Below are 72089 nucleotides of genomic sequence, written 5' to 3' on the forward strand. Positions count from 1 at the left end.
TCCAGGGGTTATAATACTTACATCGTAGCAGAATCTCGCTATTTAGGGGGTATAATGCCCGAGTATAGTGTATACACTTCAGAAATTAAGTAAGAAAGAAAGTTTTGAGCGACGGAAAGTGAAACCCCGAGGCCTCCTTATATAGGGCCTGATTTCAGGTTTCTCGCGGCCCGCGTAAAGGATAAGCGGGGCTTACGCGGCCCGCGTCAAAGCTAGGTCAACGTGTAGGTGATCCGGGTCATCTAGTAGGGTCGACAAGTGTTGGGCCACGTGGCAGCCCAGGGTTCAGCCACCTTTTACTCTCTCACGGCCCGCGTAAGTGTAAGCTTAAGCTTACGCGGCTCGCCTGAACTAAAGGAAACAAACGGGGTCAAGTTCTGATCCTAATACCGCCCGCGTAAAAGCTTGGGGTGGGTCTACGCGGCCCGCCTCAGCTTAATATTTATTGTTTTTAATTTATTTTATATGTTATGATCTATTTCGAGCTCGGTTTTCATATACGGGTGTAATATAAGACATATTGGGACATTTTAAGATATACTAGGGTGTCGGAACTATAATGAGGGTGTTGGTTTTACCGAGGGTTGTTACAGGATCAAAGAGTTTGGACCCCCGCCATCCAATACCTTTAGGTATTGAAGGAGGTCCTACTAAATTTGACCCAGGTCCTTTGCAGGATCTATACACTGAACAATGGCAAGACTCTTACCAAACCGTTCCCTTAACCCCCGACCAGGTAGCCAACATACCTCCATATAGACCGTGGAGATATGAATGGTGAAAATCTTTTATTTTATATAGACAGTAAATTAATGCCAAGACACCACGGACAAACGATAAGGAAGAATCACCTTCAACATAAGAAACTAGTAATTAAAGTCATTAATACAAAACCAATTAAAAAGTGCAAAAGATTAAAAATAAAAAGTATTACACTAAACACATGTCTTCACCAAGTGATGTAAGAGACTTAGGCAAACATGGCCTTTGATTGTCAAGAACTCTTACGATCAATCCTGGATCCCGAGACGACTCACACACTCTATGATGGATAATGGATGATGGTGGTGGATGATGGTGTTGTGATAGTGGTGGGTGGTGGGTGAAGTGTAAGAGGGGTGGTGTGCCAAGGGATGAGTTGCAAGAGCTCCAAACACTCCTATTTATAGGCTGAACAGAAGCTCGGGCACGGCCCCGTGTCCGCTGGGCACGGCCCCGTGTCCATCTGACTCTCTCTCTCTCTCCATTAATTGTAATTCGCAATTACAATAAATACGCCTGCAGGAAGTTGACCATGCCCCCATGTCCGCTGGGCTCGGCCCCGTGGTGGGCAACAGAAGCTTCTATGAGTTAGTCTTTTCTGCTGGCACTTGGGCACGGTCTCGTGCTCACTGAGCACAAGGCGTGTTCAGTCTTTTGTCTTCTTTGTTTTGCTTGGGAAGATGCTGTCGGGAGGTCGGGCATGTCACTTTTGTTCCCTTTCTTGTATTTATGTTAGATTTTGCTGTCTTTTTGCTTCTTTTGTTATTTTGAGCTCATTTAATCTTGAAAATAGAAAAGGAAGACAAAAGCATACTTTTTCCAACATTAGTACTAAAAAGGGTTAGTTTTATACCACAATTGATGTAATTTATATGTTGCATTTTGTGCACATCAGCAACCTTAACTATATGGAATTTGGGGATGTTATATCGTTCGATGCAACTTTCAAGACAAACAGGTTGGTGTTTCAAGACAAACATGCTTTTTTACTAATTTTCGCATGATATATGTCTTCATGAGCTTGTAATATCGCATGTGTAGACATTTTTGAAGAAGTGGTGTTGAATATATCGCATGTTATAATTCTTATTTTCGCATGTGATTTTTTATAATTCGCACGTCTTCAATGTGTTTTCGCATGTGTTGTTCAGGTACAAGATGGTGTTTGTTCCGTTCACTGGCATTGACAACCACTGTCGAAATGTAACACTTGGAGCTGGGTTGTTGGCATCGGAGAGCATTGAATCATATAAATGGCTTCTGAATTCATTCTTAAAGTCATTTGGTCGGCAGCCAAAGGTTGTAGTGACAGATCAAGACCCTACTATGAAATAGGCTATTGAGGAGGTTTTCCCTATCAGCAGCACGGGGCGTGTTCAGTCTTCTGTCTTCTTTGTTTTGCTTGGGAAGATGCTGTCGGGAGGTCGGGCATGTCACTTTTGTTCCCTTTCTTGTATTTATGTTAGATTTTGCTTTCTTTTTGCTTCTTTTGTTATTTTGAGCTCATTTAATCCTGAAAATATAAAAGGAAGACAAAAGCATACTTTTTCCAACATTAGTACTAAAAAGGGTTAGTTTTAGACCACAATTGATGTAATTTATATGCTGCATTTTGTGCACATCAAATACCCCCACACTTGTATCTTTGCTTGTCCTCAAGCAAAACTCTTTATAATGAGGCTTTATTCACTCCCAAATGGAATGGGTAGAAGAGAAGATTTTTGGGCTTGTCATAGAGTGTCGGGATTTCCAAGATTATTTAGGTTTTATTTTTATTTATTTACAATCCTATTCGTCATGATTTATTAAAAACGTTTCTTAAGATAAATTACTTATTAGGGCATAACATACCTCTTTAAAATTCCATTTATATACAAGTTCACATACCTTACGGGGAATCACTCAACACTCGGCCGAATGTGTATTTTTAGTGAATCACTCGAGAGCAGCATGGAACTTACTCCTACCATAAGCTTGCCAAGCAATCAATCCTCCTCCTTTTTAACTATATACCTTTGTAAATATCAAGAGGACTTTTTGGGTGAAGGGTTAGGCTTGGGCTAAAGGTGGGTGGTTGGGTTAGTGGTTAGTAAAAGGGCGAAAAGCGTAACGAACGTCGGTTTTTGAAAGACTTTTTATTTTTCACATTTTTATTTTATTTTGATGAACCACTTGTTTCAAACAAAGTTATTTTTGATGAACTTGTTTGTTTGTTTGGTTTCATCAAAATATATATTATTTTTTTTTTAACTAGGAAGAGTCATTAGAAAACCGAACGTTGTTACTAAGAGAAAGGGTTAAAAATAAAAAGGTTTAGGTGGGTAAAAAGGGTGATTGTTTTGGGTTAAGAAATGAAAAGGTTTAGGCTCAAAGGAGTTAACTAGGGGGATTTTGGGTAGGCGGTAAAAAAAATGAAAAATAATGGTGTAGAAAGAAAAAGGGTTAGTCCTAATGCCTCCATCATTTACTTACTCGGGTTTAAGTTAGTAAGGATCGGGAATGTATTGTTGTGGAAAGTTCTAGAGTCGTACGAACCAAGCGGCTATTCACACAAGAAACGAAAAATGAGCATTTAGTGTAAAGATATGTATTTGTATGCTCGATAAAGGCTCAAAACTCACTTTTGTGGGAAAGGGTTTTTTATGTGATCAAGTATATATAATCAAATTTTAACTAAGTTTATCATGCCTTTTCATAATTTTCTTATGTTGGTTCTTTTTATTACGACGCTATCGGTTGTAAACTTGTAAAAATATAACCTTGTTAGAACTTGAATTTCCAACTTAAACTTAGACAAGTAAAAAGAATGAAAATTTTTGAAAAAAAACTGGGGTGATTAGCGGTTCCAATAGAGTTTTGTGTAAGGCTTGTTATTAGGACTTGCAAGATTCAAGGTTTTAGCATCCCCCCCACTTAAATTACACATTGTCCTCAATGTGTCCCAAAAAAAAATTAGGTTGATTGAATGTGTAAATGGTGTTAAAAGCAAAATTTTATGTTACTGGCATCCTGGACACGGCCCTGTGTCGGTTGGACACGACCCCGTGTTCAACTGCCAGTAACGAAAACTTACAGAAGATGGACACGGGGGCGTGTTGGCTAGGCACGACCCCGTGTCTGGCAAAAATCTGCAGAAATTAAACAAACAGCAGATCTGGGAGGTGGGCACGGGGGCGTGTCGGCCGGACACGACCCCATGTGGACAGTCTGCAGTGATGAAAAACAAGTTTCTTTCTCTGATTTTCCTGCCCTGGCTTTAGTAGTACTAATCTCTAGCACCCTAAGCCTTGTTTGTACCTGTTTTATCAGTAAATACCACACCAAATAATACCAAACGTCCTAAATTACCAAGTTAAACATCCAAACCATCAAGTTAAAGATAAAAACAAAAGCAGAAAATAAAAATAAGTTAATTGTTCAACACTTCGGCACGCAGGCCGGAAACTGTTCGATAGAAAGGGAATTTAACCTGCAGGATCACCAACCAGCCGCTACTACTCCTACTCCACCCGCCTAGTTCATGTCTTCATCACTGTCATCACCTCCTTCCCCATGCCCCGCCATATACTCCCGGATGCTTCTGATGTCATCTTGGATATCGGTAATGTTTCTTTCAATGGCTCCGACCCGGTGGTATGTGTTGTTGGCATGGTTGTAGGTGTTCCTGGTGCACATAAGGTTTTCCTACAAAAGATCATGTAAACTCTGAAAGTTAGGAAAACCACCTCCTTGTGAGGAGGACTGGCCCGGTTCACCGTGGGGTTGGTACTGGTATTGGGGAGGCGGAGCGTGAAGGACTAGTGCCTTTTGCGGGTTCCATGCATGACCTTGCATCCTCTGAAAGCTTACCGACCCGTCTTCCGCCTCATTGATTAGGTTCATGGAGCGACAAATGTGTATATCAACCCGTCCTGACCATGGGCTCCTTTCAAAAGACCTAGGTATACGCATGAAGTGCTTGAAGAGGCGGTACACCCATCCCCCGTAGAAAATAGGGGTTAGTGCATGAGCAAGCCGGTTCAGATGCATGTTCCGGAGTAGGAGGAATGGAACATCGAGGGGTCTTCGGGTGTGAATGCAGTGGAGGACTACGAAATCTCTCAACCCAACAACGCCGCTGCTGTCATGTTTCTGACTAAGAGAGTAAGAAAGGAGCCTATGAATGTAGCGATAGAGCGGATCCCTTAGCTTAGTGCTCTTAGTACTGCTCGGATTGTAGAATCCTTCCCCAATCTGAGCCCATGCGGCTTGGCGTGCATTTTCATCCAACTCTCGCATTCCCCTGGTGTTTTCTTCACTTCCCGAATCCTCTTCCGCATACAGCCCCACTATTGCCCCAAATTGCGCCATAGAGATCGAGTACCTAGTTCCACCACACCGAAATGCAACACCCTCATTGTCGAAAGGGTCGCACCTTGAGTTAAAAGTGAAGGTGCTGTAGAACTCCATGGTGCACTCGTGTACCGATCGAAGTCGAGTGGTTAGGGCAACCCTTAATGGGCCGGTAACGAGGTTGTTGAACCGGTCAAGTCGGTTCACCATGGCTAAGAGGTCCGTGCATGCTTGCCTTGGGTATTCTTCGGGTCTTGTTTGAAGTGTGTCATATCTGGCCCTAGCATCGAGCTCATTTGCGTTGAATCTTGTGAACTTCTTCGACATCTGAAAGAATACACCAAAAGTTAGCATGAAACAGTGAGATTTTCGGAAGAAACTGCAAACAGTGAGCTGGACACGGCCCCGTGCTCAGCGGGCACGACCCCGTGTCCAAGCGTCTGTTACTCAAAAATTGCATTTTTCGACCCGGTCCCGAAAATCTGAAAATTTTTGGCCAAGTAGGTGTGGTTTCCCCCGAAAATGAAACCCCAAGTGTCGTTTTTCCCAAAACAAACCGTTTACCCTTTCAATTTCATCTTTTTTTTTGTTCAAAAAACAAGGGTTTGGGGTTTTTATGAGAAATCGGGAAAATCTATCAACAATACAAGTGTATTTACTTCCCATTTTACTAATCTAAACTAATAAGATTATTGAAACAATTTGAGGTTTGATCCGGATGAACATCAAGAACCCTAGATTTTTCCCCAAATTTTTGATGTTTTAACCACATGCAAGTAACTAATCTAACTACTAATGATGATAGAATCATACCTTGATGTTGTTAGAATGGGAGGAGACGTCAAAAATCTACGGAAAATCGCCTGGACCAGAGCGTTTTTCAGGGAAACGGGGCGTGTGGAATGGTGTAACTGATATGAAAATAGGGTTTTATCCCGACAGTTGCGCGGACACGGCCCCGTGTCCAGCGGACACGGCCCCGTGCCGAGCAAAGTTTTTGAAAATTATTTTTTTTAGTGCTCATGTGAGTGCCCTGTTTTCCCAAAAAACTTGATTAGAAGACTTACCGATTTCGATGTTTACCCACTTGTTCGTAACATACCAGGTATGATGTGGATGCCTTTATTCGTCGACCGTTTAAAGCGAGATCTCTTCCTCTTCATCCTCAATGGATCCTCGATAGAGTTTCAGCCATTAGCCATTGAATTTGAATGGAATTCCATTCCGAGATTTAATTTCTACTGCACCGTGAGGAAAAATATGGGTGATGGAAAAAGGTCCTTACCACCTAGATTTTAGTTTACCCGGAAATAATCGAAGTCGTGAATTAAACAATAGAACCTGATATCCTACTCGAAATTCATTAGGTTTAATGTATCTGTCGTGTAAATTTTTCATTCTTTCCTTATAAATTTCCAAGTTAGAGTATGCCTAATTCCTTAATTCGTCTAATTCATTTATTTGACAAAATCGATTTTTGCTTGCAATTTCTAAATCCAAGTTTACATTTTTTGTTGGCCAGTAGGCCTTGTGGGCTATTTCCACCGGCAAATGACAACTTTTTCCATAGACGAGCTTATATGGGGTTGTGCCTATAGTGGTTTTATAAGTAGTTCGAAAAGCCCATAAAGCATCATCTAATTTATCGGCCCATTCCTTTTTATTTAAACCTACGGTTTTTTCAAGTATTCGTTTTAAACCTCTATTAGTCACTTCGGCTTGTCCGTTTGTTTGAGGGTGATATGCTGTTGAGACCCGGTGATAGACCCCATATCTTGTTAAGATTTTTTCGAGTTGATGATTGCAAAAATGGGTACCTCTATCACTTATTAATGCTTTAGGTGTTCCAAAACGAGAGAATAATTTTTTCAAAAATCTTACCACTACTCTTCCATCATTTGTTGGAAGTGCCTTGGCCTCAGCCCATTTAGACAAGTAATCGACTGCCACAACTATATATTTGTTTCCTTTTAACGGTGGGAAAGGTCCCATGAAATCGAGTCCTCACACATCAAAGATTTCACAAACGAGAATGCCATTTTGTGGCATTTCGTTTTTGGAAGAAATATTACCTGATCTTTGGCAAGCATCACATGTCTTGATAAGACTTTGCGCATCTTTATAAATGGTCGGCCAATAAAATCTTGAATCAAGTACCTTTCGTGCGGTACTAGCGGCACCATGATGTCCTCCATATGTGCCGCTAGCTAAGTAGTTAGCGTAGTCGGCATACCATGGTTCTTGTCTACATTCCGCCATTTCCAAGGACTCTGTTGGAAATTTTTCGTTGATTTGCTCATCCCTAGTTGCCTCCAAAGTTGGGTCTTCTAGGCGTGAAAGATGATCTGCTGCTGTGTTTTCTGCCCCTCTTTTGTCTTTGATTTAAATATCAAATTCTTGGAGGAGTAGAATCCACCTGATTAGACGGGGTTTTGCATCTTGTTTCTTGAAGAGGTATCGGATGGCTGCATGATCTGTATAGACTACAGTTTTAGAAAGAACAAGGTACGAACGAAATTTATCAAAAGCAAATACCACAGCTAGTAATTCTTTTTCAGTGGTTGTGTAATTCTCTTGTGCATCATTAAGTGTTTTACTAGCATAATAAACCGGGTGGAAATGCTTTTCTTTTCTTTGTCCCAAGACTGCTCCAACGGAAAAGTCACGTGTATCACACATGATTTTGAAAGGTAATTTCCAATCGGGCGCTATCATGATAGGTGCATTGACTAGCATTTCCTTGAGGGTTATGTTGGTGCATGAGATGTCTGTTGACTATGTCTACATTAAGTCTTAGGTCAAGATAAGTCAACATAGGGTCTTGAAAGTCAAAATTAGGTTATTATGTTGAGGTTTCGCTTATGTGAACAATTAGTTTATGAGGTTTCGCTTTTAAGGTCAGTAGGTTTCGCTCATAGGGTTTTAATGAGGTTTCGCTTATGTGTCATGCCGTATAAGCGAAACTACATGAACTATATATAGTTTGTTTGAGCGAAACCAGGTCATTCGTGTGTGTACATTGGAGCGGAACCTAGTCATTGCTTGTGTAACCAAACTCTGTCAAAATTGATTCAGAAAGCATAAATAGAGAAGGAATTGAAAAGGAAAAGCTGTGTAACTTCATGTGCATTGATTCTGCCTTTGTATTTGAATATGAACGTTCTCAACTGACTATTTAGGGTCGCAAACCGGTCCAACAGGTTAGAAATGCTTGATTGCAATCCTTGTCAAAGATGAAAGGCGCATCTTTTTCAAGTAATTTTGTTAGAGGTCTTGAAATTTTCGAAAAGTCTTTGATAAATTGTCTATAAAATCCGGCATGCCCTAAGAAACTTCTGATTGCTCTGACGGAGGAGGGTGGAGGTAATCGAGAAATTGTGTCTATTTTTGCTCGATCAACTTCCATTCCTTCGCTCGAGATCTTGTGACCGAGTACTATTCCCTCTGTTACCATGAAATGGCATTTTTCCCAGTTAAGGGCGAGGTTAGTTTCCTCACATCGGGATAGCATTCGTTTGAGGTTATCGAGGCATTGGTCGTATGAATCTCCAAAGATAGAAAAGTCGTCCATGAAGACTTCCATTGTTTTTTCTAACATATCATGGAAAATGGCCACCATGCAACGTTGGAATGTTGAAGGGGCATTACATAGACCAAATGGCATGCGTCGATAAGCAAAAGTTCCGTAGGGGCATGTGAAAGTTGTCTTTTCTTGGTCTTCAGGTGCTATCGGAATTTGAAAGTAACCTGAAAAACCATCCAAGAAACCGTAAAATTTATGATCGGATAGTCGTTCTAACATTTGATCAATGAAGGGCAAATTAAAGTGGTCTTTCCTTGTTGCTTCATTTAATCGTCTATAGTCTATGCATACTCTCCATCCTGTGACGGTTCTCGCTGGTATTAATTCATTCTTTTCATTAGTTATTACCGCCATACCTCCTTTCTTTGGGACTACTTGGACGGGACTCGCCCATGGACTACCGGAGATAGGATAAATAAGTCCAGCGTCAAGTAGCTTGATGACCTCATTTTTAACCACTTCTTGTACATTTGGATTTACTCCTCTTTTTGGTTGTATTACTGATTTGTAGTCATCGTTCATTAGAATTTTGTGCGTGCACATGGAAGGGCTTATTCCTTTTATATCTACAAGCTTCCAAGCAATCGCATTTTTATGTTTTTTCAAAAGTCTAATTAATTTTTCTTTTTCTACACTATTTAATTTAGACGAAATAATTACAGGTGAATTACCATCTTTGTCTAGAAAAGCATATTCCAAACCTTCTGGAAGTTCTTTGAGCTCAAGGGGCGGGTCTTTAGGAGACTCCTTATTTTGGGGCTCATCTAGATCAAGAACTTTAAAGGTTTGTTCTATGGCGACCTCTTCTTCAACAAAGTGGTCAATCTTTTCACTTGTATCGGGTGGCTCATCTTCATCTTCAATTAGGGGGTCATTGTTGCCAAAAGGATATTTCATTGAACGCTCAAGATCTATGCTCCTTTTGAATGCCCCTAATTGAAGAGGTAGATTATTAAACTTCCGGTTTTTCAAAGCTTCGTGAGTTTTTACAAAAGGTCTTCCCAACACTAGAGGAGCGTCATCGAGGATGACAAAGTCGGTTGGGATCACCATTTGATTTGTTTGAACCAAGTCGTCCTCAACTACACTGATTGATTTTATTACTCTCCGATTAGATAGAAAAATGGGTATTTGAAGTGGAGCAAAATCACTAATACTTAATTTTTCGAAAATGTAATTAGGCATTATGTTAACACAAAGATCCTTATCAATGGTGACGTTACTAATAAATGAATTTTGAAAAAAAATGGAACCGGTGTAATGTTAATTTCAAAAGGGTCTTCTTCTATTAGCGAAGTTTGATCGTTAGTTAACTTAACACTTACCATTTCCTTAAGTTTTGCGTTAGTGTTTAGCTCTTTTAAAAACTTAGCATGAGTTGATACTAAACAATGATTTTCAAAAGAAGGTGATAAGAGATTAATTTTTTCAAAATTAGACGCTTCTAGAATTTTAATGTTATCGGCCTCACCTTTTTCGTTGTTTAACTCATGTGTCGGTTTTTCACTTATTTGTTCTTCCATTTTTAACTCTTCAACTATCGTTTCTTTATTTAATTCTTCTCTAGCGCGGGACTCCTCTTCCCTTGCGCGAGATTCCTTTATGTATCTTTCGATAGTTTTAAGTTTTTCTATTATCCTATCGGCCACTTCGGTGATAGAGAAAGGATCGGGATCCTCAAAGCTTGAATCCGGTTGTTCGATCCTTGGTTCCTCATAGTACCCATATGAAGTAGATGGTTCACACCATTGTTCTTCATTGTAAGCATATGATGGATAAGGGTCGTAATTTTGTTCTTCATAGTACTCATATGAGGTGGGTTGTTCACGCCATGGTTCCTCATAATAAGTATATGAAGGTGGTGGTTCATATCTTGACTCCTCAAAGTATGAGTATGAAGGCTCATACCTTGGTTCATCAAAATATGAGTATAAGGAAGAAGGTTCATACCTTTGGTCTTCATAGGATGTGTATGAAGTCGATGGCTCGTACCTGGGCTCCTCATAATAGTTGTATGAATTGGATGGTTGAAATAAGTTACAATATTGTACCGGGTGCGGGTTACCACAACTAGTGCAATAGTCTCCCATATAATCATCCTCCTCATAGGTGTAGTTGTAGCCTCCTGAGTATTGATCTATAAGAATCACTCAACAGACCACAACTGAGCCTCGGGACCAGAAAACAAGAATAAAGATGGAAATAGAGGCTGGACACGGCCCCGTGTTTGGTGAACACGGCCCCATGTTCAGGGTCTGTATCTAGACGTTTTATTAAAGGTTAGTGGTCTTGTTGAGCACGGGGACATGTTCAGTGAGCACGACCCCGTGTTCGGACTCTGTATCTGGGTGTTTAATGAAAAATATGCAGCACGGCCCTGTGTTCAGTGAACACGGCCCTGTGTTCAGGCTACTGTAAATGCAAACTAAACTAAAATGCAGAAAAATGTGCGCGCGTTTTGAAAAAGTTTTGAAAAACAGATTAGGCCGTCGATTTTAAGCTTTCTTAAAATCCTTATGTCCCCAGCAGCGACGCCAAAAACTTGATGTGCGTTAGGTGTAATATGTTTTAGGTATATATTTTAAGCCCTTTTTACACTTTTTAGCCAAGTTTTAAATTTATAAAACACGATATTTACTAACACTAAACACACATATGGGCAAGTGCACCCATTGTGGACGTAGTATAGTGTTGGTAAGATACCGAGGTCGTCCAAGGACACAAGAGCTTTTAGTACTGGTTTATCCTCAACGTCTAATCAAATCAAAAAGTTAGAAAAAGGTTTTTAAACTAAGAAAATAAAACTAACTAATAATGCTGAAAAATAAAATAAAATAAAATAAAAACAGATAGACAAGATGAATCACTTGGATCCGACTCGTGTGTAGTGTAACCTTTGATTATTTTCGCACTTTTGCACTTGTTTAAGAGATAATCTTAGTTATTGTAGTAGGCCCCTCTTTTGAAGGCGACGTTACCCTCAACCCAGTAGTTTGAGTCAGCAAGGATACAATCCTAAAGGGTCGGATTATTGAAAGATAATGAATTAAGTTATTAATGCATAATGTGGTAGGCCCCTCTTTTGAAGGCAACGTTACCCTCAGCTAAGTAGTCTGAGTCAGCAGGGATACAGTCCTAAGTAGCTGGGTTAAAGTTTTAATAGTAGTTTAACTTATGAGTGGATCAAAGAGTTTGGACCCCCGCCATCCAATACCTTTAGGTATTGAAGGAGGTCCTACTAAATTTGACCCAAGTCCTTTGCAGGATCTATACACTGAACAATGGCAAGACTCTTACCAAATCGTTCCCTTAACCCCCGACCAGGTAGCCAACATACCTTCATCTAGACCGTGGAGATATGAATGGTGAAAATCTTTTATTTTATATAGACAGTAAAATAATGTCAAGACACCACGGACAAACGATAAGGAAGAATCACCTTCAACATAAGAAACTAGTAATTAAAGTCATTAATACAAAACCAATTAAAAAGTGCAAAAGATTAAAAATAAAAAGTATTACACTAAACACTTGTCTTCACCAAGTGATGTAAGAGACTTAGGCAAACATGGCCTTTGATTGTCAAGAACTCTTACGATCAATCTTGGATCCTGAGACGACTCACACACTCTATGATGGATAATGGATGATGGTGGTGGATGATGGTGTTATGATGGTGGTGGGTGGTAGGTGAAGTGTGAGAGAGGTGGTGTGCCAAGGGATGAGTTGCAAGAGCTCCAAACACTCCTATTTATAGGCTGAACAGAAGCTCGGGCACGGCCCCGTGTCCATCTGACTCTCTCTCTCTCTTCATTAATTGTAATTTGCAATTACAATAAATGCGCCTGCAGGAAGTTGACCACGCCCCCGTGTCCGCTGGGCACGGCCTCGTGGTGGGCAACAGAAGCTTCTATGAGTTTGTCTTTTCTGCTGGCACTTGGGCACGGCCCCGTGCTCACTGAGCAAAGGGCGTGTTCAGTCTTCTGTCTTCTTTGTTTTGCTTGGGAAGATGCTGTCGGGAGGTCGGGCATGTCACTTTTGTTCCCTTTCTTGTATTTATGTAAGATTTTGCTGTCTTTTTGCTTCTTTTGTTATTTTGAGCTCATTTAATCCTGAAAATACAAAAGGAAGACAAAAGCATACTTTTTCCAACATTAGTACTAAAAAGGGTTAGTTTTATACCACAATTGATGTAATTTATATGTTGCATTTTGTGCACATCAGCAAGCTTAACTATATGGAATTTGGGGATGTTATATCGTTTGATGCAACTTTCAAGACAAACAGGTTGGTGTTTCAAGACAAACATGCTTTTTTACTAATTTTCGCATGATATATGTCTTCATGAGCTTGTAATATCGCATGTGTAGACATTTTTGAAGAAGTGGTGTTGAATATATCGCATGTTATAATTCTTGTTTTCGCATGTGATTTTTTATAATTCGCATGTTTTCAACGTGTTTTCCCATGTGTTGTTCAGGTACAAGATGGTGTTTGTTCCGTTCACTGGCATTGACAACCACTGTCGAAATGTAACACTTGGAGCTGGGTTGTTGGCATCGGAGAGCATTGAATCATATAAATGGCTTCTGAATTCATTCTTAAAGTCATTTGGTCGGCAGCCAAAGGTCGTAGTGTCGGATCAAGACCCTGCTATGAAACAGGCTATTGAGGAGGTTTTCCCTATCAGCAGACATAGATTGTGCATGTGGCACATAATGAAAAAAGTGGCAGATAAGGTATAGCATGCTATATTGTCTTTTGTTAGCGTTATTTTTTTTATATTATAGATTTTTGTTATAGGCTGATATAAAAAAGCATTTATTGTTATAGGTTGGACACGAGTTGTGCAATAACGATGAGTTTAAAAGGAGGATGTGTGACATTGTATGGACTGATTCGATTGAGCCCGAATAATTTGAGAGACAGTGGAAGTTGGTGATGATTGAGTTCGGTCTCACAGAAAACAAATGGATTGATGATATGTTTGTGATGAGATCCATGTGGATTCTCGCTTTTTACCGGCACGAGCCAATGTCGGGACTTATGAGAACAACTTCAAGATCAGAGAGTGAGAACCATTTTTTTTGCCAGGTGGCTAATTCACAACTCACTCTCGTAGAGTTTATGAATCATTTTGACGGTGCAATGGATGTCCAAAGGTTTAATCATAGAAAGAATGATCATATTTCAAGATATATTGAGCCTGCTGATTGGAGCGAAACTTCTTTGGAAAAAGATGCTGCTAAGAGATTCACCAGGTCTATATTCTTTGATCAGCAAATAGAGATTTATGGTATAATTACTGAATGTTTGCCGATGGACACCAAAACAGAGGGTCCACAGATCAGGATATTGTTGAAGGACTTTAAAGCCCATGAAGATGGTTTATTGGAGGTATTATATCATATATATTTCAAACATGCAATTTTTGATAACATACATGCGAATTTCTTTTTTTTTCAGATTATGATCTTGCGATATGTGATTTTGGTTTTCTCATGCGATTTTAAAATTTATTCATTTACATGTTTTTTTAGACATGCGAAATTGTTATGTTACACATGCGATTTTAATTTTTAATATATTTTTTTTTTTTGGTTCTTTCTAGGTGTGGTTCAAGAATCTTGAAAATGATGTAACTACATAGTGTAGCTGTTTGCGTTTTGAGCAGTATGGGCTGCTATGCAAACACATCTATTTTCTTTTCAAGATGTTTTGTGTTAAAGAAATACCAAACAAATATGTTACGAAGAGATGGACGAAGGATATGGTGCCGAATGAGTTAAATGTGAAGTACAATCTAAATGTGGGTGGCAAGGATGTGCAACACAAGGCTAAACGGATTGCTCGTGAAATCATCCACACAGGGGAGTATTTGGTTAGCAATTTGATTTCCAACCTTGATCAACTTGTTTTAGTGAGGGATCAAATGATGCAGCTTAAAGAGAGAGTTGATCAGAGTCGTATAACCAAGCAACTTGATCCAAAATATGACCGATTTTCAAAGTTGATTGGTTATCAACAACCAGTAACTAATGCTCGTCCTACTGTCCGTGTGCCGGATGTTATAAGAAACAAAGGTCGCGGCTCGCATAAAAGGATTAAATCTAAGAAGGAACAAATGATCTGCCGCAAAGGGAAAAGGTCAAGGACATGTAGCGTATGCAATGAAAAAGGTCATGACATTCGGACTTGCGAGGAGCTGAAAGCCAAACAACAAGGTAAACAGCAAAAAAAGAAGATTAAGGGCGTCCAGATTGAAAATGTTCCCAGAGGCAAACACAATGAGGTCGAAGACGACGAAGAGGAAGATGAGTTTGAAGATTACAGTAGTGATGATGGATCTGAAGAAGAAGATCAATGGGAGGAAGTTTTAGAAGATGATGAGGATGAGTAGTTTTTTTATAAATGAACATGCGAATTTATACGGAACACATGCGATTTTATATTCTTCTGTTTATATCATTTTCTCATGCGATTTTAGTACATAAACATGCGATTTTATATGCTTCAGTTTATAATCATTCTTACATGCGATTTCACTTTTAGTACATGCGATTTTTGAGTTATCTTTTTTTTTTCTGTGATAAAGATGGCTATATCATTCATGCGATTTAATATTATAAGCAACCATAATATGTGTTCAAAATATTACCCAAAATATAAAAATAGTTGTTATTGTCTAACACAGCCACAACCACAAAACGGTTAAAAAGAGATTTTAGTTACTTGAAGCAAAGATTTTGTCACGTTCAGAAGAGCTAAACTCCATCTTCTCCTTCACAGTGTTTAGAGCATCTGTCAGGAAAGAGAAGGCTAAGTCATCAGCTCGGGATTGCTCCTTTATGTGATCCAAAGCTCTGTCTCTGAAGCTTGATGGTGGTTCTTGAAGTAGTATTTCCCATACATCTTGATTTTTCTTGATTTGTTCAAGAATTTTGCCCTGCACATCAAGAACCAGATGAGAAGAGGTGACATCAGTGCTTATTTCTGTCAACGTGCGAGTTGACAATAGCTCTTTGATTGCAATGTTTTTGATTTTTTTTGAATCTTCAGATGCCATTTTTGTTGGTTGTTTGTGTGTGTTTTTTTTCGTGTTCTATATCTTAATATGGAAGGTAGTTATATCTAGGTTTTTTATATTAATATAGTAAATTTATTATGTAGGTAGGGTTGTAAGTTCAGTAATATTTATTGTAAAATTGATCATTACATGTCAAATTACAGTCACATCGGTAATAAATTCAGTTTTTTTTTATATAAAATACTTCTATTTTAGTTTTTAAGATTCGTAATTTTTTTTTGCATTTTTAGCGCAAAGTAATTTGAAAGTATTTGCAGTGTTTTATTCAAAGTCGCATTTGAATCGAAAACAAATTCGCAAACTTTAAGAAACCTAAAGATAATTATCTTTTTTTCTGATATGCATGTGTAAAAGCATGAATTCGCACACTATATGAAATTTCAAAGAATATTTACCTTTTTATTTGAAATCGCATGTGTATTGTCATGAATTCGCACATTATATTACACCTTAAGTTTTCACATATTATGTTATATGAATTCGCAAGTTTTACAAAAATCACACCCTTTCTTTTTGTCTGAATTGTTTTTCGCACGTTTTTATGTATTTCGCATATTCTTATTTGATTTTCACCCTGCATCATCTTCTTCGATAGTCGGTCCATCGATTTGTTTCAGTTCTGAATTTCCAAATTCATCAGAAGTTAAATTCGTAGAAGGATTTGTCGAATAGGAGTCGATCGATTTTTGATTAATTATTATATTTTCGATTACGGTTTTGTTTAAGAATCTTACGTTATGATTTTTGAGGTTTTGTTTGCTGATTATCAGGGTTTTTATTTCGTAATGGACGATTTTAACCTTGGCGGTTTCATATATATATATATTTTTATTTGATTAATTTAATAGTTGAACACGTGGTTTATATAAGATGATCCGACGGCCATGGTTATTGATGTGCGTGAAGTGTGTTATATTTTTAATGTATATTTAAGCCCTTTTTACACTTTTAGCCAAGTTTTAAATTTATAAAACACGATATTCACTAACACTAAACACACATATGGGCAAGTGCACCCATCGTTGACGTAGTATAGTGTTGGTAAGATACCGAGGTCGTCCAAGGACACAAGAGCTTTTAATACCGGTTTATCCTCAACGTCTAATCAAATCAAAAAGTGAGAAAAATGTTTTTTAAGCTAAGAAAATAAAAACTAACTAAATGCTGAAAAATAAAAATAAAATAAAAACAGATAGACAAGATGAATCACTTGGATCCGACACGTGTATTAGTATAACCTTTGATTATTTTCGCACTTTTGCACTTGTTTAAGAGATTATCTTAGTTATTGTAGTAGGCCCCTCTTTTGAAGGCGACGTTACCCTCAACCCAGTAGTTTGAGTCAGCAAGGATACAATCCTAAAGGGTCGGATTATTGAAAGATAATGAATTAAGTTATTAATGCAAATTGTGGTAGGCCCCGCTTTCGGCGGTGACGTTACCCTCGGCTAAGTAGTCTGAGTCAGCAGGGATACAGTCCTAAATAGCCGGGTTATAGTATTAATAGTAGTTAACTTATGAGGGGGTCAAAGAGTTTGGATACCCGCCATCCAATACCTATGGGCATTGAAGGAGATCCTACTAAATTTGACCCAGGTCCCAAGCAGGACCTCTAAACGCTGAACAAGGGCAAGACCCTTACCAAACCGTTCCCTTAACCCCCGACCAGGAAGCCAACATACCTCCATATAGACCGTGGAGATATGAATGGTGAAAATCTTTTATTTTATATAGACAGTAAAATAATGCCAAGACACCACGGACAAACGATAAGGAAAGATCACCTTCAACATAAGCAACTAGTTATTAAAGTCATTAATACAAAACCAAATAAAAAGTGCAAAAGATTAAAAATAAAAAGTATTATACTAAACACGTGTCTTCACCAAGTGATGTAAGAGACTTAGGCAAACATGGCCTTGATTGTCAAGAACTCTTACGATCAATCTTGGATCCCGAGACGACTCACACACTCTACAATGGACAATGGATGATGGTGGTGGATGATGGTGTTATGGTGGTGGTGGGTGGTGGATGAAGTGTGAGAGAGGTGGTGTGCCAAGGGATGAGTTGAAATGGCTCCAAGCACTCCTATTTATAGGCTGAACAGAAGCCTGGGCACGGCCCCGTGTCCGCTGGACACGGCCCCGTGCCCGTCTGACACTCTCTCTCTTCATTAATTGTAATTCGCAATTACAATAAATGCACCTGCAGCACTCTGACCACGCCCCCATGTCCGCTGGGCACGGCCCCGTGGTGGGCAATAGAAGCTTCTACCACTTTGTCTTTTGTGCCAGGGCTGACCATTCTGGACACTGCCCCGTGTTCGCTGAGCACGGCCCCGTGTTGAGCTGGACACGCCCCGTGTCCGCTGGACACAGCCCCGTGTTCAGCTGGGCACAGCCCCATGCTCAGCTTTCTTCTTGTTTTTGCTTTGGGAGATGCTGTCGAGGAGTCGGGCATGCCACGTTTCTTCCTTTTCTTTGTATTTATGTTGGATTTGGCTGCATTTTTGCTTCTTTTGTTCATTTAAGCTCTTTTAACCCTGAAAATACAAAAGGAAGACAAAAGCACACTTTTTCCAACATTAGTACTTAAAAAGGGTTAGTTTTATGCCTCATTTGATGTAATTTATATGTTGCATTTTACACACATCAGTTATAGCGTACGTAATGTAGGATTAGGCATATTGTATGATAACCGGCCTCTATATATATATATATATATATATATATATATATATATACATATATATATATATATAGGGGACCGGTAAATGAAAACTACCTTCAGTTGCGAAACCGTGAGAACCACTTTTCAACCATCGGATCTTGGAGATGGATGGATGAGATTAAAAGTAATTAAAACTAATATTAAATCCTTTTTGTCTTATTATGTTTTTAATATTTTAATGTCAAAATGGTAGTTTAGTAAATTTGTTTTTTTGTCTTATTTGTATTTAATGTTTTTTAATTACTTTTTTGTCTTATTATATTAACTGTTTTTTGTTAAAAAAACAGATTTTTTTATTAAAAAACATTTTAAAATCAGAGTTTTTTTAGAAAAAAACAATCTTTTTAAAGATTTACAAAAAAAAACGTTTTTACGCCCCGTTTTTTACGCGCCGTTTTCACACGCCGTTTTTACGCCCGGTTTTTTTACGAGCCCTTTTTCACGCGCCGTTGTTTACGCGCCGTTTTTTACGCCCCATTTTTAACGCGGCGTTTTTTACGCCCCGTTTTACTCGCCGTTTTTTTACTTGTCGTTTTTTCACGCGCCGTTTTTTTTACGCGCCGTTTTTTTTACGCGCCGTGCTTTTTTATGGACAACTTTTTTTTTACGAAAAACTTTTTTTTCGAAAAGTTTTTTTTTATGAAAGGCTTTTTTTACGAAAGTAAAAACGAGGCGTAAAAAACGGCGCGTTAAAAAAACGGGGCGTAAAAAAGGCTCGTAAAAAACCGGGTGATAAAACGGCGCGTAAATACATGGCGTAAAAACGGGGCGTAAAAAACGACGCTTAAAAAACCGGGCAAAAGGACGGCACGCAAAAAACGGGGCGTAAAAAACGGCCCCTAAAAAAACTGCGCGTAAAAACGGGCCGTAAAAAATGGCTCGTAAAAACGTTTTTTTTTTTTTTAAATCTTGAAAAAAAACCTGATTTTAAAATTTTGTTTAATAAAAAATTTGATTTTTAATAAAAAACAATTAATGTAATAAGACAAAAAATGTAATAAAAAACAATAAATATAATAAGACAAAAAAAACAAATTATGAGATAAGAGAGAGAAACTGATTGATGTTGTTGATGTGTGATGGAGAGAGAAAGAGATAAAACTTTAAAAGAGATTTGACATATTTAAGTAAATTACTATATTACCCTTTATGTTTTAAAATAATAATGCATATGTGTCATAGTCTGATTGGTGGAGGGGAGTTCTCGCGGTTCTCGCAACTGGGGATGGTTTTCATTTTAGCGTTCCCATATGTATATACATATATATATATATAGGGTAGGGATATGGTAAAAAATGTCTAAAATGTGAGAAGGGTAAAAAGTGTTTTAAACCATTGGATATTTGATCTAATGGTTGAGATCAATGGGGTATAAAAATGTAAATTGTGTTTTAATTAGAAGGACCTTATGTAAAATTGAAGGGCAATAGTGTCTTTTTCAATGTTTCAAATATGGTAACCGTATCCTACACAACCAAAACCCCCATTAATCTCCTAAAAACTAGCTATTCAAATTTAATTGCTAAAAATATGTAACTACTGTAAGAAACGTATAACACTATACATCCATCATATAACACTATACATCTATCATATAACACTATATAACAATATATAACACTATACATCCATCATAGACATGCTACCAGAAAAATATAACACTATATAACACTATGCATCCATCATCTAACACTATATAACCAAAGAACACTACATAACACTATGTAACACTATATAAAAAATATATAACACTATACAGTTCTGAATGGTAGTTGCACTACAGAATTAATAATTTATGGTGTTATATAGTGTTTTTTGATGGTTGCGCTACAGAATTATATAACACTACAGAATTATATAACACCAAAAACCATATTATAACACCATATAACACCAAGTAACACTATATAACAATATATAAAAAATATATAACACTATACAGTTCTGCATGGTTGTTGCACTACAGAATTATATAACACTACACAAATTCGTAGATTAATTCCTAAATTCGAATTCCTATAATAAAGGGTGGCGGTTATTTTGGGTAGTTATCTTTTAATCAATTAATTGAAAGAAATAGAAAATTACTAATTCACTCTTTTAAATTAATTTAGATATAGGACACTTGTCATCACCACATTATTTCTCACCCTTCTCACAAAAGTAGGACTTTGTACAGGATCCTCTACCTATATATATATATATATATATATATATATATATATATATATATATATATATATATATATATATATATATATATATAGGTAAAGGATCCTGTAAAAAGTGCCCAAAGTGTGAGAAGTGTAAGAAATAATCTGGTGTTGACATGTGTCCATCAATTATATTAATGAATAAGGGTAATAATGTAATTTACTCCTAATAGTAGTTAAAGTCAATTAAGTGAAATGAGATCATGTGTTAACTATTTTAGGAGAAATTTTAGGAAACATATTTGTTTTTACGATTTTATACATCTGATTGTTTTATGTTCTTCATCATCTTTTAATCGCAACATCTTTTAATCATATATTGTTCATATCTTCTTTCATCATCTTTAAATTGAAATACATTGTTTTTTGGATTCCATTGGATTCCAGATAAAACACCATGACTTGAATCATAGTCAATGTCTGCAGATGTTTAAAACACCACGCCATGAACAATGTCTCCAGATGTTTAAAACACCACGCAATGAACAATGTCTCCAGATAAAACACCATGACTTGAATCATAGTCATGGTGTTTTAAAATCTGGGAATGTTTTGTATTGATTGTCCAGATGTTAATACACCATGGATGTAATCACAATACAATGTTTTTTGGATTCCAGATAAAACACCATGACCTGAATCATAGTCAATGTCTCCAGATGTTTAAAACACCACGCCATGAACAATGTCTCCAGATAAAACACCATGACTTGAATCATAGTTAATGTCTCCAGATGTTTAAAACACCACGCCATGAACAATGTCTCCAGATGTTTAAAACACCACGCTATAAACAATGACTCCAGATAAAACACCATGACTTGAATCATAGTCAATTTATCCAGATGTTTAAAACACCACGCTATGAACAATGTCTCCAGATGTTTAAAACACCACGCCATGAACAATGTCTCCAGATAAAACACCATGACTTGAATCATAGTCAATTTATCCAGATGTTTAAAACACCACGCCATGAATCTGATTACAGTTCTTCTAAATGTAAAACACCACGCCTTGAATCTTATATAAAACAACGAGGCTTCCGATTTAGATCTTGGTCATTAATTCCGATATTTAAGGAAAAAGGAGTGAATGTAGGTGTTTTTGGTTGTGTAGGATACGGTTACCATATTTGAAACATTGAAAAAGACACCATTGCCCTTCAATTTTACATAAGGTCCCTCTAATTAAAACACAATTTACATTTTTATACCCTATTGATCTCAACCATTAGATCAAATATCCAATGGTTTAAAACACTTCTTACTTACATTTTTATACCCTATTGATCTCAACCATTAGATCAAATATCCAATGGTTTAAAACACTTCTTACCCTTCTCACATTTTAAACACTTTTTACCATATCCCTACCTATATATATATATATATATATATATATATATATATATAATACACATATGAATGTAAGAAACATAAAATTTAAAAATATGTACTTTAAATCCCAAAATTTAGTATTTTACCGTTGTTCTTTTTGTTCTCGCAATAGTTAGTGTTCTCTAATGATCCTCATCCTTATTTCATATATATATATATTGTTTATCTTTTTGGTGTGCCCTTTTTATTGTTTTAATATTAGGATTTACCGTTTGTGATGCTTCAGTCATGATAAAATCAGTTAAGGTATCAATTCTGATATTTAATTGTAGCAACATTAACGTCTTTAAATGCTACAACAGTTATTCTGTATTACTATATTATGATCAAATACAAAAGGCAACATAAATAAGAAGGATTCTAGTCCGTTCATATTATATTTGGAGGGTTGAGATTAGTTTTAGGGAAAAGAAAATAATGGAAGGGCATAAAAGGAAGCTTACATTTATTGACTATCTCTCTCCACATGCAAGGCACATGCCAATGGTAACTGCACCTTTTGATGATACATGTTGGATTCTACAAATTGAAGATGTTCAAGGGATTTTGTGTAAATGTTGAATAGTTAGAAGTATTATGTCTGTGTTTATGATCTAGTCCGAATTTATGTAATGTAAAGGAGTCTTAATATAGATAAATTTGGACCTCCTTGTTTCTTTTGAGTTTGTCAGAGTTTATTTGATAATGTTTAATGTTATTTCTGAATATGTTTGTTATATTCGGACTTAGCTTGTCGAACTTATAGAGCCCGAACTTTGTCTTGTAGTTATACTTGGTGAATGAATGCAAGACATACGACTTTTGAGATTTATCTTTCTGTTCAAGTTTCTCTCTAGTGTGTGAAACGAAACCCTAATTACTGTGTGTTCTTTGTGTGTGTATTGGTAATCTGTGAATACTTGGTGGATTCACAGATTGACACTCATCTCTGTTCTTCTACACCTTCTGTCTCGTGACCTACGCATCGGTACGCATCGTGTGGTGGATTTTGCACACCGCGTGAGTCGGTTATTCAAGTTAGTGATCCTGCACGAGTGTTCTAGGTCCGTAGGTGGGCTTACACCAACTCCCCCATCAACTTAAAATGTTTATAACTTTTTCATACGACATCTATTTTCAAAAAAATTCACCATAATAACAACGAGCCTTTTTTTATCTTTAATATGAGTATGATATTATTATATAAATATAAAATAAAATAATTCACTTTTACTGGGTTTTATTTGTATTTTGTTATAAGGTTGTGCTCATTGTGTCTTTCAACTGGGTTTTGGTTCTTACGTTTTTAACTAAGGTTTTATACAGTGTGCTATTATCAAAACTTATAACACAATGTTAATTTGGATTCTGTCCATTGCATTTTTATTCAGAACCTATAACAAATTGTATGACACAATGAAGATTGTGTTATATTTGGGTTTTCTATACATTGTGTTATAGGTACTGGTCATTATGTTTATTCTGCTAGCCATTGTGTTTTAATCTGTTGTCCATTGTGTTTTTGTTTTGTTATTCATTGTGTTTTAATCTTTTGTTCATTGTGTTTTACGTTATGTCCATTGTGTTTAGTCTGTTATCCATTATGTCTTTTATCTGTTGTCATCGATTGTGTTTTTGGTCTACTTTCCATTGTGTTTTTAGGTTGATACTCATTGTGTTTTATATTATGTCTATTGTGTAATATGCAACTAGGTTTTCTCACTGTGTTGTACACTATGTCCATTGTGGAATACGTAACTGGATTTTCTCACTGTGTTTTACATTACGTCCATTGTGTAATGCGCAACTGTGTTTTCAAATTCTTTTTTTAAAGTATAACAATAGAGTACTCATATTAAAGGTAAAAAGACGCTCGATGATATAGTTTTTTTTTTAAAACAAATGACGTATAAAAAGTTACGGACGTTTAAAAAATAGGGGGAAAAAGCATGTGACTTGTATGTGAATAATCTTTTTATTCTCTTTGACAAAATTGTCCTTCCCACTTGATTTCTTCTTAAACACTTGTTACTCTATAATGCCTTGTTACATTTCTTATTTTTGAATCCCTTTGTATTATAACTCAACCCCTTGATTACTAACCATATAAGTCTAAATGTTATAACAATTATAGTTGGCCAGTATTGTAATAATTATAAATTATGGCATCTTTGAACAAATTTGATAAGCTCAGAATAACATAAACCGGGAATTTTACCACGTACACCGCAGCGTATCGGTACAGTACTCGCACTCGGTATGGTCGTCAAAGAAGGGAAAAACGATATTGATCTTTGAGGGCTGCATGAGAGCTTTATTTATTAAAGTTCAGCGGCGTAAACGAAAAGGTAAACTAAAAGACAAAAGTTTTGTATAAAAAAGAGGTTGTCACGTGGCATCATGAGACATGGTTATGTAATAATGCAATACAAATACCCATCCATTGCCATCTCTAAGACTATGGGGTGTGGGGGGCTTGGGTTGGGGGTATTGCTCGATACGTGGCACTTGTGGGCTCCACCAGTCCACACCCAAAAAAGTGGGGTATGGAAGGGTCGTGGGTTAGCGGCGTGGGGGTGCCATGTGGATCGAATTTTTTTTATATTAATCATAGAATATAATAAAGTAATTTGAAATAACTACAATAAAAAAATACATTATAACAACAAAAAAAAAATCAATCAATCATCTTCATCTTCATCATCTTCAATGGAGTCGAATATAGGAAGTGTCGAAACATGTTCTACCAAATTAGCTCGAAGGTTTGAATTTATTTGTCTCGACTCGATTAGATTTTGGTTTTGCGCTCTCTCTTCGTTATAATGTCTTTGTTATTTGATTCAGTCTCCTCGCTATAATATTCAATTATTGCACGCCCTTCATCCTCTAAAATCATGTTGTGTAGAATGATGCACGCGTACATCACGTTTTTTATTTGATCTTTTTCATACAATCGACAAGGCATGCTCAAAATGCGCCACCTTTTCTGCAAAACACCAAATGCTCTCTCGACGTCTTTGTGTGCCGCCATTTGAACTTTGTTAAACTTTATTCTTCTAGGATCTAGGGTTCTCTCTCTTGACAATGATTTCACAAAAACAGCCCACTCAGGGTAAATTTCATCAACAAGATAGTACCCATACTTGTATTCAACATTATTTACAGTAAATGTTCCTTTTGGTCCAACATCATTTATTAGATCATTGAAAAGGGCGCGAGTGATGTATAATGTTTATATCGTTATGTGAACCTGGCATACCAAAGAATGCATGTCAGATCCAAAGATCTTGTGTTGCAACAGCTTCAAGCATCATAATCGGCATTCCCTGATATCCGCTTGTGTGAGAGCCTTGCCATTCAGTTGGACAAAGTTCCCACTCCCATTTCATACAATCTAAACTACCTAACATCCCGGGGAGACCATGATATTCAGCGTGATGTTTCAAAAGTTGTTGCATATCACTAAACGTTGGTTTTCTCAAGTATCTTTTCATATATAGTTCAATGATATACGCACAAAAATTGTGAAGACTTTCCCTAGCCACTCGTGCCGACATTCTTAAATAGTCATCCATTATGTCGGAACTATTGTCATAAGCCAATTGTCTTAGGGCGGCCGTGACCTTTTGCCACATGGTATATCCGATCTTACCATGCGCATCGGGTCTTTGTTGGAAATAAGGATAATTATCCGCTAAATCCTTTGATATTCTTAAAAATAAATTTTTACGCATACGAAAACAATGCCTAAACATTTTTTCATCATACATTGGTTGGGGTGAGAAATAATCGCTTACCAGCAAACCGTTTGCGGTTTCGCGTTCACGAACTATGTACTTCCTCCGTTTGGGTTAGGGTTGGGAAGTCCCTTCACCTGAATCTTCAACAATAGCTTTCACGACCGTCACCACTGTTGATAATAATATTTCCGCTCCGTCGTCGGATGAGGATGACAAAACAAATCTATCATACAAATCGCTTGAACTTGAAGAATCCATTGTATATATTTTTTTGGAGGTTGGTAGTGGTTTTTGAATTTTTTTTATAGTAAAAATGGTAAGTATTGTTTGATATATATAGATTATAAATAAAAGATTTTTTTTAAATAATTGTTGGCCAACGGCTATGCCTAACGGCTATTGCGAAACAGCCAATACTAGCCAGCCAAGTCAGCTCTCCCCATCCCCCCCCCCCATGCCAGGCTTCAAAGCCACGCTAGCGAGGCAACGCCGTGGCCAATGCTGGCACGGTGTGGGCTCGCCAACTTGCCTGCCATCCCCCGCCTCATAAAACGCCCCACTCCCCACAGTCTAAGGCTAAATGGTGTAGGATAAAGCCTCTTGTTCCACGTCAGCGCCAACTAAACAAGGGCTCCATTGTTAACTTGTTTGTAGTGGGATAAAACCCCATAAAGCCCTTGTCATCATTACTAAACTATTTATTTTTTTAATTTTGATTTTTAAATTAATAAACATTATATAAACAAATAAATATAAAAACAATATTTAAAAATAAAACGGTCAACTAAACTAGAATAAAAACGATGACAACCAAACTTAATTAATATATAGAAATTTAAAACAAACGACTAAATTGTTAAAATAAGCATGCAAAAATCTTCAAGCCGCAAGATGACGGAAGTTTCTGCCCTGATTTAGTTGGTAGTCGGCACGTGCCGCCTCAATCGCTTGCTCTTCAGTTATACACTCTTCGCGGTTCATGGCAAGTTGGAAGAGCATCTCAAAAACCGAGCAATTGGCTCGCATCAAAATAAACCTTCCAGTAATGTGATTCAAGTTATGATTGTTTGCACCCACTTATTGGCGAAAGTGCGTCAAAATCGCATTCCAAGTAGCAACATGATCTGGAGGTTGCCCTTGCTCCACAACATGCACCCAACTTGTAGCCAAAACAATGTCCTCTTCCTTGGTCCATCGGATCACCATAGAATGGTTGAAAGTGTGATAGAGATGATTGAAATTGTAGTGAAAATGGTGGTGAGTTGTGGTAAAAAATGGTGAAGATTGAGGATTTATACAGGGAATGTGGGGATAAACTTTGAATTTTTTATTTTATTTTTAAATTTGTTACATATTAATGGTAAAAAAAAAACAATTACTACCCTCACTAGCCGTTGGCGCTCGCCAACCAACTCACGAAAGCATCGATAGCCCCCCCCCCCCTCTTTAACATTACCGGGACGGTGTGCGGGGCACCATCGTGCCTAAGTGTGCGGAGCCCCATCGTGCCTAAGTGGCATGGGGCGCCACCCATCACCGTTCAGCCTAATTGCCATTCCCACTTTGGAGATTTCTGTAATTGAAAATTGTTTTTGACGGAATTACTTAACAAAACCAAACAGGAGTAACATAGTTTACAAAGAGTAACATAGTTTTACAAAGAGAGACAGTATATAAGGTGGCATGCTCATAAGCTATATATTGTATGCCACATATCGTCATCGTTATTATTATTATTCTATACAGATATGAAACATAAAACAAGGAAAAAAGTGTCAAGAAGGCATAAAGCGTTCAAATAAGCTCCCAAATGAAAAGCTGGGTTTATTACTTGCCTGGGGCTGGGTCGCGTTTGAAGTCGAAGGAGATCTCTTCACGTTAAGCATCATTGTGTGTCCGATTTCCTTTCTGAGTCGTTCGATAGTTTTCATGTCCACCGGATTCCCGGAGGCATCTCTTACATAAAAAATGTTGACAGCTTGTTCCCCGACTGTTGTAACACCCGCTCTCGACACTGACAGACCGTTTTCCCGCAGGACTCGTGTTACTTCTGAAAGCAATCCAACACGGTCTTTTGCACATAGCTCCAAACTAAGACCCTTTATTATTATTATGCAACAGTCAACACGAGGTTATTGCTCAATAACACCAATGTGTTACATAATATGCTACTTGGCTACATTTGTTTTGGGCCGTGTCTTATGTTAAACGGGTCAAATCGAAACAATTTACTAAAAGGGTAATGTAATGGGCTGAAAAGTCTAAAAGATTGTTACCTCGCTTACTCTTCGCAGAATTGCAGCCTCAAGACACCTGATGACTCTTTCCTCCTCTCCTTGAGTGTTGACAGGGGAGCCATCCATATGACGGATATAATACTCCTAAATATAAAAGATTTAAAGTTGATTTTGGAAGATCAAAATAACATTGTGTTAGCAAATAAATGATACCTGTGTTGCATAGGGGGTATCAGATGATATGGTAGCATGAAAAACAACATATTGCATGTCTGTGAGGGTGCATACAATATCAAACATAAGTTTGGGCCGATCTCTACACCTTACAGTGACCACCGAGTAATCCTTCTCTGAACACCGATCAACTGAAATCTTGAGCTCTTCAGCCTCAGCTTTGACTTCATAATCCATTTCAGCAAACAACATCTGGTGTAATCGGCGGTCAATATGAGTCAAACCCATTGAGAAATTAGCATGAGCAGCGACTTTATCATCGTCACCTCCTCCGCACACACGAAGGATATTCTTAAGCTGTTCTTCCATAGCAGACAATCGGGCAGGATCGTGAGAGTGAGTGGTGGTATCGTCATTTAAATAAACGACACAGGCTATTCTTCTATTGTGTGTCCAGACTTCAGCAGCTGCCACATTGAATTGTTGGTTTGCAATTACGGCTGAGATCTCAGATAACAGACCTGGCCGGTCTCTTCCAACAAGCTCAATGGCTGTGTTTGAGTGCACCCCAACCCTCTTTGCTGACCATGACTTGCTTTCGTCTGCCGTCTGCCCTTTTGGCCCCAGAGCCTAACAACAATTACCAATAATAATAATAATAATAATACCAGGGCTACTAAATTAGTTTTGACTTTTAAATTTTGGCAATTTATTCACATGTTTTATACAAGTTTATTTTTTTTTTTCATTTACTTGTGCAATTCTTGATTTATTGTCCTGGGGAAAATTTGGTTGGGACAGCATAGAGACAAGGATGCGTTTTTTTTTTTTTGTTTCAGTTTTCTAACTTTGCATGTCCCTGGAGAAACAAATAAACCCAAATATACCTAAAAAGGTAAGGAGATAACAAAGAAGGAATAGAAAGGATAAAGAAATTAAAAATCAGTTTATATTTTATATTTTTAATTAATAATTAAAATAAATAAACTAGAGCAACACAAATACGATATCAGATACATCAACATATTAAAGGTTTTTAATGAAAGCACATAATATATATTTATATATATGTGTGTGTGCGTGGAAAGAGAGAGTTAAAAGGTATTGTTAGTAAAGATTCTTGACTAATATATATAGAGAGAGTGAGAGAATAGAATTGTAAAGGGATTCCTAAGAAAGAATCTTCACTCTGCTCATACCACCAACCCCTTTATCATCTAATAAAAGAGAAAAATAAAGACCCTCTGATTACAAAATAACCAATTAAGATAACATTTACTGCAAAAACTAGATTCTTTTCAAATTTTAAAGCTAGTGTTTCAGAGCACTCAACTGGTTAAAATAATGAGTAAAAAGAGTTTTGTTCAGAACGGGTAAGAGTACTTTGGGTTAAGTTTGGATCATTTGCTACCCAATCTGACCCATTCCATTTTCAACCAAGCCTTCAAAGTTTACACCTCTCACTTGTTAGACATCAAATACCATCCAATCCGCCACCTCTGAATGATCTATTTATGCCATAATGAAAGATATAAGTCGAAGAGAAGACATACCTTTTCTATGTATTCAATGGTCATATTGTCAGTTATCTTTTTTCCTTGTTGGTCAGTCACATGAAACACTGTACAGGAAAGATAATCATCAATCACTTTATGATGCTATGTTGAAGTTTGATTGTAAAATGTGTGCATGCATACCATCCATGAACCATCCTCCATCAGAGGAAATGTAGGCTTTAGTAATAATAAGATCAAGGTCTGCAAGAATTTGAACCACTTCCAGCAATATTCCTGGCTTGTTTACACTGTCGACCTGCATAAAAATCCACCTACACTCAGTCTAACAAATTATTATAGCTTATGATAAAGCAAAAAAAAAAAAAAAAAAAAAAAACATTTTGTGTTTCTGGGAAACCGAAACTTATAGCCTTTTGGTAGCATAAAGATGTAAAATGAGACGCTTATGGCCATTAGTATGCTGTCTAATCATGTGATTTCTGTCTTCCAGATCACCGAATATTACTACTCAAGGTTTTGTGACAAGAAATCGCAAAGGCAGGTTATCATCATATAAGATATCATGATATTTCATAATTTCAATGTAGAAAGTATCCTAATATCAACCACGGTAGACAAAGTTGCTATACAAGCATTATCTTGTGGTTGTTAAATACCAGAGGGTATCAAAGAGCGTAGTAAAGGTGTTCCTCCCCAAGTGGTTGTATGTACCACTTGTGTTAAATAAAGAGCATTTATTTATTGATGATAAATGAGTGAACAGATTACCTTAACTAAAGTACATTCTCTACAACCATCATTATCCACGGAAACCCTGCATACACAGAACAAGTGTGGGTAGAATCAGAAGAAAGATAAAAAAATAAAAAAAATAAAAACTTACTTCGTCTAGGATGCATAGTGTGCGTAAAATCCACACAAAAGGATTTTGAGAGAGAACCTTGGAGGGTTTATTCGTATGCTTAAGGTCTCGTAGTCAGGGTCAAAGTAAGGCAATCCTCCTGGGGCCATTGATTTATGGAGATATCACCCTCTGTTGATGTTTGTAGTTACATAACTTTCACTGCAAATGGCAGATCACATGCTGAAAACTTCCTTCACTGCCTATGAATAATAGACACTTTAATAACTAAACCATACAATACAAATCTCAAAATATCATGAGTAAGAAAATGGGATACATAAGCATAGCAATACCTTTACTCTAGTCAAGGTTTAAAAGAACGGATACGAGTTTTGAGGCGTTTTCCCTTCGCCTCACGAGGCGTAAGCCTCAAGGCGAACCGAGGCGGAATTAAAAAAATAAATATAAAAATTGTATATCTTATAAAAATAATAATACTAACTAAATTCATCATCAAAATGATCAAAAACACACATAAAGAAGACATAAATTGCTTGAAATTGACACAAAAATTCAAAAACAAGTACCAAAAACCCCTGAGGCGCAGCCCTTTTAGCGCCTCAGCCCCTTTGAGGCGCACATACAACATAACTCCCCTGAGGCGCGCCTCATAATCGTTTCTTGGGCGTTTCGCCTCGAGGCGCGCATTGAGGCGCACGCCACAGCCGTTTTTTTAAAACTATGACTCTAGTTATTCATCCAACCTAGGATCATGTATAGGAATTTGGCATATTAACTAACTTTGTCGCTCCTTTTCATATCTAAATAGTTGAACTCGTCTTATACATAGTTTCTTAGGACATTTTTTTTTCTGAATAACCAATTATTTCTTACAATACAACAAAGACCAAGACCCTTGATGTCAAATTACAAACTTTTTAAGGATAGGAATCTGTAAAGAATTCGCTTTTACAGCAACACCTTAGCCAAATGAGACACGATTTCAGTTTAACCGATGCGAGTTTAATTAATCACACATCCAAACAGCCTTTACATGAAAAGGAAAATGGGTTGTAGTAGTAGTTAGTTAGCTATAAGTTTTATTGGAAATAAAAAAGATGGTATGGTATGGCAGGTGAAACACATAGGATAAGGAGGGTGCTTGCTTCCCACCTCATACATACATACATACATGCCATATGACAAGGAAGGAAGGCGATAAAAGGTCGGTCCCTTTTAGGTTAGTGATGACAGCCGTATGATTTGGCCCTCACATGACCATGACAATCATACTGCCACCGGTGGTGTTTGTTTGTACAGCAAGCAACGGCCAACAACAGATATGAATCAAGTGAACTACCTAACTAACAAAAGCAATCAGCTTCTCATATGTTAATAATTATTATGAACAAAAACACCACTCTCCTCCAGCAACCTAAACATTCTACAGATCTCATTCATTACCAGATAAACAGAATGAATCGTGCAGAAAATTAAAAGAGAATTGGACGAACCTTTTGATCGCCGTTAGTGGAATCAAGTCGAAGCATATGAAAAAGTAGAAAAGGGACACACACACACACACAAATTCTTGGTGCTTTCGACGTCGGAAGAGCACTTATATATACCAGTGCTCCTTCCACTCTCTCACCCTTCCCATATTCTCTCTCTCTCTCTCTCTACATATACATGTGTATCTCTATCTCGATGTATTATTTATTTATTTATTTATTTTATTGCAGGCAGCCTTGGCGCGGGTCTGTAGGAAAATGAAAAACAGAAATATTAACATGTTTCCATGAGGGGTTTTTTGAGTAAAGTGCACCTCGTCGAGTTAACACGTATATCATCAAATCACATTTCCGTTCTAAACCCATGAAAATATAAAAAATTAATCGCATAACCAGTTTCATACCCCATTACGGGACCTCATACCCATCCAAGATGTTTCAGATTTTAGGTTTATAAAACGAGTTCAGGCTCGATTAACATCCCTAACCAATGGTTCATATTGTATGTCTAAATTATGGATTTTTTTTCTTTAAGTAGGATAAACTACCTTACTGATCCAAAGTTATGAATAAACTTAAAACAAATGGTCTCTATGAATGGACGATTAACTTTTTTTGTTAAATGGTGTGACCAAAATACCCTTATTATTATAAATTAAAAAATAAATAAAACCTAAAAGTAAATATAAAAATTTATCTAATACCCCTTCTGTGACACTCGAGGTTTTTCCGAACGATCACCTTGTAATATTTTGTGTATATGATTATTATTAAATGAAAACGTGATCCTTTGTGCATTTTATGTGTTGTATGTATTATATATGTAGTATAGATATATAATAGAGCCGAGACCACGACCCGAGACCATGACTCGCAACCGGGCGGTTGCGAGTGGGCCACTCGGTCTCGAGTGGGCCGTTGAGCCGAAACCGGTTTGGGCCGAAACCCCCAAGCCCAACCCGAAACATCCCCTTGTATATATATCCCACCTTTCCCCCACTTCTTCCATTTTACACACACAAACACTCCTCAAACTCTCTCAACTAGAAACCCTCAACAACACACCCCAATCCCTTCCTATTTTCGGTTCAAGCAAAGATCCCGGACAAGAAACTCGGTCAAGACTATCACTCGGACATTCCATCTTCTTGGTTCTCTTTTCTTTGTTTTCGGCTCCTCCTCTCATAACCGGTTAGTGCTATCTTGTGGGTTATCTTTTGTGTATAAGATGTATGTATGTTGTATGAACTAAGAAATGGTTGGTTAGTAGTTTATGCATGATTATTAGGATGTTTTGCAAAGTTTGTGAATATGTGTTAACATGACTAAAAATGACATGATATTGGTAGTTTACAAGTGTTCATAGCCAACTACACTATGCTTCTTTGTTTCTTGCAAGAATGATGATGTTTAGCATAAGATTTTCGGCTATAATGTATGTTTTCTTGTTTAGCATCAAGATCTTGTTAAATGTGTGATTTTCGGTTCATAAATATGTGTTTATATTGGCATGAAAACCCTAGAAAAATATGAAGATAGGATGAACTTGTTTGAATATGGCTTGAAGATGTAAAAATGGCAAAGTTTGATCTATCTTTACTAGTATTCAGCTTTGGCAAAGTGTTAGTGAAACCTTATTGGTAGTTTCCTAAAATGGGCCTGAATTCTTGGTACAAAAGGGACTGATGCACCTGCATCATCACGTGTACATGAAAGTGACAGGTTACGACTCGCAACGACAGCCTTCCGACTCGAAACCGCACCGTTGCGACTCGCAACCAAAGCATGACAAGTCGAAACCACGTGATTGCGACTCGAGACTACGTCGGTTGCGACTCGCAACCACAGCATGATGACTCGAGACCACGGTTACGACTCGCAACCACAACGTGACAAGCCGAAACCACCTGGTTGCGACTCGAGACCAGCTGGTTGCGAGTGGGCTGTTCATTTTGGTTACTGGGCCCATATGTGTTTAACTTGGGCTATCTGTTGACTGGATTACGTGTTGCTGTTGACTGCTTAATTTCTTAGGCCGGCCCAGTAACCCACTGTTTACTTATATGCTTGATACGTGTTAGTTATGTGTAAGTTTTTACGTGAATGCCTGTATACCGAACCTGACCTATACCGGTAACCATGTTAGGACGTGGTGACCAACGTGATTGACAAGTAACCTTAACCTACCGAGCAACCCAAGGTGAGTTCACAACTTAAAAGCATGCGTCCCGGTGGTTTGGGACACGAGACTAACAACCCTATCCCCTGGTAAAAGGGGATACCATTTACATACCTTCCCTAGTCATTGGGAACAAAACTTACTTTTCCTTCCCGGGTATTGGGAAACCTTTTGGTTAATTACTGTTTATACGGATTGCAACTAACGGCACTAAACGAAACTCTATCACTCAAGTCCCTACTACAAATACCGATTAGTCGCCGGGTTAGGCGAGCGGGTTATTAGTTGATAGCGCTATTTAGGTGTTTACCAGCCTCACACCGTGCCCTGGTTTGGGACGGGCGTGAACTAATGTACTCAGAAATCCGTCAATGATGATAGAACATTGACATCGGGGCATCCTGCGGATACGCAACGGTTACCTAGTGTTCGGTATTGGAAAAACAGTTTAGTCGCTAACTTTTGGGGTAGCTCCCCAGGGCATGTATAAACGGATAAATTAATCGGTGAAACAAAGTTTTTGGTAATTAAAACTGGACAACTAGTGAACTCACTCAGCATTATTGTTGACCCCTTACTGCATGCTTTGCAGGTAACCAGTGACGATGGAGCTTGCAGCTTGGGAACGTGTAGTGTCTATTCACCCTTGTGTTGGGTGTTACCTTATTTTGAAACATGAACTTTGTTTTAACCTACCGTACTTATGCTTCCGCTACTTAATACTGTTTTGGAACTTAAAACTTTAAAACTCTGAACTTAATATTTGCTAAGCTTATGAATAGTAAGTATTACTTTTGTTATCAACTTAAGTATTCGGTATAATTGGTGGCTGGATCCTGGTCAGTCACGCCCTCGAAGCGGGTGTTATCCGCAGGTGGATTTTGGGGGTGTGACAGATTGGTATCAGAGCCATTGGTTATAGTGAACTTGGTTTTAAAAAAGGGAAAAATCTTTTTGGAGAAAACCAGACTATAACCCGTGACTCGTAACGACACTACACTCCAAGTGCAAGGCTCGACACATTTGACCTCATAGCTCGGACCAGTGTTTACTTGTTTGCTTTATGTTTCCTGTTATGCTATACGTACTAGTGTGCCTAAACTAGATAGATACACCTCTCTCTCCTATCTCATTCTCGCTACCTTACGGCATCACACTCATACTGTGTTTTCTGGTTATGAAGACAATGAGTGGACGCGGAAGAGGAAACATTAACATGACGCAGGCTCAGTTCACTAACCTGCTCAACACAGTGGCTGCGGCTTTTGCAGCTCACCCTTTAGGTAAGCTCGTTGTTTTAGGATGTTTAGGTCCTACCGCCACATCGACTTTTCGCCTCTAAACCTATACGTTTCGCTTCTCACCCTATAGGTCAGCATGCACCTGCGCAACCACCAGTGTGTACTTTCAAAACTTTCATGGATTGCAAGCCTCTCCCTTTCAACGGCACTGAGGGTGCCATAGGTCTTCTGCATTGGATTGAGAAAATTGAAGCTGTTTTTGCTGTTTGCGAGTGTCCCCCTGCGAACTGGGTGAAGTTTGCTACTGCTACGCTTGAAGGAAGCGCGCTTTCTTGGTGGAAGGCGCAGATTCAGATGTTTGGTTTGGAAACTGCAAATGCTACGGCATGGGAGGATTTCAAGGATATGATTAAGGACGAATACTGTCACCGGGATGACATCCACAAGCTTGAGAATGAGTACTATGAACTCAAGATGGTTGGGTCGGAAATTGAAACATACACCAAGCTGTCAAATGACTACGCTGCTCTTTGCCCAAACATGTCTCGACCAATGTACCGAAGGATCGAACTGTATATCAAAGGTTTGGCTCCAGAGATTCGAAGCCATGTCACTTCAGCCAACCACACTACCATTCAGCCGATTGTTCGACTTGCTCACAAACTCACTGATCAAGCCGTAGAAGAGGGCCGGTTGCCCAAAAGGATCAGTGCTACTGTCGGAACTTCTAGTGACAGCAAGCGTAAGTGGGAAGGAAGTCAAAGCAAGGATGCTAACCCCACTCAGGCCCCAGCACAGCAAAGGAAAACCGAAAACAACAAGGGCGCTCAACAACAGGGTGGCTATCGTGGAAACCACCCCAAGTGCAACAAGTGCAATCGACATCACAGCGGGCAGTGTGTGAAGGGCCAGTGTCAGCGATGTAACAAAATGGGGCATGAGGCCAAGGATTGTAGAAGTCAGTTCCCAGCTAGACAGAACCAGCAACAACCCCAACAGCAACAGCAGCAGGGAAACAACCGGGCATGTTTTAAGTGTGGAGCTGAGGGGCACTTTAAGAAGGATTGCCCTGAACTGAATCAGAACCGCAACAATAATCAGGGAGCTGGGAACAACAATCAGAACAACAATGCTGGGAATGGTGCTAGAGGAAGAGCTTTCGTGATTGGAGCTGGTGAAGCAAGGAATGACCCCAATGTCGTGGCGGGTAAGTTCCTACTCGATGATCGTTATGTTTCTGTGTTATTTGATTCCGGTGCCGATGCTAGTTATGTATCCCTACGTATTAGTAAGAAGCTTAAGCGTCCGCTTTCGTTACTAAGTTCTCCTCATATCGTCGAGTTAGCTAATGGTAGAAACATCGAGGCCTCCCATGTTGTCAAAGGCTGCAAACTAGAGTTGTCTGGTCAGACATTTAGTATCGATCTTTTCCCTGTTACTCTTGGAAGCTTCGACGTCGTTATTGGTATGGATTGGTTATCCAAGCAACGCGCAGAGATCCTCTGTCAAGAGAAAGCAGTTCGTATTCCTCGCCGTTCTGGCAAACCCCTCATTGTACAAGGTGGCAAAAGTGGAGAAATCTCTGGCGTTATCTCGTTCTTGAAGGCCCAGAAGTATTTACGAAAAGGGCACACCGCTATCCTAGCACTTGTTACCAACACGCAGGAAAAGGAAAAGAGGATTGAAGACTTTCCAGTAGTGCGCGACTATCCCGAGGTATTTCCTGAGGAATTACCTGGACTCCCTCCCCATCGTCAGGTTGAATTCCAAATCGAGCTAGCTCCCGGAGCAGCGCCTATAGCTCGTGCACCTTATCGACTAGCCCCCGCAGAATTGAAGGAACTCTCGACACAACTACAGGAACTTTTGGATAAAGGGTTTATCCGCCCTAGTTCGTCACCCTGGGGAGCACCGGTACTCTTTGTTAAGAAGAAGGATGGCACGTTCCGAATGTGCATAGACTATCGTGAGTTGAACAAGGTTACCATCAAGAATCGTTACCCTCTCCCGCGAATCGACGATTTGTTTGATCAACTGCAAGGATCGAGCTACTACTCTAAGATTGACCTGCGATCAGGCTACCATCAGTTAAGGGTCCGTAATGAAGACATCTCCAAAACTGCATTCAGAACTCGTTATGGTCATTATGAATTCCTCGTTATGCCCTTTGGAATGACCAACGCCCCTGCAGTGTTCATGGATCTTATGAACCGAGTATGCAAACCCTACCTCGACAAATTTGTGATCGTGTTTATAGACGACATCTTGATCTACTCGAAAAGTCAGGAAGAGCATGAACAGCATCTACGCCTTATCCTCGAACTCCTCCGCAATGAGCAACTGTATGCCAAGTTCTCGAAATGCGACTTCTGGCTTCGAGAAGTTCATTTCCTTGGGCACGTGGTTAACAAGGATGGAATCCACGTCGACCCAGCTAAGATCGACTCTATAAAGAATTGGCCTACCCCTAAGACTCCGACTGAAGTTCGCCAATTCTTGGGATTGGCAGGCTACTACCGCAGATTTATTCAGGGATTCTCAAAGATTGCTCAACCCCTCACTACACTCACTCAGAAAGGCGTCACCTACAAGTGGAATGAAGCACAGGAATCTGCTTTTCAGAGGCTTAAGGATAACCTCTGCAGCGCTCCTATTCTATCGTTACCTGAAGGAACGGACGACTTTGTGGTTTACTGCGATGCGTCTATTCATGGGCTCGGTTGTGTGTTGATGCAACGCGAGAAAGTTATTGCTTACGCCTCTCGACAACTTAAGACACATGAAAGGAACTACACAACACACGACTTGGAACTGGGAGCAGTGATATTTGCGCTTAAGATATGGAGACATTACTTGTACGGTACCAAGTGCACCATTTACACCGATCACAGGAGTCTCGAGCATATCTTTAAGCAGAAGGAACTAAACATGCGACAACGTCGATGGGTCGAACTTCTGAATGATTATGAATGCGCCATCAAGTATCATCCGGGCAAGGCCAATGTCGTGGCAGACGCCCTCAGCCGAAAGGACACTATACCAAAGCGCGTGCGAGCATTACAACTTACCATCCAGTCTAGTCTCCCTACCCAGATTCGAAATGCTCAGGTTGAAGCTCTGAAACCGGAAAACATCAGGGCTGAGTCCCTGCGAGGATCGAGGCAGCAACTAGAACAGAAAGAAGACGGCGCCTACTATGTGGCAGGGCGCATTTGGGTCCCACTTTACGGAGACCTACGAGAGCTTGTGATGGACGAAGCTCATAAATCCCGTTATTCAGTACATCCTGGTGCAGATAAGATGTACCACGACTTGAAAACCACATACTGGTGGCCTGGCATGAAAGCCCACATAGCCGCCTATGTTGGCAAATGTTTGACCTGCGCAAGAGTCAAGATCGAGTATCAGAAACCAGCAGGCCTACTGCAGCAACCCGAAATCCCGAAATGGAAATGGGAACAGATTTCCATGGATTTTGTTACAGGGCTACCTAGATCCCAACGTGGGAATGATACTATCTGGGTGATAGTAGATCGATTGACTAAGTCTGCACACTTTCTGGCCATTAAGGAAACAGACAAGTTCTCAACCTTGGCAGAAATCTATTTAAAGGAAGTAGTCTCCAGGCACGGGGTGCCAATTTCTATTATTTCCGACCGAGACGCTCGTTTTACTTCCGAGTTGTGGCAAGCTATGCACAAATGTTTTGGCTCACGTTTGGACATGAGCACCGCTTATCACCCGCAAACGGATGGGCAGTCTGAACGCACCATCCAAACCCTGGAAGACATGCTTAGAGCATGTGTGATCGATTTTGGCAAGAACTGGGAGAAGCATCTACCGTTGGTGGAATTCTCCTACAATAACAGCTACCACACTAGCATTCAGGCGGCACCTTTTGAGGCATTGTACGGTCGTAAATGCCGATCACCTCTCTGCTGGGCGGAAGTTGGTGATAGTCAACTCACAGGCCCAGAACTAGTGGTAGATACAACGGAAAAGATTTCCCAGATCAGGCAACGCATGGCGGCAGCTCGTGACCGTCAGAAAAGCTACGCTGACAAGCGTAAGAGACCATTAGAATTCCAGGTCGGGGACCGGGTTCTACTTAAAGTCTCACCCTGGAAGGGTGTGGTTCGTTTTGGTAAACGAGGCAAGCTGAATCCACGGTATGTTGGACCGTTCGAAATTACCGAGAAAATCGGTAAGGTTGCTTATAGATTGAACCTGCCTGCAGAGCTGAGTGCAGTGCACAATGTTTTTCACGTGTCTAACCTGAAGAAGTGTTTGTCGGATGAAACACTTGTGATTCCTTTTAAGGAACTGACGATTGATGAACAGCTACACTTTACTGAGGAACCGATTGAGATCACGGATCGAGAAATCAAAACCCTCAAACGTAGCCAGATACCCCTTGTGCGAGTTCGTTGGAACTCACGGCGCGGCCCAGAGTTTACCTGGGAGCGGGAGGACCAGATGAAGTCCAAGTATCCCCAGTTATTCCCAAACGAAAACCCCAGCACTAAAGCTACAACCGAATTTCGGGACGAAATTCCAAACTAACGGGGGGATGATGTGACACCCCGTTAAAACACACTAGCTTGGCAGTGGCTGCTTCAACTTTCGGGACGAAAGTTCTTAAAACTTGGGGATAATGTGACACTCGAGGTTTTTCCGAACGATCACCTTGTAATATTTTGTGTATATGATTATTATTAAATGAAAACGTGATCCTTTGTGCATTTTATGTGTTGTATGTATTATATATGTAGTATAGATATATAATAGAGCCGAGACCACGACCCGAGACCATGACTCGCAACCGGGCGGTTGCGAGTGGGCCACTCGGTCTCGAGTGGGCCGTTGAGCCGAAACCGGTTTGGGCCGAAACCCCCAAGCCCAACCCGAAACATCCCCTTGTATATATATCCCACCTTTCCCCCACTTCTTCCATTTTACACACACAAACACTCCTCAAACTCTCTCAACTAGAAACCCTCAACAACACACCCCAATCCCTTCCTATTTTCGGTTCAAGCAAAGATCCCGGACAAGAAACTCGGTCAAGACTATCACTCGGACATTCCATCTTCTTGGTTCTCTTTTCTTTGTTTTCGGCTCCTCCTCTCATAACCGGTTAGTGCTATCTTGTGGGTTATCTTTTGTGTATAAGATGTATGTATGTTGTATGAACTAAGAAATGGTTGGTTAGTAGTTTATGCATGATTATTAGGATGTTTTGCAAAGTTTGTGAATATGTGTTAACATGACTAAAAATGACATGATATTGGTAGTTTACAAGTGTTCATAGCCAACTACACTATGCTTCTTTGTTTCTTGCAAGAATGATGATGTTTAGCATAAGATTTTCGGCTATAATGTATGTTTTCTTGTTTAGCATCAAGATCTTGTTAAATGTGTGATTTTCGGTTCATAAATATGTGTTTATATTGGCATGAAAACCCTAGAAAAATATGAAGATAGGATGAACTTGTTTGAATATGGCTTGAAGATGTAAAAATGGCAAAGTTTGATCTATCTTTACTAGTATTCAGCTTTGGCAAAGTGTTAGTGAAACCTTATTGGTAGTTTCCTAAAATGGGCCTGAATTCTTGGTACAAAAGGGACTGATGCACCTGCATCATCACGTGTACATGAAAGTGACAGGTTACGACTCGCAACGACAGCCTTCCGACTCGAAACCGCACCGTTGCGACTCGCAACCAAAGCATGACAAGTCGAAACCACGTGATTGCGACTCGAGACTACGTCGGTTGCGACTCGCAACCACAGCATGATGACTCGAGACCACGGTTACGACTCGCAACCACAACGTGACAAGCCGAAACCACCTGGTTGCGACTCGAGACCAGCTGGTTGCGAGTGGGCTGTTCATTTTGGTTACTGGGCCCATATGTGTTTAACTTGGGCTATCTGTTGACTGGATTACGTGTTGCTGTTGACTGCTTAATTTCTTAGGCCGGCCCAGTAACCCACTGTTTACTTATATGCTTGATACGTGTTAGTTATGTGTAAGTTTTTACGTGAATGCCTGTATACCGAACCTGACCTATACCGGTAACCATGTTAGGACGTGGTGACCAACGTGATTGACAAGTAACCTTAACCTACCGAGCAACCCAAGGTGAGTTCACAACTTAAAAGCATGCGTCCCGGTGGTTTGGGACACGAGACTAACAACCCTATCCCCTGGTAAAAGGGGATACCATTTACATACCTTCCCTAGTCATTGGGAACAAAACTTACTTTTCCTTCCCGGGTATTGGGAAACCTTTTGGTTAATTACTGTTTATACGGATTGCAACTAACGGCACTAAACGAAACTCTATCACTCAAGTCCCTACTACAAATACCGATTAGTCGCCGGGTTAGGCGAGCGGGTTATTAGTTGATAGCGCTATTTAGGTGTTTACCAGCCTCACACCGTGCCCTGGTTTGGGACGGGCGTGAACTAATGTACTCAGAAATCCGTCAATGATGATAGAACATTGACATCGGGGCATCCTGCGGATACGCAACGGTTACCTAGTGTTCGGTATTGGAAAAACAGTTTAGTCGCTAACTTTTGGGGTAGCTCCCCAGGGCATGTATAAACGGATAAATTAATCGGTGAAACAAAGTTTTTGGTAATTAAAACTGGACAACTAGTGAACTCACTCAGCATTATTGTTGACCCCTTACTGCATGCTTTGCAGGTAACCAGTGACGATGGAGCTTGCAGCTTGGGAACGTGTAGTGTCTATTCACCCTTGTGTTGGGTGTTACCTTATTTTGAAACATGAACTTTGTTTTAACCTACCGTACTTATGCTTCCGCTACTTAATACTGTTTTGGAACTTAAAACTTTAAAACTCTGAACTTAATATTTGCTAAGCTTATGAATAGTAAGTATTACTTTTGTTATCAACTTAAGTATTCGGTATAATTGGTGGCTGGATCCTGGTCAGTCACGCCCTCGAAGCGGGTGTTATCCGCAGGTGGATTTTGGGGGTGTGACACCTTCTCCCTCCCCCGTCTCCACGTTGGCGACATGAGCCCCCATCTCTAGGTGCTAACCACCCATACGGCCATACCATCTTCGCTACTGATGATGATGATGAACGTAAGTCTCCCCTTCCCCATTTCTTCACCATAGTGTCGTTGATGGGTTAAAATCAGTGGCATATAGGAGCTGACGGTGGTGGTGGATGAAATTGCTTTACAGGTATGAGATCTAAACCTGAACAAAATCAATTTTCTAGTATCGAGATCATAGCAAACTGTGTTGGGGAAAACTCGAATTTTGCCAACACATGGCGACGCAACCTGCAAGTTCGCTTTTCCGTTTTTCCCATTTCGCGTTCTCGGTTGATCCTGTTCACTCCCTGATGCTCCTTAAAGCTCCCAAATAGCTCCTTAAACTCTGTTAGACCTGCAAAACACAATTCTAATCAAAGTAGTTCATTCGAAACCAAAAGTCACGTAAAAACATAAACCTAAATACGAATAAACATCAATTTTCAACCACGCATCAATAGGTATGGACGGGTAGTTCAAAGGTGGGCTTTGAAGTTAAAGCGGTGAAGACTGGGTTGGAAATTGCCAATGGGACTTCCACAAGAAAGCTTTACAGGTGAGACGGATGGAACTCTTGGGTCCCACAAAAAATAAATACTTTTGTTTGGAGGTAGTGATTAGGAAACTTGCCACGAAGAAAGCTTTACAGGTGAGACGGATGCAGTTCATAAATACGGACTGCCGAAACTATGGATTGGCTGAGGAAGATATCGTTCATATTCTTATTTCTTGTCCAAGGGCTAGTGAGGTATGGGGGCACATTTTAGATTGGGTCTGTATGCCCAGGTCTCGAATTGGGGATGGTGTCAATGATATTATTCTCGAGGCTAACAGGTGGAGTGCGATTCAGAAGACCAAAAAGTTGCGGCTCACGGTTTGTTATGCTACCTTATGGAGGCGTTGGTGGCCGCATAATGAGAATGTTTAACGAACGGGCAATCCCATGTTACAAGGTGATAGATGCAATCAAGGAAGATGTTGACCTATGGCTCTCAAACAGCGTTAGAAGATTGGAGTAGTTGGATTACTTTCCCTTTGTAATGCTCTATGTTTTTTTTGTTGTGTTTCTTAGGAGTTTTAGCCTTGTTTTTTTTTTCTTTTCCATGTACTTTTGGGGCCCTTCTTAGCTTCTTGCTGAGATGGGTGCCCTGTTGTTATTTCGTTTTTATAATATTCGGATTGCTTTGCTGGTAAAAAGGAAGAGAAAAGAAATTGAGAGAAAGGAAAGGAAAGGAAAAGGAATTGAAATTGAGTCTTGTTGTCTTCGCTCCTTAAGTAAAACTCAGGATCATAGCGTGAGGAAGAAATTAAAAGTCTAAAGAAGGAAAAGAAATATTAGAAGACAATGTATTATAAAGTAAATGATCAAATGAAAACCCTAGACAGTTTTTAAACACATATTAGCGGTGGTGATGCGATCGGAGATGGTGGCGGTGTTTCTAGTGGTGGTGTCGTACCACCTGGCGTCTCTCGCTCTTTTTCTCTCTGAAAGTCGTTTGGTGATTGCGGTAAGACAGGAGATAATGACGGTCTCTATTGGGAGTGGGGTTTTTGGCGAAAGTTTTGTGGGGGAAAGGGTTAAAGGAGTGTGGAGAGGTGGTCGGATATGGTGGTGCCGGAGATGGATGGTGGAGCGATGATGGTGGGTTGGCGTGTAACAAGTCCCAAAATACCCTATGAGGACCCCTGATCGAAACCCCGGACTTGTACAGCGCAACCCAGCATGAAAAACGAAGAAATCAATAACAGGACACTCCGGAGCATCGCGGGGGATACCCCTGATTCTTCTGAGACACGCGGGGGAGTACAAGGAGTCAAGGACACATGGCACCTGAGCGCGACAAGTGGCAAGCCTATACACATTACGAGGCTGGCCTAGCCCTAGCCGGTGGCCACCGCGACACGCGGGGGAGTCCCCCAGTCCCTTCGCAACACGCCTGGGGAACCAAGGTGGACTATATAAGGGCCGATGTGGGACTGAAGCTTCTTCACATGTTCGATCAAATTTCGCAAACTTATACTCTCTCGCTCTGATTTCTTAGATAACGTCTAACAACCTCTCTAAGAACACCAAGAAATCCAAGTCCAAGTCTGGATCGAAATCTAGTTCGAAGAAGGGTTCTAACAGCAACAACGATGACTCAATGTGAAAGAAGGAACTTATGGAATTCATGGCCGAGCAGATGGCCAAGGTCATCCCTGATATTGTGAGAAAGATTCAAACCCCACCTATTACTAAAACCCCCAATGGCTTTGTTGACTCCAAGGTGGAAACACCTAAGCTGACGTTCGCCTTCAAGCAGTTCATGGCTTGCAAACCCCTAACCTTGACTTGCGAAAAGGGTGCCACCGCGTTACTCCAATGGTTCGATGTGACAACTGTCAAAAATCCAGGTATCCGTACAATTAATTAATCTTGATTAAGTGCTTAATGACTGTGTTGAATTACAATTAACTACTTTCTGATTATTGCTTTATACACACATGTGCATCACATATTGCAAATGACATATCATTGATTGCATGAAAACTTTATTGACTCAAATGATGCGCGAAACACAGTTCGCACAGTTAACAGACAAACCGAGAAAATGCTGACAGAGTTCAGTACGTAGACAGACAGTGTTTTGAGACCTAGTATGAGTCAGAAATTAAGCACTACACTAGTATAGAGTGTAGGGAAGTAAGGATCACAAAACTGCTTTTCTAGGTAATAGTTTAAGTGCCGGAAAGTGCCTAAAACTCACCCAAAGTGCTGAATTTAGCAAAATTCAGCATAAATCAACATTTTAACACATTAATATTGTGCAGAAACATGATAAAATTGTGACAACTGCCACTTTACGGTAACTTTCTTACATTTAAAGTACTCATTTTAGCTACATTTTTATGCATTTTGAACACTCGAACTGCGTATTTCGTGACATACACCTAGAATACTCATGGAATACTTATTTAGGATGCATATGATTCATTTTTATTAAGTACATTTGAAACAGTTTAAACAATGCATCGAAACTACTAGAAAAGCATCTAGTAAACTAGTATTCTGACGAAAACGCAGAATCTGCAAAAATCATCTAAAAGACATCTTTAGGACTTAGACGAAGGTCCAACATCTAATATATATTAAACCCTAACTAGGAATGCAAGGGTTTGATTTAAAACCTTTCCGAAGTCCGATTACACTAAAAATTGCCCGAAAAGCACTAAAAGCGACGATTTCAACGCTTTTCCGCAGAAATTACGCAGAAATCAGCTTTCTAATATTTTTACAACATGTAAAAATATTATTTAACATAGAATTCATGTGAGGATACATTCGGGTGTCATCCGAGCCGATAACTACATCAATTCACACAAGTTACACAACTTAGCGTTCAAATAACGTCTAACCGAAACAATTCGAAACGAATACCCGAACAATACCAAATCTTTTTTTTATTTACCATCTAGTGTTAATTGGATCATTATGGACTAGTAATGGTCACTTGACACCTTCTTAACACATTTATACACTTGAAACATTTAAACACCAAAACACCTAAACTTTGCTAAAAGTTTCTAACACTTTAAACACTTAATAACATTTCAACAATTCAAGACCCCCCCCCCCCATGTTGTGAACGTTTTTAAGTGGGTCCCACACCCTTCCCTACTCTTTTTTTTCAACTAGTTACCACAAATATCTAGATATTTTTACTCCATGTTGCAAGTTGATGCAAGTGGTGAAAGATGATCATTACTAACAACTAGTTACTTCATTTTCTAACCATTTCATCACAACTTTTAAACCATCCATTTTCACACACAAACTCTCTCATCATCTTCATCCATTTCACCAAGAACACCATAAAAACCCACTTCACTTTAGTCATTTCTTTGATAATCAAGATGATTTTCTATGGAACCAAAGATGATCTAAAGCACTTACAAGCTAAAGCAAGTATTTTCATCCATTCAAGAGCATTCTACCGTCAAGATCATCATCTTCTTAGTTCTTAATCATCCTCTAGATCATCCCTAGCCTAGTGCTAGAAGTAAGCTTCTAAATCTATTTTTTTTCATACTTATTTATGATTATGATTGTTTTATAACTAGTAAAAAAAAACTAAATAATCATACATAATAATATGAAGATATAAAGAAGCAAAATAATAATCATGATATAAAAGGGTGTTTATGTTGTGATTTATTGATGATTACTTGCATATTTGCTCTAGTTTTGATGATTAGCATACCAATAACTTGTTAGATGATGTTTAAAAACATAATCTAACAAGTGTACATGAAAATGTTTAAGGGTTTTGTTAAACATAAAAGATTAGATGGATGATCATGATCTTTGTTTTTGTTAAGTATATAAAGTTTTTAACTAAAAATAATGCTTTTACAAGATTATGAAAAGTAACATACAAGTTGAGATTTTTATAAAACTTGATGAAACTAGAAGTAAACGTGGATTTTAATCTAGTAAACATATGAAATGATCATACCGAAAACCCTACATAATTAAGAGTTCATCTTGATAAGTTTATGTTATAAATCTCATAAGTTTTTATTAAGAAAACTATGAGAAGATTAGTGGTGATTTTATAAGGAAAAGATATGTTTTTATTAAACATGGAAAAGTTCATATTTCTAATAAAATATGGTAATTTTTTTTCTTAAAAATCATAAGTTATAAAAACTATTATTTTTGACAAAATCTTTATTAGATTAAAAGATTCTAAAGAATAGTTTTTATAAAAGCAAAGTTTGATATAAATATATATTTTGAGAAAATATATATTTAGTTAACTTAACAACTTATGTGCTATGTGTTATTTGTTTGTATTAGTTATATTTATGATAACTAGAAACTTGAATACAATGATACAAATGAACACAATGTACATTTTGACTAAAGTCTTACAAGACTACATTTAAATACATCTTATAAAACACCTTACGGACATTCCAAGCTTTCGAACACAACTTATGGTCAAAACGGACGACGGGCGAATCTATGAACATATCGCCATTCCGAGGAAGTTACTACGACGTTTAGGCGATCTTTCGACACGAATACATACACATCACCGACAACAATATCCGAATGTTTTGAAACTTATAAAAACTATTGTGTATTCTTTTAACTAAAAAGCCTATACTTAGTAATTTTTATAAAAATAAAAGAATATATTTTTAACAAATGGGCTTATCTTATAACAAATGGGCTATTTTACGAATGGGCTTATTTTTAACAAATGGGCTTATTTTATAACAAATGGACTATTTTTACAAATGGGCTTATCATCCTAAATGGGCTTAACATAAATACATGGGCTAAGCCCAACACCAAAACTTATGGGCTAAGCCCACTACCAAACATATGGCCAATAACATTAGGCCCAACACTATTGAGGCCAAACACTATTTAGGCCCAACAATATTTGGGCCCAACACTATTTAGGCCCAACACTATTTTGGCCCAACACTATTTGGGCCCAATCACATGAAATCTTGGGCTAAGCCCAATGACATGTATTTGATAAAAATTACAATTATACAAAGACACGAAATCAAGAAGACAAGACCTGATGATACAACTCACAAGATACAAGATTACCTATATATATATATATATTTGGTGAAATATATATATAACAGTTTAACAATTCATTCATCTAATACACAGTTCAACGAACAATAAAGACATACAAGTCTTACACATATTTAAGACATAAGACTTGTACTCAAGTCATTTACAAAGACCGAAGTGTCTAACAAATATAGAACGTTTGTAGGTTGTGACACTATTCAGGACGACCGTACATCAGATCACAGTTACTTACCATTCACGGACGCAATTCTGTGAGTTCATGTCCCCTATTCATTTAAATGTTTTACAACTTTACAACTATCGGGGAAAATACATGTTCAACGTATGTTAAAGTTAGGGAATGAAACACCTTAGATCATGTGCGAATTAGGGTTATACATCTAAGCACCATTAATCCAGTTTGGACCTAGGTACAAGTGGTTAGATCTAATGGGTTTTGGCGAGCCCCACTCTTGGTCGTGGACCCATACGGAAGAGTGCTTTTGTGTCCCAGTCGATAGGAATCGGCATAAAATCGTCTAGGGTTGGATTGCTTCCTAATTCGTCACACATATTAATGTCCTCGCGAAACATTAATGATCAACGATTTCATTGACGCTTGACATACTACATCATTACATACAGATACATCTTATACAACTCACATTTTATGGATACAGTTTATACAACTCACATTTTATGGATACATTTTATACAACTCACATTTTACAGATAAATTTCATACAAATCCCGTTTTACAAATACATCTCATACAACTAAACTGCATGAACTCGCCAACTTTTGTTGATGTTTTCAAACTTAACATGTATTTCAGGAAATTAGTGGACCATGCAGACATTTCAATCAAGGAAAGCAAGTATCAAGACTCCATGCCACCATTTGAAGGGTTTGCTCATTATATACCGCCTCTTTGCGGTGATATAGTGGTCAAAGCCTTAACATTTTAAGACTTACATTTTAATGTATAAAACAATGACAACTTATTTTCATTTGATGGTTTGTAACCAATACGTTTAACTTATGTTGCGTTCTTTTGAAACGATTATGACAATGGCATTGGAGCTTGTTTTTATTCATTTAGTATGTTCACTTATATTGTTATGCAATGAGAACCGATCAGATCACACCTCGCGCTTCTGCTACGAGCGGGTGTGACAGATTGGTATCAGAGCATCGATTGTAGTGAACCAGGATTCTTTCTCGAGTCTAAGTCTACAATCACTAGGGACCTCTCACGAAAACCTCTTGTTCATGTTGAACAGATTATAAATAAAATTGGACAGGTCAAAAGGTTTTCATTGCATAAACATTTTTCAAGGTCCACTACAACAAAAATTCAATTCATATAAATCAAGCGAGGACATTTCCATGGGTGAAGTCTATGAGAAATAGACATATTACATTAACAGACTATGTGCCTACAACACATTACATTATCAGTTTACGCATTATAAACAGTTTACAAGTTCAGCTTATACAAGATAGAAATCCTTGATTGATAGGATTTTACATGATTATACATATAAGTTATTCATATATGTGTTGTACGAAATATTTGGCAAGAACAAAATGCCTTCGACTTCGAATTCCATTGTCATCCTTGACACGCATAACATGGTTAAGACACAACATCTTTTACACAAAGACATGATACTTTATTTCAAAACACAACATAATTTATACAATACATCTTCCGTGAGAATATCGACCTCACGTCTATTGCGGAGATTATGGCGAACGTGGTTCCTAAGTAAGAACATAAAGCATTAATCCCGTGGAAGATGGTGCTTTCTCGCGGATGCTGAGATGCCTGACTTCAGTTATGACGACGAGGCGGAGGTGGTAACCTTGGACAACAACTCCATTAGTAGGACGAGATCCCTGTGACTCATACCAATCAAGGTTGATATACTCTTGTCCCTACAAAGAAGATGAAGTACTCATCTTGGAGGTGCCCCTCCAGTTGTTATTTTTTTACGAATTCTCTCAAATGTTATTTCATTTAACGTGGTGCCATTCCGCGAGTAATGACAACGGACGTTGACACATGAACTATCATGAAGTTCCCTTCTGTGTTAAACATAGACAATAGTGTCCTCTCTCTGACTGATCATCTGCTTTGAACGAGAGAATGCTAGGGTGACCATGCAAGGCAATTTATTATTACGGGGGGCCCACGTAATAACAACTTGTAGTGCATGGGAATCCTGGTGGACTCTGCGGGTCAAGCTAATGATCACTGTTCATTCAAGAATTTTAAGCTGTTACTTAAAATTCAGTCTTTTCTGTCCAATAGAACACTAACCGAGATGGTTACTATTACACCCTACAATACAATACAGGAAGACGATACATATTGTTCGAACCTAACATTCGATCTACAACACAAATTGTTCGAGACTAGTCATCTAAACAAACAAAACTTGTTAGCCACTCATGGAGGATTTTTCCTCAACATTCTCGACTTCTTGTACGTGTGTTGGTTTCCTTGGTGTCTATGGCACCTTATCTTATTTATTGGAAATGAATACAATAAATTCTGTCGTTTGACATTTGTCTTATCCAAAGGGATAGTATGGCATGAGCCATGCTACAACCCCCTCATTGCATTCTATTCGACATCTATGGAGATTTTTTAATGATCTCATTGGAGCTCGTGAAGCTCAAGCACTATTACCATATTCGTCACATGGACCAGCGACAAAGGAATCTCTCTACTTCGGATGATAAAAGCCTATGTAGTATGGAATGCATACTATAGGGACGGATACCACTGGTTGGTTTCCCCTCCTCAACGAATTAATTCGTTTTTCACTTAGACATATGACCAATATACGCAAGAGGCACTGCACATTTTGGTTTCAGTTATCCGCATTATCATTTATTCAAACATGTATGAACAATACGATCTTGAGGATTTTATGACCAATTTCCTTCTTCATTCTTGGGCACATGATAGACTATATTTATCCAAAATATATGTCTAGATTCTTTTAATGTTGTATATTAAAAAGATCATGGAGCCAAGAGGATGGTCTACACCCAAAAAGGGGTTAACTAATCAACATCTCACAGTCAAACTGAAGTTCTTATGGAATAACACGAGGATGCAGAAATTGCACAACATGAGATTAATCGGGACGACACTAGTGACGGTACTGGTGGTACTGGTAGTTCAGGTGATTCAAATTCCGATGGATCAGGAATGAGTAGCAATGCCACACCAGAAGATGCGACCACACAAGGCCTTAATTTTAAGACTTTTCGGACTGTAAGCGGCAAGACCTCGTTAATATGAGAGGTGCGGTAGGTTCTGTCTGCCACGTAAAGAGAATGAAGTCGGTTAGTCATACTAGGAAGCGCATTCCTGAGTAGACAATTAGAAACACAGAGAGTCTCCTGCTGAACACAACCTTAACTTAGTGGAATCTCCAAGTACAAACGCTAGGAAGTGATACTGTGAAGAGGTTGTCGGGGGAAGAACTCAAGGATCTCATGTGAGAAGAGTATTGCTCGCAGATTTAAATTCAAAGGTTGGAAACAAAATTCTAGAACTCGATCGTGATTAGAGCCAATGTTGTTGATTACACTCGAGGCTTTCACGATCTCTCAAGGGTTGTTTCCAAACTGGGTAACACCCGAATTTAAACGCATTGAGCGTTACATTTAGGATTTAGCCTCTGAGATCCGAGGCATGACCACATCATCCCACTCTACCTCGATCACTTAAACAGTAGTTACCCGACATGTTTCTTACCAATCAAAATCATGCATGCGAAATGAGTTTCATGGCTAGTGACGGGATTGTCCTAGCTACAATTAGGGACTGGATTATCCTACAACTAAACATAGGGAGTGGGCTATCCTACATCTAAACATACGGATTGGGTTATCCAATATCTAAACATATGGATTGGGTTATCCTACATCTAAACATATGGATTGGGTTATCCTACGTCTAAACATATGGATTGGGTTATCCTACATCTAAACATATGGATTGGGTTATCCTACATCTAAACATATGGATTGGGTTATCCTACATCTAAACATATGGATTGGGTTATCCTACATCTAAACATATGGATTGGGTTATCCTACATCTAAACATATGGATTGGGTTATCCTACATTTAAACATAGGGATTCCTAAAACTATACAGTGAAGTACTCGTCACACAGAATTCCAAATGTACTTGGCCTAGAGCCAAGTAAGCTAGATGTCCCCTCACTCTATAGAATCGACATACGGTAAACTAGTTGAGTTAGGGGAAGTTATTAGAGAATGTTCCTTGGAACTTGGCGAGCGAAAATTCAATATCGATCTCTTACTCGTTGTGTTGGGTAGTTTCGACGTAGCGGTTGGCATGGATTGGTTATCCAATAACCAAGCCGAATTCTTTTGTCATGAAAAGGTCATTTGCCTACCACTACTGAACAAAGAGACACTTGTTATTCATGGAGAGAAGCACGACACTCCATTATGGATCATCAATTGCATGAAGGACAGAACGTTCAGAATGTGCATAGAGTACATAGAGTTGAATAAACTCACCATCAAGGATCGGTATCCACTACCGAGGATTGATGATTTATTCGATCAATTACAAGGTTCAAGCTTCTACTCCAAAATAGACCTATGATCGGGGTATCACCAATTACGAATTTAAGAGGAAGGCGTACCGAAAACGGCTTTTCAGACTCATTATGGTCATTACGAGTTTCTCGTTATACCTTTTAGTTTAACAAGCACGCCTGCGGTCTTCATGTACTTAATGAACCGCATGTGCAATCCATACTTCGAAAAATTCATCATAGTGTTCATTGACGACATTTTGATATACTCACGATTGACAGACGAGCACGAACAACATTTGAAGACCATTTTAGAACTACTCAAGAAGGAGACACTATACACAAAATTTTCCAAATGCGAGTTTTGGATTCGTGAAGTACAATTTCTCGAGCATATAGTGAATGAGAAAGGCATTCAAGTATACACCTCGAAGATCGAAGCAATTAAACACTGTGAAGCACCCAAGACTCCAACTGAAGTCCAATAATTTTTTGGGATTAGCGGGGTACTATCGGAGATTTATCGAAGTTCTTCTAAAAATGCTCAACCGCTAACCTCCGTCATACAAAAAGACAATAAATTCGCCCCAAATCGAGAAACAAGAAGAATCATTTCAACTACTCAAGGATAAGTTGTGCGAGGCACCAATCTTATCACTACCCGATGGTACCGATGACTTTGTAGTTCATTGTGATGCTTCGCATCAAGCATTTGGTTGCGTACTTATCCAACGGGAAAAAGTTATCTCGTACACATCACTTCAACTGAAAGTGCATGAAAAGAACTATACCACTCGCGACCTCGAGTTAGGCACGGTGGTATTCGCTTTGAAAATATGGCGACATTACTTATATGGTACCCAATGCACTATTTTCACAGATCATAAAGGTCTTCAACACATATTCAACCAAAAAGAATTAAATATGCGTCAACGACGTTGGATTGAATTGTTGAACGACTATGAATGTGGAATAAAGTACCATCCGGGCAAGGCAAACGTTGTAGCGGAAGCTTCGAACCGCAAGGAATGAGTTAGAACTTGGAGAGTTCGAGCATTAGAGATGACGATTCACACGGATCTTACCACACGAGTTCATGATGCACAACAAGAAGCACTTAAGAAAGAACATTTTCGAGCAGAAACACTTGAGTCACAGAAAAACAATTAGTACCGAAAGAAGATGGAACTTTATACTCTGTGGGTAGAATTTGAGTTCCACTCTTTGGCGGCCTTCGAGATGATATTTTTGAGGAAGCACATAGGCCCAAGTATTGAAAGAATACTATTGGTGGCCTAACCTCAAAAGTAATATCGGGACTTATGTTGAAGAATGCTTGACCGGTGCTTAAGTCAAAGCTGAATATCAGAAACCCTCGGACTTGTTACAACAACTCGAGATTCCCATTTGGAAATGGGAACACATATCGATGGACTTCATTACGAAGTTAGCCAGGACCTCAAGAGGCCACGACATCATATGGGTAACCGTCGATAGATTGACAAAGTCCGCACACTTCTTGCCGATTCAGGAGAAGGATAGCACAGGGAAACTAGCAGAACTCTATCTCAAAGAAATAGTGGCTCGTCATGGAGTGACTATTTCAATCATCTCAGACCGAGACGTTCGCTTTATTTCAATAATTTGGAAGTCATTCCAACAGGCCTTTGGATCTCATTTAAATCTAAGCACGACCTTTCATCCACAAACTGACGGCCAGAGTGAATGGACAATCCAAGCACTCGAAGACATGCTTCGTGCGTGTGTTATGGATTTAAGCGGAAACTGGGATACTCATCTACCATTGGTTGAGTTTTCCTACAACAACAGCTACCATACAAGTATCCAAGCTGCACCGTTTGAAGCTCTTTATGGTCGAAAGTGTCTCCCTCCGCTATGTTGGGCGGAAGCGGGCGATAAACAACTAATTGGTCCGGAATTAGTCCAAGAGACTACGACGGAAATATTTCAGATTAGAGACCGTATCAAGGCGGCTCGGGATCGACAAGAGGGCTACGCAGACAAGAGATGGAAGCCATTATCTTTCAAGGTCGGAGACAAAGTCTTCTTGAAAGTCTCACCTTGGAAGGGCGTAGCAAGGTTTGGTAAGCTTAGAAAGCTTAACCCTCGATATGTAGGACCATTTATAATCCTAGAAAAGATCGACACTGTTGCCTACAAAGCTGAAGTTACCATAAGAACTTAGTAGTGTGCACAACACGTTTCATGTGTCGAATCTCAAGAAGAGACCAACGCAAGAAACAATTATCATCTCGGAGGATGAGATTCACATTGATAGAAAACTCCAATTCACCAAAGCACCTGTTGAGGTCATGGACCGGAAGGTCCAGAAAACACAAATGAGTCGTAACATATTAGTAAAAATTCGTTGGAACTCTCGACACAGATTCGAATATACTTGGGAATGTGAAAATCAAATCAAAACCAAAATACCCCGACCTGTTCGAGAATACTCCTGCAAAGGATGACTCATCTTGAATTTCGGGACGAAATTCTCAATAACAGGGGGAGAATGTGACAACTGCCACTTTACGGTAACTTTCTTACATTTAAAGTACTCATTTTAGCTACATTTTTATGCATTTTGAACACTCGAACTGCGTATTTCGTGACATACACCTAGAATACTCATGGAATACTTATTTAGGATGCATATGATTCATTTTTATTAAGTACATTTGAAACAGTTTAAACAATGCATCGAAACTACTAGAAAAGCATCTAGTAAACTAGTATTCTGACGAAAACGCAGAATCTGCAAAAATCATCTAAAAGACATCTTTAGGACTTAGACGAAGGTCCAACATCTAATATATATTAAACCCTAACTAGGAATGCAAGGGTTTGATTTAAAACCTTTCCGAAGTCCGATTACACTAAAAATTGCCCGAAAAGCACTAAAAGCGACGATTTCAACGCTTTTCCGCAGAAATTACGCAGAAATCAGCTTTCTAATATTTTTACAACATGTAAAAATATTATTTAACATAGAATTCATGTGAGGATACATTCGGGTGTCATCCGAGCCGATAACTACATCAATTCACACAAGTTACACAACTTAGCGTTCAAATAACGTCTAACCGAAACAATTCGAAACGAATACCCGAACAATACCAAATCTTTTTTTTTATTTACCATCTAGTGTTAATTGGATCATTATGGACTAGTAATGGTCACTTGACACCTTCTTAACACATTTATACACTTGAAACATTTAAACACCAAAACACCTAAACTTTGCTAAAAGTTTCTAACACTTTAAACACTTAATAACATTTCAACAATTCAAGACCCCCCCCCCCCATGTTGTGAACGTTTTTAAGTGGGTCCCACACCCTTCCCTACTCTTTTTTTTCAACTAGTTACCACAAATATCTAGATATTTTTACTCCATGTTGCAAGTTGATGCAAGTGGTGAAAGATGATCATTACTAACAACTAGTTACTTCATTTTCTAACCATTTCATCACAACTTTTAAACCATCCATTTTCACACACAAACTCTCTCATCATCTTCATCCATTTCACCAAGAACACCATAAAAACCCACTTCACTTTAGTCATTTCTTTGATAATCAAGATGATTTTCTATGGAACCAAAGATGATCTAAAGCACTTACAAGCTAAAGCAAGTATTTTCATCCATTCAAGAGCATTCTACCGTCAAGATCATCATCTTCTTAGTTCTTAATCATCCTCTAGATCATCCCTAGCCTAGTGCTAGAAGTAAGCTTCTAAATCTATTTTTTTTCATACTTATTTATGATTATGATTGTTTTATAACTAGTAAAAAAAAACTAAATAATCATACATAATAATATGAAGATATAAAGAAGCAAAATAATAATCATGATATAAAAGGGTGTTTATGTTGTGATTTATTGATGATTACTTGCATATTTGCTCTAGTTTTGATGATTAGCATACCAATAACTTGTTAGATGATGTTTAAAAACATAATCTAACAAGTGTACATGAAAATGTTTAAGGGTTTTGTTAAACATAAAAGATTAGATGGATGATCATGATCTTTGTTTTTGTTAAGTATATAAAGTTTTTAACTAAAAATAATGCTTTTACAAGATTATGAAAAGTAACATACAAGTTGAGATTTTTATAAAACTTGATGAAACTAGAAGTAAACGTGGATTTTAATCTAGTAAACATATGAAATGATCATACCGAAAACCCTACATAATTAAGAGTTCATCTTGATAAGTTTATGTTATAAATCTCATAAGTTTTTATTAAGAAAACTATGAGAAGATTAGTGGTGATTTTATAAGAAAAAGATATGTTTTTATTAAACATGGAAAAGTTCATATTTCTAATAAAATATGGTAATTTTTTTTCTTAAAAATCATAAGTTATAAAAACTATTATTTTTGACAAAATCTTTATTAGATTAAAAGATTCTAAAGAATAGTTTTTATAAAAGCAAAGTTTGATATAAATATATATTTTGAGAAAATATATATTTAGTTAACTTAACAACTTATGTGCTATGTGTTATTTGTTTGTATTAGTTATATTTATGATAACTAGAAACTTGAATACAATGATACAAATGAACACAATGTACATTTTGACTAAAGTCTTACAAGACTACATTTAAATACATCTTATAAAACACCTTACGGACATTCCAAGCTTTCGAACACAACTTATGGTCAAAACGGACGACGGGCGAATCTATGAACATATCGCCATTCCGAGGAAGTTACTACGACGTTTAGGCGATCTTTCGACACGAATACATACACATCACCGACAACAATATCCGAATGTTTTGAAACTTATAAAAACTATTGTGTATTCTTTTAACTAAAAAGCCTATACTTAGTAATTTTTATAAAAATAAAAGAATATATTTTTAACAAATGGGCTTATCTTATAACAAATGGGCTATTTTACGAATGGGCTTATTTTTAACAAATGGGCTTATTTTATAACAAATGGACTATTTTTACAAATGGGCTTATCATCCTAAATGGGCTTAACATAAATACATGGGCTAAGCCCAACACCAAAACTTATGGGCTAAGCCCACTACCAAACATATGGCCAATAACATTAGGCCCAACACTATTGAGGCCAAACACTATTTAGGCCCAACAATATTTGGGCCCAACACTATTTAGGCCCAACACTATTTTGGCCCAACACTATTTGGGCCCAATCACATGAAATCTTGGGCTAAGCCCAATGACATGTATTTGATAAAAATTACAATTATACAAAGACACGAAATCAAGAAGACAAGACCTGATGATACAACTCACAAGATACAAGATTACCTATATATATATATATATTTGGTGAAATATATATATAACAGTTTAACAATTCATTCATCTAATACACAGTTCAACGAACAATAAAGACATACAAGTCTTACACATATTTAAGACATAAGACTTGTACTCAAGTCATTTACAAAGACCGAAGTGTCTAACAAATATAGAACGTTTGTAGGTTGTGACACTATTCAGGACGACCGTACATCAGATCACAGTTACTTACCATTCACGGACGCAATTCTGTGAGTTCATGTCCCCTATTCATTTAAATGTTTTACAACTTTACAACTATCGGGGAAAATACATGTTCAACGTATGTTAAAGTTAGGGAATGAAACACCTTAGATCATGTGCGAATTAGGGTTATACATCTAAGCACCATTAATCCAGTTTGGACCTAGGTACAAGTGGTTAGATCTAATGGGTTTTGGCGAGCCCCACTCTTGGTCGTGGACCCATACGGAAGAGTGCTTTTGTGTCCCAGTCGATAGGAATCGGCATAAAATCGTCTAGGGTTGGATTGCTTCCTAATTCGTCACACATATTAATGTCCTCGCGAAACATTAATGATCAACGATTTCATTGACGCTTGACATACTACATCATTACATACAGATACATCTTATACAACTCACATTTTATGGATACAGTTTATACAACTCACATTTTATGGATACATTTTATACAACTCACATTTTACAGATAAATTTCATACAAATCCCGTTTTACAAATACATCTCATACAACTAAACTGCATGAACTCGCCAACTTTTGTTGATGTTTTCAAACTTAACATGTATTTCAGGAAATTAGTGGACCATGCAGACATTTCAATCAAGGAAAGCAAGTATCAAGACTCCATGCCACCATTTGAAGGGTTTGCTCATTATATACCGCCTCTTTGCGGTGATATAGTGGTCAAAGCCTTAACATTTTAAGACTTACATTTTAATGTATAAAACAATGACAACTTATTTTCATTTGATGGTTTGTAACCAATACGTTTAACTTATGTTGCGTTCTTTTGAAACGATTATGACAATGGCATTGGAGCTTGTTTTTATTCATTTAGTATGTTCACTTATATTGTTATGCAATGAGAACCGATCAGATCACACCTCGCGCTTCCGCTACGAGCGGGTGTGACAAAAATGGTCCTGAATGTTTTCCTAAGTGTCGGGAATTAAAAGTGTCACAAAAAGATACATAAAGCACACTAAACTGTAAGGTTTAGCACTTTAACGAATTAGTATCTAACCGAACAACCGGACACTACCCGAAACACCAAATTTACACTAGAAGCATTGTTTTAATGTTTCCAAGCTAGTTATGATCCCCGAACATCATAACACCTCCTAAAAATATCTACTAACTGAAAACACGTAACGAATACTTGAACTTGAACTAGATTGCAACTAAATGATTAAACCTACTCTACATACCCCCCCCCCCCACCTAGTAATTAGCCATACTTGGCCCCTTACCTCAAGATTTTATTTCATTTAAAAATTAGATCTTGTCTTGCTTTGTGTAACACATTATACAATGGATGATCACATGAGATGGTTATAAGGAAAGACTTGAAGGACTTAAGCTCATTCATCACCCACTCTCTCCCCCCTCTTGCTCACTCTTGGCCGAACACACACTCACACACATCCATCATCATTCAATCTTCTTCATCCATTCCAAGCATTCACAAAGGTGTTAGAGTCCATACAAGGAAGCTTGGTGGCTTTGGATATTGAAGGACCTTCTCTACTTGCTTTTATCCACTCATTTTCTACACTTGATTCATCCCTAGCCCTGAGCTAGTGGTAAGATCTTTGAACACTCCATATTACTTCTATTTTAGTAGGTTAAAAGATGTTACATGTTGATTATTATGAAGAACACTAAGAATCACAAGAAATAAACATGAACATAAGCTTAAATTATAACAAATCATGTTATTTATGTGTTATTATACTTGATGATTATTGTTAGCTTGTGTAAATGATGTAGATCATCATATGATCTTGCTAGATCATGATTAAAAACATGATATGGCAAGATGAGAGGATGATTATGTTAAGAAATCAATAGATCATCCTTATGTAATCATGGACTTGAAATAAGAAAGTTGTTTTTCTTGTAAAATGATGATCAAAGTAAGTTGTGATACTTGTAGATCTAGAAATTTTATGGATGGTTTCTAAAGAAACCGGGGTAAAAATATAAGTTTCGTTAAAACTTGGTTCTTACATGAGTAAACACTATTTTTGGTGGTTAAACAAGTGTAGAAACACTTGTGTAACAATAAAATTTCATAAAGAAACATTTTTTTAAAACATGATTACAAGTTGTAAAAATCTAAGTCTTTCAAGAATGATGAATTTTATATAAACAACCACACTTTAAAGGGTAACTAAACTCACTAAACACCCTACCAAGTTACTACAAGTTTTCATAAACTTTCAAGTTCATGAAGTAATAGATTAAGCATGATTTTGGCAAGATTGGTAAGTATAAGATGTTTAGGGTTGATTGTGAATTGATTGTGATGATTTTACAAAAGAAAATGATATGCTTGAAAGCATGGAAACCTTCGTTTTTAGGGGAAACTATGGCAAAATTTTCTAAAAATATAAACACTTAGAAGAATATTTTCATACAAATATTTACAAGTGTATTTTAACCATGAGTTTTCCGTATAAACTTTGCCATAATTTTTTGTTACAAAAATACAAATATTGGAGGTTGGTTTTTATAAATAAAAGTGGCTAGATATATATTTAGAATATATATATATATATATATACACACACACACACATTAAAGACACACATGTGTGATTATTTGTATACTCTGTGTAATAGTTATATTATTTTAGGACTTAAAATAATATAACACATTAAAACTCTAAGAATCCAAAATATTACCAAAATGTCAAGGAATAATTATACAAGTTACACACAAAATATTCGCAAAACCGAACAAGCAATGTAACTTACAAAATATTCCGGAATTAAATTCACAAGTATATTTGATAAATAATATTTTGGACGCAAGGAACGAAAAATATGATTTTTATGATTACCACAAAGTTATATCATATTTTGACAAAGGAAAATATAGCATTTTTGACAAATATAAATATGATAAAAACCAAAGAGAAATAAAGATAAACTTCATTCAATCCTTCACAATATTCAACATTACAATATATAGAGATAAACATAACCATAAACCCTAAAGCCCATAAGTAATGGGTTGGGCCTAAAATGTCTGGTTTATAACACTCCCCCTCAGACATTTAGAATTATACACAGTTTAACAACGTACTTCAGGATGATGTTAAATAGGTACTTCAGGACCTGAATAAATAAACTGATACTACTGGATCAGCTATGCTGCCTCATTAAAAACCTTACTAAGAAAACCCAGTGGGACAAAACTTAGTTAAGGGAAAAAGAGTACAGCATGTATAATTCTCCCCCTGAACTCAACAAACATCTTTCAATCTACGAAGACCGATCTTGTGTGATAGCTGCTCGAAACTGCTTCTAGGTAAAGATTTCATGAACAGGTCAGCTAGATTTTCACTTGACTTAATCTGGCGAACATCAAATTTCCCCTTCCTTTTGCAAGTCATATGTTGAGAAAAATTTTGATGAGATGTGCTTTGTTCGATCACCCTTGATATAACCTTCTCTGATCTGAGCTATGCAAGCAGCATTGTCTTCATAAATAATTGTCGGCTCCTTCTTGATCTGTTCTAATCCGCATGCTTCTTGTATGTGATTAATCATTGATCTCAACCACACACATTCTCGACCAGCATCATATAGTGCTATTAATTCGGCATGATTTGATGATGTTGCTGTAAGTGTTTGCTTAGTTGACTTCCAAGAAATTGTTGTGCCACCGTATGTGAATACATAACCTGTCTGAGATTTTGCTTTGTGGGGATCTGATAGATATCCGGCATCAGCATACCCAACAAGCTAGGACTTTTGATCTTTCTGATAGAAAAGACCTAAGTCTTGTGTGATGTGTCCCGCAAATATACCGGAATATATGTTTTACACCATTCCAGTGTCTACGTGTTGGATTCGAACTGTATCTCGCTAGTACATGTACTACAAATGCAATGTCAGGTCTTGTGTTATTTGCGAGATACATAAGGGCACCGATCGCGCTTAAGTACGGTACTTCTGGACCAAGTACTTCTTCGCCTTCTTCTTGAGGGCGATAAGGATCCTTGTGTGGATCTAGCGGTCGGACAACCATGGGTACGCTAAACGGATGTGCTTTATCCATATTGAAACGTACTAACATCTTCTGGATATAGTTTGATTGATGGACAAATGTGCCATTGCACAAATACTCAAATTGTAGTCCGATACATAATTTTGTCATACCAAGATCTTTCATCTCAAATTCCTTCTTTAACAAATGAGCAGCTTTCTCTATCTCTTCAGGAGATCTGATGATGTTGATATCGTCAACATAGGCTGCTATTAATTTGAGAGTAATCGTTTTATAAAGACACATGGATTGATTACATCAGAATTGTATCCTTCCTTTTCGAGATATTCACTAAGTCGATTGTACCAGATATGACCAGATTGTTTGAGACCATATAAAGATCTCTGGAGCTTTATAGAACACATATCTCGAGGTGTTGATTTTAATGTTTCAGGCAATATTAATCCTTTAGGGATTTTCATGTAGATGTCATTTTCAAGTGTCCCGTATAAGTATGCAGTGACGACATCCATTAGTCTCATATGAAGTCCTTCAGAGATTGTGAGGCCGATTAAGAACCTAAGGGTTATCGCATCCAATACAGGGGAATACGTTTCCTCATAATCAACTCCTGGGATTTGGGAAAACCCTTGTGCTACAAGTCGAGCCTTATATCGCATAATCTCATTCTTTTCATTTCTCTGTATTGCAAACACCCATTTATAACCTACTGGTTTGACGTCTATGGGCGTTCGGACTACAGGTCCGAAAACATGTGGCTTTTCGAGCGAATTTAATTCGGCATTTATGGCTTCTTGCCATCTTAGCCAATCATTTCTGTGCATGCACTCTTCTAAAGTTTTAGGTACGTAATCATTTTCATTGATTACATCCGTTGCTATAGCATATGCGAATATATCATCAACACGTGTTTTATTCCGGTTCCACATTGTACTATCTTGTACATAATTAATAGAGATCTCATTTTCATTCGGTACCAGTGTTTCTTCTGAAACTTCATTTTCCTCTGCATTGATAGTTGTCTCTTCTAGGACATTTACCTCTACCGGGGTTTCACTTACAATCTTTTGTGAGTTTTCACCAACTGCGTTACTTTGCTCTTTTCATTTTCGTGGGTTTTTGTCTTTGGAACCTATTGGTCTCCCACACTTTCGTTGTATAGTAATCTCTTCTGGGATTACTTCTATTCGAGCAGGTGCATTTGATGCTGGTACATGTGACTTTGTCACTCTATTCATGTCTGGTAATTCATTCGCTATTCTTTGCAAATGTATAATCTTTTGGACTTCATATTCACATTGACCACTTCGGGGGTCGAGATTTGATAGCGATGATGCATTCCACTTTATTTCTTGTGTTACCAGTCTTTCTTTGTCCTTATCTCCCCCTAAGACTGGGAACATTGTTTCATCAAAATGACAGTCAGCATACCGTGCTGTAAACATGTCTCCCGTCATTGGTTCTAAATATTTAATTATGGACGGGGAGTTAAAACCAATATAGATACCCAGTCTTTTTTGAGGTCCCATTGTAGTACGTTGAGGTGGCGGTATTGGTACATATACCGCACAACCAAAAATTCGAAGGTGGGACAAACTTGGTTCTCATCCGGAGACCAGTTGCAATGGGGAGTATTCATGATCAGCAGTTGGTCTCAATCTAATTAGTGCAGCGGCATGCAAGATAGCATGACCCCATGCAGAAGATGGTAATTTACATCTCATTAAGAGTGGTCTAGCGATTATTTGTAATCGTTTAATCAGAGATTGAGCTAAACCGTTTTGTGTGTGAACATGAGGTACTGAATGTTCAACATTGATCCCAATTGACATACAATAGTCATTAAAAACTTGAGATGTGAACTCTCCCGCATTATCCATCCGGATGTTTTTAATTTGATTATCCGGGAATTTGCTCTGAATTGTATGATTTGAGCTAAAAGTCGGGCAAATGCTACATTTCGAGTAACTAAAAGGCTCACGTGTGACCACCTTGAGGATGCGTCAATTAAGACCAACAAATAGTGGAATGGTCCACACGAAGGATGAATGGGCCCACAAATATCCCCTTGGATTCTTTCTAAAAATGATGGGGTTTCATGTATCAATTTAGTTTGTGAGGCCGAGTTATAAGTTTGCCTAGAGAGCATGCTGCACATGATAAGTCTTGTGGTAGCAAAACTTTTAAGTTTTTGAGAGGGTGCCTGGTTGCACTTTTGATTATTCGCCTCATCATTATGCTACCAGGGTGACCTGTATGATTCGATAGGATTGATATTAGTACAATATAATCCAGAGGATAAGGCTTCTAATGGTTCGACAATTGTTTCTTGGCCATTTTTGTTTGAAGTAATTTGAAGATATTCAATTTTATGTTTAGATATTGTTTTTAGGTGGTAACCGTTTTTTTCGAATATCTTTAAAGCTAAGTAAATTTCTTCTGGATTTACTAGAATATAATGCATTATCAATAGTTAATTGGGTACCCGAAGATAATGTTATGTGTGCTCTGCCGGAGCCTTCGATAAGGTTACTGACACCAGATATAGTACTAATCGGTGTCTTTGCCGGAGACAAATCAGAGAAAAGTTTCATATCTTTGAGAATAGTGTTAGTACTACCGATATCTACCAGACATTCATCACCAATAATAGCTCTGCTGGAGCTAGTATACATATTTCTTCTGGAAATAATAAAACAAGTTAAGTATAAGAAATTGCATGTTTGAGTATGATAAAAACATCATGCAACTATAAATCAAACATCACTAGGTTTTAAATGAAACCATAACAATAGTTCAAATAGTCTAAAAAATCATCACATAACACGCATTTAATGATTTTGTAGTATGAGCTTGTTGTTTTGTTCCGCGACCAACAAACATGATATTAACTCAGAATATTTTGTAAAATTACGTTCCCTGTACTGCTGCGCCAGGAGCATGTTGGATAAATGGAACGTTGAGATAGTTTGCTCAATCATGTCTTTGTCAGTGATTTGTTCACCGCATAATTTAAGCTTTGTACTCACTAACAGTCTTATGATCTCGTAGCCTTAAATGAACCCACTTGTAGCGAGTTTTAGAGAGTAAGACCAACTTCAGGTGGTCAAATCTTTCTTGAATGTTTTTCCATAACTCGAGAGGGTCCTCGACAGTACGGTTTTCCCTCTCTAGGTCTTCATGAATATGAAGACGAAGGAATGCCATAGCTTTAGTTTTTTCTTGAAGAGGCGTTTTATTCCCATCAATGATTATCTCCCCCAGACTCATTGCTTCTAGATGGGTTTTAGCATCAAAAGCCCACGAGGGGTAGTTGTTGCCCGAGATTTCAAGTGCAGTGAATTTAAGATTTGATAAGTTCGACATTTTGTATACAAAGGAAAGAATCATTTATTTAAAAACAAGCCGCAATATAAAATATATATTATAGGAGAACTTCAGGTTCTCTATAGGTAGAACGGCAGGTTCTATACTTTACGTCGGTTTAATAATAGAGTAAGAAACAAAGTGGAATTCTATGTTGAATCTTCAATACACTGTATGATTTCGTATTGTAAATATAAATTGTGTTTTGATAATTTAAGTAAATATTTGAAATATAATAAAATATATGAAATTTTAATTAAATATGTGAATATATTAAACATGTAGTTGGAGAACAAGAATCTTCCCAATTGTTAACATTGTTAGAAATCGGAATAAGTGGATCCGAAATAGTGATTCCATTAGTTCCACACCAGTTTGAAATTTGCTCCTTCATGGCAGTATTTGGCATCAATAATGATTTAATATCTTAATGTTCACCGTCCCATTAACCATGACAAACTCGAAATATACAATATAATAAGTTTGCATTATTCTATATATATTAAAATATATTAAATACTACATTTGTATCCCATTTATCTAATAATATGAAACAGCTGTATATTATTTCATTAATATTTAATAAATCAATTCCTTCTTCATATATAATCTAATCAAGGAGAAACATCAACATATCCACCAAACAAATCACCGATCATTGGACCAAAAATAATACCCACCAGATCAACTGGGTTTCATGGTGGTGGCCCGCCAGAAAAAAAAACAAGAGCAAGACTTTTGGTGCTCGGTAACAGAGAATAAGAACAAGATGTCGATCGGGTTTTTGGTTTGGGTTTTGGGTTTGGGTTTTTGGTTGTCGAAAACCCGAACAAGAACAACAGTGTGGGTGTTAATGGTTACCGAACAAGGATTTGCAAGTTACGAACGGTCCGTCGAGCCAGACTTAGAGGTTGGTCGGCCTTGCGTCGCCGATCACCGGAGAAAAAAACGGACAGGTACAACTAACTGGATGGTCACGCCAACGGGCTGGTTCACACATAAACGAGTTGAAGACGCGGCGGCGATTTCTACGGTTATGGCTACATATGAACCAGAAACAACTTTCATGTGTTGGTTGTGTCTCCCGCAGTTGCAAGCTTGTGAGCGGCAGACGAAGGTGTGACGCACAAGGAGTCAGAATGTCGATGATTTTGGAGCGAGGTTTTATTCAGTGTTTATGTGATTAAAAGAGGATGGCCGGACAGACTAGTCGTCCCGCATAAATTGGTGGGTGGTATTTTTCTTAGGGTTTTTTTCTCTTGGTTGGTTTTTGGGTTTCATTCACTAGGGCAGTTCTTTGTGAAACAAAAATAATTATTACGTTTATGTACTAATTCACAAAAACAGGGCAGTCCTAGTTTGTTCTAAATTTCAAAAGAAAATTGCAGAAAAATTGATAGTGTACCCGGATTTGATGAACGTCAATTTATCTGAATCCAAGCAGGTAAATTCCCTGATGAATAGAGCGATCATGCTAATAACGTGATAAAAACCAAAGAGAAATAAAGATAAACTTCATTCAATCCTTCACAATATTCGACATGACAATATATAGAGATAAACATAACCATAAACCCTAAAGCCCATAAGTAATGGGTTGGGCCTAAAATGTCTGGTTTATAACAATATATATATATATATATATATATATATATTCTTAAGAATTATTAGAAAATATATTATTTTGGGAAAAATATATATATTTTCTTGAGTAAACATGAAATACATTATTTTTGGATAAAAATAAGTTTATATGTATTTTCTAAAGTTAGACTTGAAAATATATTATTTTGGAACTATAAATATTTTGCCAAGAGAAAAATTATAAATAATTTTTCTAAGTAGTATTTCTTAAATGTATATATTTTGGAAATATATATATTGGTGGACTTCTATTAGAAACAATATTCCGGAAGGTTTAATATAAATTCAAGTATATGAATACTTAATGAATACCATAAAATACGTATTCTCACGCGTATAAATACACACCGGAATACGACACCAAAACATGGCAAGATATACTAATACAAGAATACGAATACGCATGTATAAGATACCCCCATCCTTGGGAAGGAAATACAAGTATCAATACTTGGGAAGTATTAAGTTAATATATATTGTTTAACAAATATTCCAAAATGTAATAAATATAATTTAAGTTAAAGTATTAATTATTTTGACAATAATTATATAACTTGTAATAATACCAAGGGCATGGAAGAAACATAACTCAAAGACACTAATACTAAACCAAGGCACGACCCGTTCGTCTGATAGACATTAGTACGTTGTAGGTAGTCGTGTTCACCGGAGAAGTACGAGTTATGATTGTTGAAGACGCAAAACTGTGAGTTCATGTCCCCCTTCTCTTTTAACTGTTTTCAGTTTTATAACTTCGGAGGTGAAATACATGTTACAACTGTTTACAAATGTTTTATACATGGTATGGTTAGCTAAGGAAGGGTACTACTTGATCATGTGAGTGGTGGGTACAACACTTAAGGCCATTAATCCTCGTTGTAGGACCGAGGGACATAAGTGATAGATCTATTTGGGTGTAGCGAGCCCACACCCATGCGGACCAGGGTGGCCCATGTGGTGACTATGTTTTATTCCCGGAGACAAATCTGCTAGGTTTGAGTTTTCCTGCATCACTTCACACATATCAATGCCTTGTAAACCATTGGTGATCTGTTTTCCTTGTTGCTTTCCTACCAGTATTTACATACATACAGACATACATTCAAAGGTTTACTCATACACACAAACAAACACATGAACTCGCTCAACTTTTGTTGATGTTTTCAAAATACATGTATTTCAGGGAATTAGTAAGTGGATGTGGCGGGCATTGGAAGTTTCATGCTGCGTTGTGAATAAAGATGTCATCCATGGTTTTGAGGTTTGGGTTGGGTGTCTTATTCCTAGACGAGACACGTCTTCCAAACCTTGGTTTTATTTAATGTCTTTTGATGAGTCCTTAGTGAACTCATAAACAATTCGTTTGGTTTGTAAAACTTGAATTTGAAGTCTACGTTTTAAGACAATGATGTTATGTTTAAACTTATTTAATGGACGAACATCTATGATTTTATCATATAGTTGTTGATATGATTGAATGCAATGGTATTAAGAAAGTCACACCATAATCACGCTTCCCCAAAAGTCAGGGTGTGATATTCGATGCCATTGAGCTAACGTTTCTTCAAAGCGGTTGCCCTGATAATCTTCGAACCCTCAACGCAACGGGTGTGTTCCGATCAAGAGCCCTTGATTGGTGGACCTCGGAGCGTAACGCTCGTGGAACGAAGTCGCCCATACCTTACCCTGGGCTGATTTGAAGAAGTTGCTGAAGGACGAGTTATGTCCTCCCCACGAACTTCAGAAACTAGAAAATGAATTCGGGAATCTGAAACAAGTAGGGAATGACAATGCTGGCGTCACAGCCCGCTTTCAAGTAGCTTAGTGCTTTGTGTCCTGGCCAAGTTGACTTTGTTGACAAGGCTATAACAAAGTATATTCGATGCCTCCCGCCTTCAATCATGAACCTCGTCGAATCTGCATCCCCCAAAACCCTTGAAGACACCTTTCGTTTGGCCGCCAAGCTCAACAACAATTTGTCCTTCATGGAACCTCCGACAAGGTTTCATCGAAGAATGCTCATCAAGCCACAACCGATACCACCACCGTTGAACCCTCATCATCCAAGCCATCCAAGAATAAAGGTAAGCAGCGGAAGGCTTCAAGCCAGAATTGTGCGGTCGTCACTCCGCAAAACCCTCAACCACTTCAAACAGTTGCTCCTACTCCAAGCCCCAAACCACAAAGAAAAGCCAACACTAGGACTCATCCCAAGTGTAACACTTGTTTTTACCACCATCCCAGCAACACACCATGCCGCTTATGCATAAACTGCAATATGGACATTTTGCCAACCAGTGTTGTAGTGGTCCTAAACCACTTGCCAACGAAAACCAACCAGTCGTTGTAACCCAAAACCCTGCCCCTAATCAAGCTCAACCTCAAGCCAACAACGGTCGGGTAGTTACAAGTGTGGTGACCCGAATCATCTTGCAAACGTTTGTCCTCAGCGCGCCAACAACAACAGCAGCAGCAGCCAGCTCGTGGCGGAGCTTTCATCATCACAATTGCTCAAGCACAGAATGCCAACGACGTCATAAATGGTACGTTTCTCGTCAATAATGTCTATGCTTCGTGTTTATTTGATACTGGCGCGGATAAAAGTTTTGTATCCGTTGAATTCGAATCTTTGCTTATCTTGATGGAAACAAATGTAATTGCGCGGCCGCCCTCAATAAACTGTACAATGGTTTTACTTATCTTGATTAAACTGGGATTCACTCACCAGTATTTCCCACTGACAAAATGTTTTTAAACGCGTTTCAGGTAACAAAATGTGAAAGCCAAATAGAAGCCAGCTGGACAGCACTGAAGGCTTGGAAAAGTGGCTATAAAGTTACCTAAAATAAAGAGATGTTTTTATTAAATAAATTAGGGTGTATCCATATGAAAATGTGTGTACTTAAAACTTGGGATTTTTCCCACATGTTTAATATTATAAAAGTGTGGTATTTTACTCTAATAAAATATTTCCTAACTACGATCCTAATGTAATTTCCGCTGCCAAAATGATAAATATCGATACCACCGAAACTGGCCGCGGCCGCCCGTTCCCGGGTAATTAAGGGACGGGGGTTGCGACATGCACCACCTCCACCAACCACCACATTTCTTTCTTCCTTTCTCTTTCTCATTTTCAGCCACCACCACCATACCCATAAGGCTATTCATCATAGCCTTCAAAACAAATCATTGAACAACCTAAATAATTAAATAGATAAAAATCTTTAGAAAATCAAGGGTTTATACCCATAAGGTTCAAATTCATCACAACTTTTAACATTAAGTTCATAAAAATAGACCATTTTAGAATTATCACATTCTTCAATATCATCCAGATCTAAAGTCAGAAGCACATCATCAACATCAATGCAAACCAGAAGATTGAAAACCATAGCCAGAGAACACCAGAGGTATTACATTGTGCACGAACAAAATCAAAAGAAAAAATATAGGGTTTACACCCTTGAGGCGTCGCAAACTGCACGACCGCCGCCGCCGTAGACAATCAAAACCACCGTCAACTGCAGGGCAACACCCCAAACTCTTTCTCTCTCTCTCTCTCTCTCTCTCTCTCTCTCTCTCTCTTTCTCTTTCTCTCCTTCTATGTAGAGAATAGAAAATGGGGCTTTGAGAAACCGTTCAGCATTTCACGTCACCGGCAAATAACCGTCGCCGACAATGGTGGTTGTTGGTTTAGGGTTGAAGACGAAGATGGTGGGTTCAAATTTGGGTTGGGTACCGATTTTGGGGTTAGGTTTTTCTTTTCTCGGGGTGCTTCACCAGAGGTGGCTGGTAGAAAAGAGTGGTTGGAGGGGTGGTGATGGGTGGCAGGTGGTAGTAGAGATCAGATGGGTGGTGGTGGCTAGTAGAGCTTAGAGAGAATGTAGAGAGAGATGTTGTAGTCAGAGAGATTCTGAATTAATAAATAAAAAGATAAAAACATATTTAATGAATTAATATCAAATAAATAAACCTTATATATAAAATTACTGAAGTACCTCTACTTTTAATTGAATGATTTAACTGAGTTAAGAGTCAGGGAGCTTGGGCTGTAAACGAACCGAACGAACACGAACAAGGCTATGTTCATGTTCGTTCGTTAAGGAAATTTGGATGTTCGTGAACTGTTCGCGAACACATGACGAACAGAAGTTTGTGTTCGTGTTCGTTCGTTAAGGAATTCTGGTTGTTCGCGAACAGTTCGTGAACACTAACCACGAACACTAACCACGAACGCAAACGAACGCAAATGAACTTTAATTTTGAAAATTAAAAAAAGCACCGTTAATCTTAAACATTGTACCATTTAAAGATTGAAGGGATGGATAATATTGGGTTCAATCGATTGCAGATAGGCTGAATGAAGGAGCGTGATATCAAAGAAGGAGAGGGCCAGAGAGAGGGAAATACATATGGGGGAAAGTAAAAAATTAATAAAACATTAAAAACTTTTAGAAAAATAAACATAAAAAACCGAACACGAACGGACATAAACGAACGAACACGAACGAACATAAACGAACTATTACCGAACGTTCACGAACGCAGTCGAACGAACGAGACCTTTGTTCGTGTTCGTTCGTTAAATTTATCGAACGAATTTTTTTGTTCGTGTTCGTTCGTTAGGGTTATCGAACGAACATAAACGAACTTCCTGCCGAACGGTTCATGAACGGTTCGCTGTACGTTCGGTTCGTTTACAGCCCTACGGGG

General features: G+C 38.1%; 1 protein-coding gene across 4 annotated transcripts; it reads right to left on the reverse strand.

The window, feature by feature from the left end:
• Nucleotides 1–27430: 27430 nt before the first annotated feature.
• LOC110916557 (ACT domain-containing protein ACR3) lies at nt 27431–32302 on the reverse strand. Of its 4 annotated transcripts, none has more exons than XM_022161263.2 (8): nt 32116–32302; nt 30698–30861; nt 30526–30571; nt 29938–30052; nt 29794–29861; nt 28280–28870; nt 28106–28210; nt 27431–27928 (listed from the first exon to the last, which is right to left on the reverse strand). In XM_022161263.2, exons 2-8 carry the CDS (start codon nt 30766–30768, stop codon nt 27605–27607), a joined length of 1320 nt encoding a protein of 439 aa, XP_022016955.1. In that variant the 5' UTR covers nt 30769–30861; nt 32116–32302; the 3' UTR covers nt 27431–27604. The 4 variants fall into 4 exon arrangements, with proteins under 4 accessions (XP_022016955.1, XP_022016958.1, XP_022016984.1 ...); XM_022161266.2 differs by having other exon boundaries at nt 30698–30857; nt 32116–32301; XM_022161292.2 differs by having other exon boundaries at nt 30641–30857; nt 32116–32301.
• Nucleotides 32303–72089: the final 39787 nt, after the last annotated feature.

The sequence above is a fragment of the Helianthus annuus genome, chromosome 2 (genome assembly GCF_002127325.2).
Source record: "Helianthus annuus cultivar XRQ/B chromosome 2, HanXRQr2.0-SUNRISE, whole genome shotgun sequence".
In the NCBI taxonomy this organism is placed as follows: domain Eukaryota; kingdom Viridiplantae; phylum Streptophyta; class Magnoliopsida; order Asterales; family Asteraceae; genus Helianthus; species Helianthus annuus.

Coding starts and splice junctions, on each gene's coding strand:
- LOC110916557 (XM_022161263.2), bottom strand. CDS start 30,768: ATGGCCCCAGGAGGATTGCCTTACTTTGACCCTGACTACGAGACCTTA. Junction 30,572..30,697: donor ATACGAATAAACCCTCCAAG/GTTCTCTCTCAA, acceptor CTGTGTATGCAG/GGTTTCCGTGGATAATGATG. Junction 30,053..30,525: donor GAGAATGTACTTTAGTTAAG/GTAATCTGTTCA, acceptor ATTTTTATGCAG/GTCGACAGTGTAAACAAGCC.